Consider the following 72,089-nt stretch of genomic DNA (forward strand, 5'->3'; position numbering starts at 1 on the left):
TTGGGTTTAAATAAGTGCTCAGCTATCTCTCAGAGCTATCTCACATGAACGGGTGTGGTGAAACTGCCAATTTAACCCAATCTGGGACATCTTCAAATGAACGGCCCATCTCCATAAAACTACTTTATCTTATTAATTTAGATTTGTTTACAAGTTGATTATGTAAGGACTGTCGCCACACTTCTTTTGGCTTAACGAGATTGAGTCTGTGTTTGCTGGCAATCAAGACAAATCAAGTAAGACCTCCCAAAAGCAGAAAAGGCCTTTGCAGAAGTATGCACTGTTTTGGGAGTATGTCTTTCACAGGCTTGGCATCGGCCTCAGAGGGATTTGGTTTTGCACTAGATCACACTTTTAGGAAATAAGAAGAAATTGCATCATGTTCTGGGTGTTCTCCAAACTTTCATCATCCCATCATCATTTCCCATTTCGAGATTCTGCAAACCCCAATGGCCTGCAAGGCAAGCCACCTCCTTCCCAGATCAGCAACAACACTTGGGTTGAATGATAGAATCATAGCATCATTCGGTTTGGAAGGAACCCTTGAAGGTTGGACCCTTAAAGTCCAACTCCTCTGCTATGAACAGGGACACCTACAGCTAGATCAGGTTGCTTAGAGCCCTGTCCAGCCTGATCTTGGATGTCTCCAAGGATGGAGCATCCACCACCTCTCTGCGTACTGAACATAGAGAGTTGCCTTCTGAATCCACCACAGCCACTGGAAAAATGCCTCTGGCTTTCACAGGGCTAGGGTTTCATCCTAACAAGTTGAAAAGCTACAGGCCAAACACACCCACGAGATCCAAAACATACAACTCCAGCAATCTGTCTTGATTTTAATGTATTTGCGTATAATTTTCTTGATGAGAGTTTTCCCACTGAACTCCTGCTCTGACATGACAAGGAATGTTTAAGGCAGCAAAATGGAAAACGCAAAAGAGAGACAAAGATTAAACAAAGATTAGAAAAGGCAAACCTCTTTAGCTTTTTCTCCACTCTGCTTTCCCTCCTTCTGGCCCTACCATGGATGACTTTTGCCTTCAGAGTTACTCCATGGTAGCCCCAAAGGAAATGCTGGTGGTAAGATTGTGGTAACCTGGTCTTCACACTTGCGCTTGTTTGTTTATTTTGCAATGTAAATCAGGTCTGCACAGGTCTTGCATGCACATCTCCAGCTAAGGGCCCCAGAGTTACTTTCCTCTGAGAGAGGATGGACCTCCATATCTCCAGAAAGGGGGATCCCATTTGAGAGAGCTTCTTTCTGCCAGAGACTAGCAGAGCACAGAATGGTGTATTGTCTGTTGAGGACAGAATGCAGGAGGATAATTACAGTGCTGTCGTTTTTGACAGCAAACAGCAAGATGTCTCTGTAAGTATGGTTTTAGTTGTCAAGAAGATATTTCTGTGCCTCAGTCTTGTCTATATTTACCACTCTGAGAGAAGGAGAAGTGCTATTACCCACTTTTCATGCATGGTCTGACTGAGATGATAGAGCACGTGAAAAGTGAGAAACTGAGCCCTAGGTTAATATCATAAACAAGAGTCTAATCTCTTCCCTTCAGCACTGAACTAACTCATCCTTAATGGAAGAGGGAAAGAGACGTGTCCTTTCTCAAATGTGGCCACTCCCACTGATCCTATAGCAGTGACACATTTCTTTCCATTTCTACTATTTTTCTAAGGATATATTGAGTTTACTTCCAAGGAACAAGGATCCTGGATGTGTTAAGTCAGTTTGTGGCAGGCATTTGTGCTGCGGGTCCCGTGCATGGGATTCAGGTCCTCCACAAGGTGCACTGGCAAAGGCCCTCCCTGCAAAGCATCTCTTCTTGCAGCGATGACAAGCCCTGGCAGTGATTTTCAGATGTGGGCCAAGTCCAGTCTGAAAGAAACAACTTGAGGTAGAAAGAGATTTCAAGGAGCAGCTGCACACATCAGTACTGATTAATGCCTTTTTTTTTTCCAGATACACACCCCAGCCCGAGAGGAACTAGGAACAGACCACCAGCAATACAGACCATTCGTTATATCTTTTTTTTTTTTTTTTTCTTTTTTTCCAGTAGCTATTAATTTGGGATGAATTTCAACTAGTGGCCTCGACTGGAAAAGTACCAGATCCCATGCTGTGTATCTCGAGGGTACCCTGTCTCATTAATAAGCACCTTCATTCCAGAGTATTGTCTGTTTATTTTGGAAGGTTTTCCTCCCCTCCCTGAAAAAACAGAGATGAATTGGGATAAATACAGGCAGGAAATGGTTTCCCTAGCAACACTAAGAATACATAAGAACAACCTCATCATTCACTTTTCTTCCTTAGACACACTTTTAAAAGAAGTTTGATCTACCCTAAAAGACATCTCCTGTTCACAGTACAACACCCAAGTCAACAGAATTAATCAGCCCTGATTTCACTTTCAGTGAGAAGAGAACTAAGTCCCTTTAAAAAAAACAGGGACATAAGGTCTTAGATTCCAGGGAAAGAAAGCTGAGTCAAAAGAGGAGTTCATTCAGATTCAACCCTGCTCAAAAGAAAGCTGCTTTATGTAACATTCAGCTTTGCTGAAATGTAACTTACATTGACAAACTTCCAGCGTGCCCTGTTCAGAGAGCCATAGGTTTTGGTAAAGCTGGTTGAGCTTTCCATTGGCAAAATCTAATCTAGTTGTGTAACAATGCCAGAAAGGAAATCAGAAAACTTGTTTCTAAGAGTTTATTGGGAGAGACATCAAAGCATGGTGCTGCATAATTCCTACTCCTGTCACGTTGCACTAACACAACCCCCTCACTCCTGATCCACTTGCCGTTCCTGCCAGCTTCTGAATGCACTGTGAGGTGCATGAGATGCCTTTCAGCAGCTGAGAGGCCTTCACTTTTCAGCTGGAAGAGTGTGTCCAGCCTCAGAGGTGAGGGGAGACTTCACTGGGCTCATCCTCCTCATCCAATTTTTTCTACAGCCTGTAGGCAAGAGGGGTTGGCCCTGAGAGGATGCCAGTAGGTGAGCCCAATTTCAGGCTAACCCTGCCAGATTTCTACCTCCACAGTAGGTAATATGCACTCTTTTTCATCCTTTAAAAGGGATCAGATTGGTTAGCAATGGCTACAACATCTGAAAGAGCTGCTTCTTTTTCTCATGTCCCTTCTAGTATCACTGCTTCCAAGGTGCTATCTTCCTTCCTAAACAGCAATAAATTTGTCTCCAGTGACTGCTTGAAATCAAACCATAACCAAATCATTATCCAGAAACTGTGCTTCTATTGAACATTACTGATGTTGTGGAACAAAGGCACATTGCTGCTGACATCTCCAACAAGTACCAGAGAATGGCTAAGGGGCAGATAACAAAGAGGTCAGGTCAAAGGGAGATTGATTATTCAGCTGGGTGCAAACATGTGCTCCAGCATGTGTCTGATGAGCAGTGGTAGCTGTGCAATGGGAAGGCTCCAAGGCCTTCCTCTGGCCGGCTCATGGGAAAGAAGGTTGAGAAGTGGACTGCTCCCTACTTGCCACCACCTGAATCAAGACAGATATTTGACAGCAGATGAACAGAAAAAAAAAAGTGCATAGAAGCTGAAAGAAAGGAAATACAGACAAAAATAAGATTTCTTCTCTTACAGTGAGGGCAGTAATCCCTGGAACAATCAGCCAAGGCTGAGGTGGTTTCTCCTTCACAGGTAATTTAATGTTTTGTGGTGTTCTTCTTAAAGATGGAGCTTTTATCACTTTCAGGAGGCCCACTTAGCCTGAGACTGTGTATAAGATTAGAAAAGTCACAATGGTAAATTTCTGTCTTTACACTCTATCCTGTTCCACAGAAGGGGAGCAGAGCGGCTGGAGAATGCAGTCCAGTGTCACAGATAAGTAGTGTGCTTAGCCTCCAACAAAGCACGATGGGGAGAGAGGGGAATATATAGTGCTGTCACACCTTGGAAAAACTCTGATATCTGCAGGAGGGCACTGATACACATTTTTGTCCTTCAGGCCTGTTTGAAGTAAAGACTTCCAAGAAGAATGTCATGTTTTACTAGTCCCAAAAGTGTAACTCTGGTTTGTGTAGTCTCAACATCAGATTGACCCTGTGTTCAGTATTTATTGCTACTTTGCATCTGAGGGATGGGTTAGTGGTCTCTTCCAAGATGGATTTATGCTGTCTATCCCTGAGGTTGCTCTGTGTGGTCCAGTTGATGGTACATGGAGAGCATGGCATGGCAGCTGGTACTAGTGGAAACTGGAAGAGGATGGTGGTCACTGGGGAGACTATGGATTTGCCAAGAGCCCCAAAACCTGGGTCTGGTTCCCACTGATCCTCTGCCTTTCTGAACTAGCTCATAATAGGAAACAATGCTGAAGATAAAGACTGCCCTAGTAACTAACTTAGTCACTTCCTCATCTCTGGTTAAACTAAGAAATGATTTCTAAAGCTGATTTTCTGTTCCTCATTTACAGTACTGTTAACCTCAAACTTAAAAAAAATTCCAAATGCTGCAATGCCATAATGGCAAAATATGACTGTTGTATGAATGTTTTTATTCTGTAGGGAATATGCATGGTTTCTTTCAATATGAAAATTCACTATCATATCCAGAAATAGAGCTGCTTCTCTGTGGGATGGAATACTCCCAACCACAGCTCTTAGTTCAGAAGAGATCAGTCCTGGGAGGCCTGATGAGACAGGTATTAGAGACCAGATCAAATAACGGTGGTCTCTTTCTGACTTTAAGCTGCAAAAGGGGATTTCCAGATGATGCAGGCACTGGGTCTCCAGCATATTGGCCAAACTCCTAGGCCCTCCTTCTGAGAATAATGTTGGGAAGAAAGGAGAAGGATGCCCATATGGAAACTTCATGGGGCTTGTGCGCTGGAGAGAGCTCCTCAGCATGGCATGAGAACTGCGCAGCAGGCCAGGAGCAGGAGCAGCAAGAAGTGATGGGGCATGGCCCAAACTTGCATAATCCATAGTGACAACGCATGCAGGGCTCTTCTTTTGGGAATGAGACCCTTAAGGGCTTGGTTGTGCCCCAGCCTGCCCCAGGTTTGTGGAAGGGGCAGGACTGCAGAGAGGAGGTGGTGTAGATGCTTTCTTGAAGTAGGGTACAGCAAGGTTTGTCTGGCAGGTTGCTCTTCCCCTGCCCTGGATTAGCTCAGTGCAAAACCCTAGCTGACTTCAGCCCCTCTCTCTGTGCTTCTGTGCTTCCTTGCAATGTACAGCAATTAAGCACAAGCCCTAGACATCCCCTTGCTCATACAATGCTTTAATTATAAAGCAGTTTGCATCTGATTGGCAATTACTCTGCCTAGGAATGGGCCTCGCAACCGGGTAGGCCTTCGAGACCCGGCTGTCATTTTCATCTGCCTCAACATCTTCTCCATCTGGCTGTTGAAAATCAGGCCTCCCCTCCAAGCACTCTAAAATATTATGAAACGGATGGGATTGGACTTCACTGAGGCTTCGGCTTGTTTCTTTGTTTTCCCCTTTCCCCCCTAGTTGCTAATAGAAAACCTCTGATTCATTACTGTTACTTGCTTAATCTCATCATGCTGACAGCGCCGTGGCACTCCACTCCTTCTGACAGAAGAGCTGCAAGCAGAGATTTGACACAGCGGTGGCAAACAGACAGTCTGCCACTGACCTCTCCAAGGCAGTGGGACTGCCCTGGGAGAAGCACTTCTCACAAACTGTCCTGGCCCAAATGCTGAGGTCTATGTGCAGTCTGGAGATCTCTGCAGTGGGCAATAGGAGAACTGGGGAGCAGGCTGGATCTTCGTGATGTGAAAGACCAGGGATAGAGATAGAAATGCAGACTATACTTTTTCATCTGCATCCTGATACTGCTTTGCAAAGTTTCCATCCAGCTAGGATGCAGGAGCCTGGGCAATGTCTGTGGTCCTGCTACAGGCCTAGGGAAAGTCAAAGCACACTCCTGACATCAGTGACCCCCGGGCCTTCTCCCTCCCATCCTGTGATACCTGATGGCGCAAGCTAGTCCCAGCTTGAAAACAGCGTGGTGGATGGAACAACCATAGTGCAGGGTTGGCTTCTGACATGACCAAAGGCCTCATGTCATCAGTGTGAAGCCCATGCCAGCTTATCCTTCAGACCCCATCCCTGCCCCTTCCTGGGTCAGGAAGCATTTACAGGTTAAAGTAATTTCCTTTCCCAACTAGGAACTTCATGGGACTAGGTCTTAACAGTATGCACTATGTTTTCCCTTAGTACAGTCACACTGATTGTAAGCAGTTATTTTGTAGTAAATATTGGCAAAGAGCAAGTGTTTGGAGGCACCAAGACTAGGAACTGAACACGTTTTGGATAAACTCGCTTTCTATTGCAGCCTGTGTTTTCTGAGCTATTTAAATTCAGCCACTAGAGAGCAAGCTTCTTCTTTTTATCAAACAGCAGACTATATATTTATTTTAAAAAGAATCGTACAGTACTTCAGGCCAAAAAAACATAAAAATTGAAAACAGTTTTCAGTTTACAGAAGGGAAAAGAAGCTTGCTCTCTCCTTCTTCCTTCTCCCCTGCTTTTCTTCTCTCCCTCTCTCAGTTTCTCTCTCTTTCTCTTCATAAGCTGCATCTTAGGAAGGAAGAATAGACAAGTGTGTTTTGTTGAAGTGAAGGCCTTTTTTAATGACTGTCTAAGCTTTCTTCCTTCATGTCAATCATCAGAGGTAATTGTCCATCCCAACGTGTGGCATGCTGCGTGAGGAGCATCTCAAAAGGAGGCCTTGGGCTGGTAATAGGCACTACAGTACTGTGCATGCAATTGAGCAATGCTTAGAGATGAAGAAATCTGCAAATTTGCAGGATTATACCCATTAATACTAGAGTCTACCTCTGTCTGTAGTAGCACAGCAGCAGCTGGGCTACTTAGACCATGTGGCTTAAGTGCCCTTGAGATTCCAATACAAACAGGTTGGAGAAATCGCATCTTTCTAACAGCCTCCAGCCATGGGCTTTCTTTTTCCCCTTGGTCTTTCACTCTCAGAAGTGCCGTGACAGTTCCTGCGTGGCTGAGCTCTGGGCTCAGAGTCAGGTGAGAAGAGGAGGAGAGAAATCTTGCCTGTTCTTTCAGTGAGCAAATGTTGTATGCATAGGCAGGAATAATGGTGAAGATTCTCAAAGCAATAACAGAAGGGTGATGGTATTTTATTACCTTGCTTCTTTGCTTCAGGAGAAGAAACACACAAGATGCTTTTGGGCTGCAAGGGCAGTGTGGCCAGGCTGCGTGGTATTCTCTAATTGCTGCACTACAGTTATATATCCTCAGTGAGGTAATGGCTCATATTAAGGCTGCCTGCAAGCCTCCTTTAAACAAGTTCTAAAAGCAGTGAACTCTGTAGAGGTGCTGAGGTGCGCAAAGAAGCTTCCTAACATGACAGTGGTGGCAGAGACAGCTCAGAGCTGATGGGGGCAGTCTGGAACATCCATTTTTTACCAAGAGACCGGCCTGAGTAGCAGCAGCAGTAAGGAGCTGGTCTTCCCAGAAACCATGTCCAAATGATTCAGTGAACAAGTGAAGCAAATGGTTCAATCAAGATTTAGAAACAGCCATCAGTAATTCTTCCTGGGAAGATGATAAAGGATTTTGTGAAATATGTGGTGGTATCAGCATTGTGTACGCAGTGGGTTATCTCCCTGCCTTCCTCTGTGAACTGGGCATGGGGCAGCTCTAGATAACACATGCATTGCCCAATGTTCTATGGGGTGGCTCTTTACGATGAGTTGCAAGGCCTGTGGCCTGACATGGATCTTTACAAAAAGATACTCCAATGGGCTGTGGGTGGTATGAGCTTTGACAAGTCCTACTGTTTAATGTTCCATTGACAGTAAGAATTGCTGCATGGAGTGATGTGTCCCAGATTTAATCAGTTTTATCCATTGTACCAACCTGGGAACCAGTGCTTCAGAGTGAAATCACTTTATTATCTCTGTACTGCGTTAGGCACGATTATATGGCTAAGAAATGAATTAACTGTATCCTTGCAGCATGCTGCGACAAGTTCTCCAAACCAGATGTTTTGAGAGCAGAGAGGGACCTTAGGATTTTGGGCACAGTCAGAGCAGCTATGAATGCATGATTGGCAAATCTCACCAGGTCAGTATGTTGCAATGTAAACTTTTTTATTTTGCTATCAGGCCACTGATTTTGAGGCCACAGATAGCATAAGGAAATTCTATTCAAATGTAGGCAGCAAATAGTAAAATGATTTCTGTTCTGCTCTGGGAATATCAACGTGCTGGGGAGATGATGGGGGACCACCATTGCCATTTTTGATGCAATGTAGCTAAAGATGTGATGTCAAAGAGCCATGCCTCCAGGAGCTTGGATATGAATGACCTCACTCTAAAGTCACAGAGATACAAACTCTGAAAGGTGAGGATAAAAATACATGTATCAGACTTTGGTTTGTCCCACACCACTAGACACCCAAAACACTACAGAGGTTTGAGTACTGGTCAGAGCTACTTTGACAGCTCCTCTGACCCTTTTGCTCCTCAGAATAGAACTGATAACTGTGAAATGTGGCTTCAGGCAAACTCCCTTCACCAGAGAAGCTCCTAGCTGGTGCATAGATAAAAAAAAACAGCCATTGGACAAAACAAACAGCTCACAGGGCTCGTTGTCAGCAGCTGCAGAGCTCTCTTCACTATGTGCATGACAGCACAGTCTAGGGTCAGCATAAATTCAGCCCTAGGCACACTCAGACCTCTTATGCACTCATACCTGCCCATACAGCTTTTAGAAGTGTGCCAGTAGCAAAAACTGATCAGCAGCTGTCTCTCCTCTTTGACTGTAAGTGTTAGCCACAAGAAAGAGCAAAACTGGCACTTGGAGGTTTGTTTAGAAGAGTCTGGTGAATAGAGGCTGCTCAGTCTTCAGGCAATCATCACCTACGTTTTTTGAGCACATTTAAGAGTGCTTTGTGCTGCTTCTCTATAAGAACAAAGTTCTGTCTTAAAAAAAATATATATAATTAGAGTCTTGATGATTTTTGCATCTGAAAAACCTATCTTCTGCAAAAATTCATGCTTTGGAAATTAGAGTGAATGAAGCCTGAATAGGAAGGCTCTTGCACATTTTTCACAACCAACTTTTCTAAACCTCACCAGTCCCATAAACACTTCCCCCCCCCCCCCCCCGAAATGCCTTCTGTTTTGGAGTATCTGTTTTCTTTATTCTCTTTGGGACAGACTTCATCGCTATCTGTAGTTGCTGAGCTCCCTGTATTTTGATATCCAGCATCCCCATTTTTGTGCCTGTCACAAGTCCCAGTGTGCAGGAATGGGAAGGAGACACTTGGCTGGCACTGCAGGGGAAGAACCACACTGCTGAGCTGTGGCTGGGACTGCACTCTCCTGTGGACCCTATGGGTTGCTTCCTTACTTAAGCCTCAGAGCTAAAACACTTCTATGCATTTCTCTTGTCTTTTCAGGCTTGGGAATTCTCCCTGTGCTTCCAAACCCTTTGGAAATCATTCTGCCAAGCCTTGGGCTGTTCCTAGGGGCCAGGATTTCATTCTTGGCTTGCCTTCAGTCTAAACAACCCTTGTTACTTTCCTTGTTTTCCCCCAAGGAATGTATTAATTTTCTTAACATTTCTCTTTGCCTAAAATTAGACTGTCGCTTTCCTTATCTCTGACCAGCTCAGCGGTGCTATACTTTTCCATTTCTTGGTTTTTGGTGTTTTTTTTTTTCTTTTTTTTTTTCTCTCTGTGATTTATTTCTGGAAAATGTGGCTTGCAGTGGCTGTTGGCTAATGCTGGAAAAGAAGATAAGACAAAGTACAAACTGGACTCAGGCTTGCTTTCTTTTCAGGGATGGTCATTTATTTGTCCTTCAGCCAAACCTGTGAATCTCTTCCAAGACCTTACCTTCATTTCTTACCCCTGAATAAAAATCAGTATCTTTGATGTGGGGAAATGAAAACAATATGATGTTGTCTTCTGGGGTGATCACATCAGTCTGGGGTCTGCATCAAGTGCCCTACCGTGCGTGCTGCTAGCCTGAGGATGTTCAGTGTCCTTTCTGGCTTCAACGGGGTAAAGCTGGTTGCAACCGACCCCAAGCTCTGCCTAGCAATTCTTTTCTGCAGTTTTAGGCTTACGCTGGCAATTAATGCTGTTATTCTTCCAATCCATCAGCACGTTTGTCGTGCAGAGAACGTTGCTGACTTGGAGTGGTCCCAGACCTAGCCTTGGGGAGTGGAGGAGGGAGAAGGAAATGGAGTCAGAGCGGGAGAGAGGCCAGTCACCTCCAGCATTTATGAAACTTATGCTCTATTATATACTGCAATTATATTGTTTTCCAAATCCAATGGGAACTGTTGTTTTTCATGCAATAAATATCTTCCTGCAGTGCTGGCAGCTGTAACATGGCAGCTCTGACAACACGAAAGTGAAATTCATTCCAGTAACATGATTCTGATACTAGTGGCTTTGCATTAGCTTAGCTGAGAGAAAGAATCAAAAAAAGATAAGTAAATTGGATGTTTGAATTTCTTTCATTTTCCCTCATTTTCCTAGTGATAAAGCCCAAGACTTTGCGAGCAGTATGTTTGACAGCATCTTGCTAACAGAGCCTTGAATGATGCTGAAGGAATCACTCACAGAATCACAGAATTGTAGGGGTTGGAAGGGACCTCCAGAGATCATCGAGTCCAACCCCCCTGCCAAAGCAGGTTCCCTACAGCAGGTCACACAAGTAGGCGTCCAGGAGGGTCTTGAACATCTCCAGAGAAGGAGACTCCACCACCTCCCTGGGCAGCCTGTTCCAGTGACCAGCACTCATGACCAGCAGGTCCATTACCAGTGTTTTTAAAGATCCATACCAATTTTTTTATAGTTATTACACTATTTATATATTATAAATATTACAAGGCACGATGATGTAGGTAATCCTTCATTCTTTGAACATCGCTGATATTTTGTGATGCTGTGATTTTATCTTCCCATTTTCAGCATTTTATGGATCTGGGGTATATAGGATATTGTATTGATATTCCTGTAGCACAAATTCAAATGAACAACGAATACATAATATTGAAAACCAGCATGCATAGAATGATAGGATTAACCTGAGATCATAAAGCACCAAAATCTTTCTTCATTCTTATCAGAACAGCCCTAAAGTTGGATGCTTCTTGGAACAAGTGGGAACGAATATCCAGAGCATTTCATGGAGAGATACTGAACCTAAGCTACATGCAGTACTGCACTGTTATAATTAAACAAGTGTCATTTCATATGAAAAAGTTTATGAACTGATGCCACTGGTTACAAGCTAAGTTTTCACATCCATAGAGAGGTTTCTCCTTGCAAAATATCACTAGTTTAGTCCAGCCTCAGATCTTCAGGTGAATCAATAGAATCTGTGTACACAAACAAGCCCACTAACATATGTTAAACCAGATGATAAAAACACAATACAAATGCAACTGTCTCTTCAGCATTCCTAGCATGTAACATCCCTAACGTGTAGCTCTCCTTAGCAAAACCCTTACAACTATGCAGATGATGTGGATAGAGCTGTGATGAAAAGATGCACCTCCCTCCTCCTTCGTTAATGCTTACATCCACTGTTTAATTACATGGTTAATGTATCAGAAACCTTTGATTCTTCCGGGTTGACCCAGACTTGTCCTCACCTACCAGTAAAAGACAGTGGAAAACACTGCCTTTGAAGGGCAGGAGTAGCACTGGTGTGCTGTGGTGCACGATGTTGCAGAGCCACAGGACCTCACCAGCCCACGTTGTTCTGGTGGGCTACAAGATCTTCTCAAAGTTCTTGATCATTGTCACTGCAGATCTTAGACTGGGCTCTGACAACAAAGGCAAGCGTGAATCTAAGGGAATATAATTTCATATTTCCCAGTTGGAATGTACGTATTTTGCTCACCAAACTGTTGGGGTTTTTTTCGGCCTTGCACATCAACTGAGTGCTACTGTTACTTGAGTGTGAAATACATTTGTAGTTCACACACTCTATCTTAGTTGACAAGCTGTGTGTTGACACTGTTGATACAAAATTAAACCATCGGGTTTCGATCCTCTATGTCCTGCAATTCAGAAACCACAGTTGAGTTCAAGATGTACTCAGATGAGCATAAAGTTTGCAACAAAACTCTCCTTAATGCAAGAATCTTGCAAATCCATTTATAATTATTAGTTTGTTACCAGAAACATTAACACAGACATGATAAAAAGATTGATGTTCCTGCCAGTCCATGTGTATACCTTAATTGCATATCAAAGATACTCTGAGAATCTTTTCTTTCATGTAAATATACTCAATGGTTAGTAAATATTAATGCTGCTCTCTGGCTCCAGCTGTGAGAAGATTTTATTGTCGTGTTAGAGGTTTTGATTAGCTTCCAAAAGGTTTCACGATGTCTACTCTATTTATCTGAAACATACAGAACTGCTGCAGGCAAGAGCTGCTACAAAGAACACTTTCCCCCATTGTTTTTAATTTAGTCTGTGCAAGTATAATTATTTCTGCCTGTTTAATGCTCTAATGTCACCCTCTATGAAATTCCAAAGGCAGGAAAGAAGCTGCCTAGTATTTTTTAGCTCCAGTTTTCAGTAGACAGCACTGAAGAAATGTGTCACGTCTTCCTATTATTCTCCCTAATTGTCACAGCAATTTACCCATGAGCTGATGTGATAGCCGTAGAGGGAAATGGAGCAAAACCTTTTCCATAACTCTGTGCTCAAGGAAATCCTAGACACCAATGTGAGGGGGCAGCTCGGTGTCTGTCGGTCAGCGATGCGAGGCTCTCCCTGCTGAGATCAGCTGACGAGGTCAGTGGCCTGTCTTGACCTGCCATCATCCAGCTGAAGGAATGAAATCCTCCTCAGCTGTCCCTGACGTATCCCTTACATCAGGCAATACCTTTGCTGCAGTCACTCGAGCTGATGCGTGCTGAGCTGGTGTCTCCCCACGGGGCTGGTGTCCACGCACAAAGCTGGTGCCACTCCATGCAGGGACTCTGGTGCTGCTGTGCCCATGCCAATGTGGCTCTTGACAATTCCAGGCACATTCTGGGGCTCCTTTGGGTTTTTCTATCTTTTTTGTTTTGTTTTGTTTTGCTTTGTTTTGTTTTGTTTTCTTTGAGTGAGTGGATTATCCTGAATTCCAACATCAGAAAAACAGGAAAACTGGTGTTGCACCCGCCTTGGCTCTGGAGGGGCTTTTTTTGTGGGGAATGGGTAGCTGTTGTGTGATGTTCCATTCCTTTGCATAAGTTACCACGTTGCAGCCAAAATACCATGCTGGTGTGAGGTCCTCTGTGCTGCTTCACAATCCACCTCCAAAGAAAGGGTTTTGCAAGGAGCTGGGAAGCTTGGCATTCTTCTTTGTTGGTGCAGCATCTCAAACCAAAACAGTGCCTTCTCTGTTGGGGGCTCTTATCCAAGTCAGCCAAGGTGAATGCTTAACAGAATCACAGAATCACAGAATTGTAGAGGCTGGAAGGGACCTCTAGAGATCATCAAGTCCAACCCTCCTGCCAAAGCAGGCTCCCTAGACGAGGTTGCACAGGTAGGCATCCAAGCAGGTCTTGAATGTCACCAGAGAAGGAGACTCCACAACCACTCTGGGCAGCCTGTTCCAGTGCTCTGTCACACTTGCTGTGAAGAGACCTTAACCTCCAGCTTCTGCTAGGTTCTCCAGCTCACGTCTGTGAGAGCAGAAACTCAGCCCATTGTTTCTACAAACAGACTATTCGTTGGTAACACCTCCTGTATCACTGGTCTGGAGTCAGGCAATTGTCTGTAGCTGGATAGCCAGCCCTTGGTGCACTCCAGTGTCCTTTAATCTGTTGAATATTCACCCTAGGGGCTTTTTTGTCTTTACAGAAATCAGCAGTGTATTGGTGGGGCTGATCTCCGTTAGTAACACTGCTCTCACATGGAGGTCAGCAGCATCACTAACCTCCATGGCTGCTTTACATAAATCTTTAGCATAAAACCACAATAGCTTTGCACGCTGAAGGGCAAGCCTCGTTTGTGTTGTGCAGGCATTACCACATTTTCAGCTGATCTTTTAAGTGGTTTCTAATAAAATTATTAGGCGACTGGAAAATCTTCAGTAACATTTTTAAATTCAGTCCAGCTTCAGAATAATAAACTCAGCTTTTAACAACCCTTGTTTATAACAATTCCAACAGCACAAACTAATTTTCCCTTTGGTAATGAGGACCATTAGAATGACTGTTCACACAGAGCTGACGTGGATTCAACAGCCATGCTTTTTGCTATATTCAGAGCACGCAGTGTGTAACACGTACAAAAGTACAGCTTTCCCTCTTTTCCTTGCCTCTACTTCTCTCTTTAGAAATTGTTTAAAGGTTGCTAAATAGAAGGTTCAGAAGTAAAATACAGCAATGTTCTATGCAAATAGCAGGTTTCTTTGTTATTCCGATCTAGCAAATTGCAGAACCCTGCTATGATGGGTACTTACACAAAGTGAATGTTCATCTGGTTCCCACTGAGGTTTGTTATGGTGAGAACACGCTACTTCAGCTATCAGTACGGGAAAGGACACAATTGTTTTAGTATGTTGATGACCTTTATCCATCTGTGTGCTTGCCAGCTCTAGCTGGCAGAGCTGGAAGATACCTCCTGAAAGCCATGGTGAAACTCAGAGGGGAGCAAGCAGCTCCCACTAACCTTGTCCATCAAAACTGGCAGTGCCTCCCGCTTGCTGATGCCTCTCCCGAACTCCAGGCAGCTTTTTGCACTTGTACTTTGCTAAGTGTCCAGCAACTTGCAGGAAGAGCTTTGCATGCACATGTTTTGGTTTGAGCGGGATATCTCATCCCAGAGAAGGTAAGTTTGGTCCTATTGCCCTCTTGTGGCTGCCAAAAAGAGGCTACAGTAGAGTCCCACTGGCTGACATGAAGAAGTGGTACTTGCTCATTACTAATGTAAATTTCCTAAAGGTTAAAAACAGTGCTGGTCCCTGAGGTGCAGCTGTATAAGGTGAGCTGGAGCATCATTCAGGAGGTTGTGATGTTTTGGAAGGGGGCATAGAGGTGTTCTCACTGTGACAGGAGATCAGGCACAAGGACATCTTGGGCCAAGCCTTCCTCCCCTCCTCTTTCCTCACCCTCACAGTTGCCTTGTGTTTATTTTTCAGTTGCATGGGAGAAACCCCTTGCTGCAGTTTGGGAGCATGACCTGGTTCTACCACATTCAAAGGTGACCATTAAAAATGCACTACCAGCCCTAAAAGTGAACCTTATCATTGCTGTGCAGCCTGGACCCCATGCGCTGCCAATAGGGCACATAGGAGGTGCTTCTGTCTCCATGAGGTCATGCTACACTCGTGCTTGGGAAGGGTGCATTTGGTGCCTTTGGTGCTGTGTGGCTGGTGTTAAAAGCAGAAAACTCAAGCAAAACTGATTAAAGAATAGTTCTAAGAAGGGCAGGGGATCATTTTGAAGATTTCACAGGAAAGCAAGAATTAGAATCAAAATAAAGAAAACTGGGAGGGAAGATAACAACAAAAAGCAAACAAAGAAACAAACAAAAAAAAAACCTGCAACCCTCCCAAAAACAGAACAGCTTTCTGTCCATTCAAGCATGGACATCCTGGCTGAAGTGCAGCCAACCTGCTTCCATCAGACCTGCACATCTCCCAGGTGTGTCTGCTGGTGCTTACACCTATGCATAACATGAACACTTTATTCTAAAAGGAAAAGCAATAAAAATCAAGGCAGACTTGTATACAAGTTAAATCTTCTGTTAAGGAGCGGTAATGTTATTTGTTTTCAGTCAAATGAGGGCAATAAAAGCCAAGATGTGTAATGAAACCCCACCTGGCGTATATTGGCCTTGACACAGCCTTTTTATTCAACATAGCCTTCGCTTAATGGAAATCCCTGGCAAAGAGCCAGAGCCAGGGCTGTAACGTTTGTAAATAGCTGTTGCTTTCAGCCTGACTTTCCCCAGAGAAAACCGTGCAAGAATAAAAAAAGTGAAGAATCGGTAACAGTGTAATTGCGTCACATAACGGCCACCCCGAGGAAGCCATCTGAAGTTTTAATGCTCTAAAATGAATGCTGAATTCACTTGTTTTTGCTAACAAAGGTGGCTGTTGCGGTGGCTGCGCACACACCAGAGGGCTGCTGAAGGAGAATGGAACAAATGCCATTTGCAATTCAAGTGCCTTTAGACCCCAGATGCTGCTGCCTCACAGCCACTCTTCTGCAACCTTGATGAAGGATGGTAATTATCCCTCCAGTACTGGTGACCAGCACAGGCCCGGCCCTTATCTCTTGCTGATGCAGGCGACAGATCTCCTCAAGGCCACAGAGGCACAGGTTGGTGCCAAGCCATTGAAATGATCCTGAGTCAGGCTGGATTTGAAAAGGGGCCGTCTTGTACTCTTGGTCCTGCGTACTAGTATAAATATGTGCAGCTTTGGAAGGACAGAACTGGGCTTCAGAGCCCCCCCAGCTTGCTCAGGGCTTGCTCAACACTGGGCCCCCCTCTTGGCAGCTAGGAAAAGCTCAGAGCCACCTCAAGCTTCCTGATCCACTTCTTTTAACTTGGCACTCGACAATAAACAGCTGCAGGTGGCACACACTGTATATTAAGCTTCTGGAGAAATGAACTATTTTTCATCAACAGCCCAGCCATCCTCTTGCTGTGTTTCCAGCCACTGCTGTTGCTTTGGATCTCCAGACACTGACCTAGCCTCCGCTTGGCATCTCAATTTGTAACACCTTTGACACTAACATCCCATTCAGGAAGCCAAGTTATGTTATGAAGTTTAAGTTATGAATAAGTTATGTTCTCTGAATTACACCTTTTGGCCTTTATTCTGCTCATGAACATGGACCAGATTTTGAAGTTATCAGCTATTTCTTACAGAACACTACTCAATCAGATGTTCTTCTTGTCATCAAGCTATAAACATGGGGCCTACCTTGGGGTCTACCCATGTGTTGAGGGGTGATATGCTACTACCTGAGCTATGCCACCTGCTAAAGAAAGGCAGAGAGTAACAGCATCTCCTAGCTAACCTCAGGTGTAGTCTCCCCAGGGGGCAGCAGGCTGAGTGCAAAGTCATATTAGCCTTAGAGGAAAATCTCTCCAAGTGGGGATTTTGATGGAGAGAGAATTTCATCCAACTATTCTGCGATGTGGTGTGTGCCTGCCATGTTGCACCCAGCAGCAACTGCTTCACTGCTTTACTGCTCAAAGCTGGCAAGTAATTTTAGACATTCTGTAGGAGCTGCTTACCTACAGTATGCTTTATGCTCATCTGGCCTTGGCCATATCCACGTCTGGGGAATGGTGCAGAGTTAGGCTGCCCAGTGACCTTGCCAAGTGGGAGATGGCCCTTGGTGCAAAGACTGGCTGGGAGTCCACAGATGGTGATGAGGAACATGTTTGGAACTGTTAATGAAGGCCATCTCTCCCACGTGCAAATCCATGTTGTCACAGAATTGTACGCTGGACTTGAGGAACAGTCCCACCACCATCACTGAACATAACTCTAGGTAATGGCAAGCTGCAGCTGGCATGAATCTGCCCTTGTCATCCCTTGTGCTCTCTGGTTATCCCTAGCAGCCATAGAACTGGGAAAGGAGACAGCATTCCCTGTTGTGTGCTTACACCAAAATGCGATCCTACATTTTCAAACTGTGTGTATGAACAATAACCTCAAATTACTGTCTGATGTCCTGCTGTTGGACTAGGGTTGCTTCATGTGAAGAGTGTTTTATAAAAATAAACTGTACTTTACTGTGTCCATGGCTGCTTTCTTTAGCAAGGTCTTTGATATTTCAGTGCTGTTGCATCTCGAATGTAAGTGGTATTGCCAGAAGATTGCATGAAGCAGCAAAAACACAGATGAGGCAAGTTGCCATCTCCTGAAGAGTCCCTGGTCACAGGGCAAGCATTTTCCTTTCTTTCTAAACTTCAAATGCAGGCGGAAAAGGTTGAGTTTGCCTTTCTCTCAAATACGGACATTCTCTCCTTACCAAAGCAAGAATTATGAAGGTTTTAACATGAATTTAAGAAAAAGAAGGAACTCAATTGCTGAAGTTGAAAGTGACCAAAACTAGCAAGGCATTTCATTTTAGGGGAAAGTTCTGTAATACTGAACTTATGAAGGACAGAAACTGCTGTCTGTCAGACTGGCCCAGAGCATCAGGTGATGTGGAGGGAACAATCGGTGTTTTCTGCAGCAGTGGTTAGAGCCTGTCTGTATTTTAAGTAGCATCCTTTTGAATATGAGCTCCAGTGATAGACAGAGCATTTAATGAGGATTCATGGGCCACCATGGACCAAAAGATCACTGACAAAGAATCCAAAGATAGACCATAAATGTTTTATTATCTATGCTTTTAGGATAATGGCTATCTTTTTCATTTTTGTACATCCTTTAGTACAACAGGGCCTTGTTTCATTCTGTGTCAGTTTTTACTTGTTCATGACTGATGCTTTTTCAGTACAACCCTTAAATGACCCCTGCAAATGTAAATAGCTAATAAAAAAGTGATTTTCTTTATGGTATCCATTGGTGCATGGAGACTGTCAGAAGTGCCTAGAGTCCTCTTTTGGCTGAATTTGGCAGGAGTTGTCTTGCTGATTTCACTAGAGGCAAAGGGAGGCTCTTTGGTTAGCCCCAAGGTCCATCCTTTCCCCGTGGGACAGGAGTTGAGGGATCCCCATGTGATGGCCACGAGGACCTTTCCTTCTTGGCAGATTCCACCTTTCTCTGGCTCTGACACTGTCCCTGTATTCACACAGCAAGGCCAGAGGGCACTTGGCCCCTCTTGGGCTCTTGGCTCTTCTCCACCTTCCTGATGTGTTGGAAATGGAAAAGTCATCTCCCTCTCCTTTATCTCCAGCTGTGATTTTCTGGTTCTGTGGAATAGAGTCATGAAGTGGCCCCAGGCACGCACTTGTGTGAGTGTGCTGTCAAAGCTGGAGTTGGCCACTACAGTGATCATCTCCTGGTAGCCCAAGCTGTTATTAATTCATACCATGTAAGATACACACACATTTTGGGGCATATTTATAGCTCTGGGCCAGACAAGCTTTCTATGTTGCACATACGTTGTATGTACACGCTTCTCCCAGTCCTACCGTGGAGCTCCTAGAGGATGATTAACCTAAACTCATTTAGTTGGGTTACTTCAGAATATGAATGTAAGAATTAAGGTCAGAATATTAGTATTGTCAGATGTGTAGGTACTGCAATTCATGATGAACACACTGAAACATTGCCACTCCAGTGCCATAGCAGAGCCATTTCCCATTGCAAATATCACATTTTCTGGTGGCATTACTTACATGTGAAGACGGCAGCTCTCCTGCCTGGGTATGTGCCCTGTCCTTCTCTGCTCATGAAGGACATATTAGTTCTGGGAATCCTTGAGCTGTTTGCATTACTTTGCCCCAGTAAGCTTTAGAATCAAATAATAGCTCCTCATTTTTCTTTTCTTTTTTTTAATTGAAGAATGTTTTGTTTTATGTGGGCACGAATAATTCCTCTCAGAGTCTTATTAGTTTTTTCTATTTAATTTCACTGAGATGACTAATTCTTTTAAGAGCTGCATTCCCAGAGCAAAACAAAAAAACACCCTGTGTTACATCTCCCCCTACCCTAGCTTTAAGTAGTATAAACAAGGACAAAATGTATTTTACCCTCCGTAGCTGTAAGTTTTCTCTTCTGTCAGACTTTATGTTTGAAACAGATAAGGTTTTCTTTGCATTAGCAATTACCAAGCTATCTCTTTTTGGACTCATCTGAATTAACCGACATCCTAAACCAAGATCAGAGGCGTAGGTAGCAAGGCTGAATGCAAGTTCAGCAAAGTAGAAACTTTAGTTCAGGATCTCTGTATGAATTCAGACTCTCTTTTTTAAATTGAAAAGAAAAATTCCCCTGGGATCCAGAAGCCTTCAGGGAAAATATGTCTGAGTCATTTTTGTTTGTCTACAGGTTTTCTTTCCCACTGGCATTACTATAAGGCAAAACAGCCTAAGAAAAATGTTGTTTTATAAGGCTGTGTAAACTGTTCCACGGTTGTCTGCTTTGGTAGCGGGTTGTTTATTCATTATTTATGATGCATAGAACCGTCTACCCAAAGGATTTGTCTTTAGCCCATAAAACCTAACATTTACTTTCCTGTGGTATTGACCCAGTTTCCTACATCCATAGCATCATAGAATCCCAAGGTTAGAAAAGATCTCTAAGATCATCCAGTCCAACCATCCACCTATCACCAATATTTCCCACTAAACCATGTCCCTCAGTGCAACATCTAACCGTTTCTTGAACACCTCCAGGAACAGTGATTCCACCACCTCCCTGGGCAGCCCGTTCCAGTGCCTTCTCTCTTGGAGAAGAAGTATTTCCTGATGTTCAGCCTGATTCTCCCCTGGCACAACTTGAGGCCATTCCTTCTAGTCCTATTACTAGTTACATGGGAGAAGTGGCCAGCTCCCACCTCACTACCACCACTCTTCAGGCACTCTCTCTTCAGAGAGTGGTAAGGTCACCCCTGAGCCTTCTCCTCTCCAGACTGAACAATCCCAGTTTCTTCAGCTACTACCCATAACACTTGTGCTCCAGAGCCCTCACAGCTTCACTGCCCTTCTCTGGACGCACTCCAGGGCCTCGATGTCTGTCTTGCAGTGGGGGTCCCAATACTGAACACAGTACTCAAGGTGCGGCCTCACCAGTGCTGGGTACAGAGGGACGATCACTTCCCTGCTCCTGCTGGCTAAACTATTTCTAATGCAGGTCAGGATGCTGTTGGCCTTCTTGGCCACCTGGGCACACTGCTGCCTCGTGTTCAACCAAGCATTGACCAATACCCCCAGGTCCATTTCCTCTACACAGTCTTCCAGCTACTCTGCCCCAAGCCTGTAGCACTGCCTGGGTGCCTAGGCTCTAACTACAGTCATAACTGTTTTGAAGTACCCATCTGTCTACTCTTTGCAGGAGGATAGAGGCATCTAGACACCCAAATTTTGAACAGCCAGGCTTAAGGGAAATGAATCCTGCCCTCGTGATTAAACTACTTTAATGTGAATCACACTGGTGTTTTGAAATAAAACCATTGGATTTCTGGAAGTGTTTACGTACATGGAAGCAGCAGGATTAAGGAGTTTATGGGCCAGTGAAATAATTCGCATTACTTGCTTTGCTTTATCTCATTTTCTTCTGTGTTTTTCTTTTTTTTCTTTTTTTTTCTTTTTTTTTGCAAGTAAGTGACAGCCGTTTCCCAAGTGAGTTCACAGCAGCAGTGAGGAAGTATATTGGTGCTGCAACCACATTTATATTCACACAGTAACTTCAGAGCAAAGCTCCTGAGTAGGATGTGACTAAACCAAACAGACACTTCTCCCAGACTTATTTCTGCAGCAGCCCATATAGGGACTGAGTTTGGGTTCTCAAATATGAAACCAAATACCGCTGCTTTTCTGTCATGTTTGTCAGTAGTGTCCCAGCAGAATGGGAATAGATCTAGATTTACCTGTTCCATGCTGTTGGCTGAGTCGATGTGGTTTCCTCTTGTGTTTTTGTTTGCTTGTTTGCTTGTTCGTTTTATTCTTGCATAGCATTTATTGTCCATAATAGACCTTGAACTTGGTTTTCTTTGCGAATTGTAACAGTACTGGAGGCAAAGAGGTTCACTTGTAGGCTGTGGGATGGCCATGAGGGAACTGCCATGTCCTCTACAAGAAACCATCTGTTCTTCCTTCCCAGAAGTGTTTCTCATTTTCTCCTTTCCTTTTTTACCATGCCCTTCATTATGTTCTGGGAAACCTTCCTTTTCCTCCTGAGGAAGTGTTTCTCTGTGAAGGTCCCCCACATTCCTGAGATAGAGATAGAGACAGGCTGCTCTTTCTTCAGGCTGCTAGAGAAATCCACTCACTAAAAAGGACCACTACCTAAGCCAGAAGTCCTAGTCATCATATCAGCAGCAGTAAAAGCACCAGCTTTTCTTTAGTTTCCCCTTTCCTGAAGGGCTTAATGATGGGTGTGCCAACTTGAAGGAAGAATCAATGCATGCCACGTGGGATTTGGGCATGTGAGAGAACTCTACAGATCACCTAGAAGATGCAAACTACCAAGTGCTGGTGTATCTTGGAAAATACCAGTGAATCTGTGACTTCAGGATGTGTAAATAGGATGGGGAGAGGCACAGCAAAATGTTGTTTTTCATCCTGTAGGTTAATTGTTGCATAAGATTCCCTCTAGGTTGAACTTGCCCTGGAGGCATTTTTCTGAGATTTGCCCCTAAGAAATGGAACAAAAAGCTTTTCAAAAAGGCAAGCAACAGAACCAAGACATTTCTGAGTGCTGCACTTTGGCGGGAAAAGAGAAGGTCACATCCACACCAGCTACTGCTGTGGGATGGAGATGGTGCTGGAGTAGAGCAACTGAGGTGGCTGCAAGACTGAACACTAACACATTGAATCCACTAGCAGCAATCGAGGGCACTCCTGTTTCAATGCCTCCATGATGATAGGACAGTAGATTTAGAGTCTGCCTTCTGGATCTACACTGGCAGTACTTTTATTTGGGGTAAAATATTTAGTGTCTGATGGCCTGAGGTTCTTACATACCTTTCAGCTACAGATCTTGAGACCCCCAAAGTCCTAATGTTGTCTACAGCCATAATCAGAAACTCCTCACAACCTAACCAGAACACTTTACAGCTTCAGCATCTTTCTCAGGAAGATGCAGATGCTGGCTTTCCATTTTCATTTCCAACAGCTGTTTTTCAAGGATACTCATCCATTTTCAGCATACAGAGAGGATGCATTATCCTTCTATCTCAGTAAATTTGCTTTCAGGTTAAAGAACTGTAAAGTGTCAGGTGATTTTTGACCAAAAAAATGATGAACAAGAAGTCTAACACGATAGAGCACATATCAGCCTGCAACAGATATTCAGCATGGGCAAACCTTCGGTCAAAGACAGTACTTCTATCTAATCAAGCACTAGTGATAACAGAAGTTGAAATTTTCACATATGGAAATCTCCAAAAATATTAACTGGGGAGCCTGAGCAAATCCATAGGAAATTCTACAGATTTATGAATATTATTATCTGTGAACTTAAATTATACACTGACATTTAAAATGAACAGAAATGGCACTTTAATTGCACTGTAGCCACACTTTTATTGCATACATTTGAATACATTAGAAAGTAGTTAGAGCTGTACTGTTCTGTATATGGCCAGTTCGGGCAATTAGGCATTAAAAATGTGGAAACACAGGAGACCTCAGAGCTCCCCTCAGCTAAGGAAGAATGGCTCTTTAGATCTTAGTGTCATAGCACAGCGAAGAGAAATCCTCTCCTGGCTTTTTGAAATTCTCCAGAGTTCTCTGAGGGTCCGGAGTCCTAAAGTCTTCATGAATAAAACTGCTTGTGGGCTTTCAACAGATGAGCTCCTCTGCAGCATTCTCTCCAAAATAGACAGCGTTTCTGAGCAAAATCACACGCATTGGCGTAGGAAGAGCCTTATACCAGACTCTGAAGTATTCCAAGGCAGCCTTCTTTGGAGCTCATGAGCTGGGTGGCACTACTGATCTATTGAGGCTACTCCTGGGTCTGACATTGCCTTTCTGCTTGGCTATCATGGAAACCAGCACAAGTGAAAGTATTCTGCTGCTCTTGCATTTTTGTGGAGAGTGCTGCTACTGGGGTCTACTGCACCTCTTCCCTGCAATCTTCCCACCTGTCCTGGTGAAAAGTCATTAGCAAGGAATTGAGAAGAGTTCTGCTTTTACAAATCTGCAGAAGACTTGTTTGGTTAGTGGCTTTTTTTTTGTTTGTTTTGACCGCTCCAGCAGTAGAACGAATAAAGCCAATGTTAAACCTTCAGCAATATCATTGCTGAAGGTATCAGAACAATTCTGTTCTCCATTTTTCTCTAAGCAAGACACGGAGTGATCTCTGTACAGCTGTGCAATACTAATGACTGCAGAGCAGTTCTCATCCACAGTTCTGCAGCTGGGCAGTCCCTAATGAGTGGTATTTGTGATACATGTGTAGGTTGGTCTACAGAAGAAAGCCTCTTGATCCAAAACTTTCAGAAATGGAGACCAGTGGTTTGGACATTTCATAGAATCACAGAATCCTTAGAGTTGGAAGGGATCTCTAAAGGTCACCTAGTCCAACTCTCCTGCAATGAAAAGGGATGTGCACAGCTATATCAGGTTGCCCAGGACCTGATCCAGCCTCACTCTGAAAGTCTTCATGGATGGGGCATCCACCACGTCTCTGGGCAACCACTGCCTCACTACCCTCACTGTACAAGACTTTTTCCTTGTGCTGAACCTGAATCTACCCTCTTAAAGCTTGAAATCCTTTCCGCTTGTCCTGTCACAACATGCCCTGCTAAAAAGTCTGTCCCCTTCTTTCTATTAGCTCTTCTTCAGATACTGATAGGCTCCTGTCAGGTCTCACCAGAACCTTCTCTTCTCCAGACTGAACAGCCCCAGCTCACAACCTGTCTTTGTAGGAGAGGTGTTCCATCCCTTGGATCACTGATCATTTGAAGTGGATTGTTGAACACTTCTCTGGGGATAACAGCTATTTGTTCATTGTCCCTCACACATATCTGTTGCCTTGAATACACAAATCTGAGTTCAGCCCTAACAACTGCACAAGAATCTCCTCTTTGTTCGCTGAGAAAGCAATCACATTGACACTGCAGATCCTGTGCACTGATAGCATTAGATATCACATGACATCTTTCAGATAGGAAACTATGTGAGACATGCATTTGCTGGACTTTCAAAAGATGAGTTTCCAGTGTAAGTTTAACTTGGGAAATTTGTATGTAGGAGAGATGCTGACTCTCTACAAGGTCCCTTCCTGAGAGGATTTTTCTGTTCCATGATTCACCGCTTGTTTAGGCAAAGGTTGTCAAGCCCGGCTGCTCTATTGCTTCGAGATCCCTTCTCAGTGAGTTAATCAGTTTCTGTCACAATTTCCAAAAGACAGTTCCTCATCCCACAGGTGTGACCCGCATTCTTTGTTTCTAAAGATGTTTGTGATTTGCATTTTAGCAATTAAAATTCATGCTTCTCAGAATTCAATTTACAAAGTCATCCAGATTCTTTTGTATAGTTGCCTTGTTATTATTTAGTATGGTACTATTTGTACCACCTGTAAACATCAGCAATCATGACTTCAAATTTTCTTCCAGATTAAAATGTTAGATGTTTAAAGAGATGCTATGATGGTGTCATAGCTTTATTCTGTGTTTACTTGATAACTGGAGTGATGGACTAGAATATGTATGCTTGATAAATTTGTATGTGATATGAACCTGGGAGGAACTGCTAACATGTTGATAGGACTGGAAATTCAAAACAGCCCTCCCAAATGGGAGGCATGATCTGTAAATAAAGAGGGTGGTTTCAAAAAAGAAAAGTGTAAGTTAGAATACTTCAGTAGGGATAAACATCTGCAGAAATATCTAATGGTGATTGCTCAATTTTCAGCAAATTCACAGTAAAGATTCTGTTTTCAATAGGTTACAGGTTCAATAAGAGCCAATGTTACCTATACGAAGAAGTAAATATTACAGAGGGGAATACAGACAGCTATTTAGCTTGCAGCTTAAAAGAAAAGTTCCTGTTGCTCTGGTCAGTGCTGGCCTGGCTTCTGCTGCAGCTCTACATTCAGTTTCAGATGCTGCACTTAAAAAAAAATGTGAATCAGCTGGAGGGAGTGAAGAGGAGAACAACGTTCACAAGTCTCGCAAGCTTGGGCTCCATAAAAATATGAGACTAACTAGGTCAGGAGAGTCTAAAGAATGAAGGGCTAATAACAGTCTTCAAGTATTAAAAAGGTTTCACTAAGGAGAAAAAGAATAACCTCTTATCCTGTCCTTAGGACACAAAGTATAGAGCTTAAATTGTAGCTACTGGAGGTTTTCAGAATCGAGACATATTTGTTGGGGTTGATAAAAGTGTCGTCGATCCCTCCTTTGGATGAGGGTGATTTGGATGACCTCTCAGGTTCCTTATGGTCCTCTTTTTCTATGGCACAACCATTGATGTATAGTCCTGTTGTTGATTTATTTGCTGTATTTACTGCTTATACTGAGTTTTAGGATCACAGGCAAGCTTTGCTAAATGCCTTTAAAAACTGACATCAGATTCTGGTGGAAAGATAAATGGAGTGAGAGACTATTTATTCCTTGAAGAAAAATTGTCTGACTAAAGGATTAAAAAAAAAAAAAAAAAAAAAAAAAATCAGGAAAACAAAAGAGAGGGGAGAAAAACAAACATTTAGAGACAGAGAAGCTGATCAATTGCTGGAAACAAAGACAATGCCAGATACAGTTGTGCTGATCAACAAGAGATGAAACGTGGGAACGTTTATTCCAGCAAGGCTATCTGAACAGGGACTGCTAAATCTGAATAATAATAAGAAGAAGTTGGAGGAGCAATAAACAAAATGCTGAGACACAGACCTGACAAAGCAAAAATGGAGAATATGACAAAAAACAAACCCACAGCCACATTAGTTGATGAGCTATCATGCTACAAGTGTCACTGCCAGAAAGATCAATCTGGACTTTGCAGCTGGTAGCACTGGGAACCGGCTAGGTCCAATTAGGAGGATACAGGAACTGCAGAGTTCTGCTAGACACAGAGAGGTGTACAGGGGAATGGGAAGCAGGAGGAACAAAGGGGAAACAGGTCAAAAAGGGTATAAAAGGAAGTGGGTAAAGGAATGTAAAGCAGGTCTGGTTAGTAAGCTTGTCTGGCTTAGCCCTGTGCCTGAACACTGAAGCCTTATTCTTTCTCATGAAATCATTTCTTATCTCTCTCTTCTTGCATATTTGCTCTCTCTCTCTCGTGTCCCCAGGTTCCAGGTTGGGCAGGCACGGTCCTGGGCTGGGGTGGATAGAAGAAGACATCTTTTCTCTTCACCTCACTCCTTCACATGGTGTTGTATGCTTGCAATGCTAAACACCTTCTGTAAAAGCAACACCTCTATATCAGGGCAAACTCCCTTGATTTCATGGGACAGAGGCTAAGTTCACTTCTGTTTGGCACCTGTGCATCTGCTTCCTTTTCATGACAGTAGTCATCACACCTGATTTGTTCCAATTACCTTATTCTGGGGCTTATGAAATCCTTAGTTCAAATTTCTATATTTGGAGGGAGTAGGAGACAGGGAGATGAGAAAGGTGGGATACCCCAGCTGGACAAAGCACCCATGCAGGCTCTGACCTGAGATGGCTTCTTGGCTCTGACTCAGGAGGCACAAAACTGTGCTGGTCTGGCTCTGTGCACAAGGTGCTGTTGCCCACCAAAGATGACCTGGTAACTACTCCCATAGCACAGCTTGCCCAACAGAATCTGACCACGTACCAGCTTTGCTTGAACAGACGTTGCTGGTCCTGAGGTGCATCAACCCTGTGTGATAAGAGCATTTTGGGGCCCCTGGATCAGTTTTACTCATTCACTCCCCTGTGGTGCTTGCCAGCTCACCAGGAGTGAGTTGTTTCAGGTGTGCCTGTTAAATTGGCAGTGACTGACATTTATTGCTGGCACTTGGGGATTTCCTGTCATTTGAGAGCTACTGGGACCTGTCTGAAGATCATGTTTTTCATGCACACCTTCCCTTCCAACCCTCCTTTCAGCTGGTATTGTCTAATATGATCAAAGCATTTACCCCTCACATACTCGCTCTTCACTTTGTCGCTTGTGGGGTCTGATGAATTGCCCTCCTTATTATTCTGTGCCTGCAGGTCACCCAGCCACAACGCAGTGCCAGCACAATGGTGACAACTAAATTATAACAATTTCTCAGCTTCCTTTGCAGCACAGATACAATATTTATGGCACTATTAATGCACAGCGCTGTCAGGATTTTTAAAAGGAGAGTAACTCACCTGTCCCTGTCACACAAGCATGTCCTCTGTGTTTCAGAAGTGTCAGGAGAGTCCTTATCAATTTTTCTCTCTTAATACTCTTCTGCCATGAAGCCCGAGCCAAAAACGGCAGACTTGAATATAGGAAAACTTGATGGATCTTTCTGTGAAGACAGTCAGGATAAAACTTTCAGCTGTGCTTCTTAAGAAAGTAAATTAGCCTAGGGTCACAGAGGTGCATAAATGTTTTTTCCCGTTTATCTCCTGATTATAAGCAGAATTTAAGCTCCTAAATGTCTTCCTGGATTTGTCCCATAGCATTACAGGACACCTGGTATTTGACAAAACCAGTGCCAAACTCACTCTGCTGAATCAAAGGGACCAAATGATATTGTGAGACTTATGCTGTGCTGGATGTCAGCTATCTCCCCAGGGCCAGTCGTGTAGTTGGCATCAGCACTGCAATTGTGTGCTTTGGTTACATTAGCAGAAATATGTCAGATTGTCCTTGACCATGAATGATCTGGAGCGTATTTATGCTGCCAAGGGATGGAAAAACACAGACATTGGCATGGATGAGTATGGCACCTCAACCTTCAGTTCCAACCACTTTTGCAGTATGACTGACCTTGCAAACACACAAAAAAATGCATTTATAACCATGTATGCAAGCTGATTGTACGGCCAGTGAAGATAAGACAGCAAAAATACTTTCTTTCACTACTGTTGCTTGAACTGCCTCAGAGAGCAGAACAAATTCTAATAGAGAATACATTCCATTTGGGACACAATAAATGCACCAGAGCCAGGCCCTTTAGAGGCCCTCTGTAGTTGGATGAGATCTGGCTGATATAACTGATGAAATTTCCACTCACCCTAATGCAAAATCTAAAACAGGCCACAGAATTTAGAGCTCGGAAAAGCTTGCTCTGCAGCAATTAGGAGCAAACCAGACTCACATGGGAGTATACATATTTCTGCTGTTGAAGTTAGGTGAGAAGCACCTTTGGGTTTCCTTGTCTCTGGACTCACCTAGCAAATAATGTTGGTGATTCAACTGGTCATTTCATGAACTTATCTTTTCCTGCATGATGGTTCCACAACAGAGGTGGTATATGGACATAAAAGCACTCCAGTCAGACCAAATCCTTGCACTGGCAATGGAGCTATTCTTCCAGGTTAGTTCTTGCAGATTGCTTGACTGCCACCCACCTGATTTTGAACAAAGGCACTGAGTTAGCTTGAAGATGATGAGAAACCATAGATGTGAACCATTCTGCAGCAATATGGTGGGGACTCACACTCTAGTTAGCTGTGTTGATAAGGGCAGCAAAGGCTTTTTCTCTCACAATGATAAATTTGGGGGAAAAAAAAAGTTTGATCATTTCCCACCATCACTGTTCTTCCAGCAGAAGTTTTGTTGACCAGTGACGTGCCTGTGGAACTGTAATTCATTTTGGTACTTCTGGATTGGTCCTCCTTGGCCTTCTTTTGCAGTTGCAGTTGCATTTAAGACAACAGGAAAGAACCGGGAGAAAGCTGCAGAGGAAGGGAAGTGGACGTAGAACTGGCCTTCTCCTTATTTGTTGCAAGAACTTGTTCTCATTTTTCTGCTTGAAAAGCTGGTTATTACATTTCTCTCACTTCTTTGGTCTGGCCTGGACAACAACCAACCTCTGTCATAGTCTCTAAAACAAATCTGGTCTCTGAGAGATGTGCAAGTCATGAAGGACATTTCAGGGCATAGCCTTTCGCTTCCCCTAAGCCCAACTCTTAAAATGACAAATCTGCATTTAGGGAAAGAATATTTACTGAGGATTTCTGTACAGATGGTGATAAGTATGAGTTAGCATTTGTAAGCTTATAAGCACATATGGTTTTGTACATATCAATTAAGGCAGTTGGCTAATCACTCTAATATCTTTACTGATTCATCTGTATGCCTTCAAACAGGCATTTAGGCTCAGCCTGCTGGTTATTGTATGTATGGACTGGATTGTGCAGTTCTCCTTGTCACCATTTGTAGTCAACCAAGTTCCCTTGGCACCAAAGGGATTAAAAGGGTACATTTCAGAGCTGTGTGGGCAAATTGTTTGGCCTGTGCTTTATGTATAAGGCATGCACATAAAATATTTGTGTGTGTGTGGATTCTTTTTAAAGAATCCACTTGTCATGCCATGGGCCAAGTGACGACAGCATGATGTCTGTGCACATGAGAAATACATGCAGACTCATGCATCTACTCATCCAACTGTTTTTGAGCTTGCCATGCGCAGACATGCACCCTGATCCTACCAGCCTCATCTCACAGCCTTGACCAAGCTCACAGTCATAATTCCAGCTCCAGTAGCCCTCACAAATCTAATCTCATCCCAACATGTCCCATGTCCATGCACGTATAATATATCCACCAAACAGGAGCCTAAATACCCACCACTGCCCCCATGGCTCTTGGCTTACCTCTAAGCAAACTGCTTCTGCTTGCTGAGTTGTGGTCTCAGCACAGCCTATACCTTGCTACCCTGACCATTCACAGCTTTGTGTGTGCACTCTTTCTCAGGCTATTTCCCCACCTGTTGCTGCCTGGATTAAGTTTCTCTTGTGTCCAGGCAGCATCTCTGAGATCTGCACCCCAAGAACTGGCAAGTAAGATATGATTTAGTCACCCTGCTGATGATGAATTTTAGCTGTTCGTTCATTCTCATCAAGGACAATTGCTTTTCAGTGCTCCCATATTTTCTTTGAATATGAATACATTCACCAGCAGCCCTGGAATGGATGGACACTTCACTCCTTTTGCTGCTGAGGAAGCTCAATTCAGAAGTGGGACCAAATTTTTCACGTGTCAGGCAGATCACCACAACCAGCAGTTGTGTGCTTAAACCAATTGACTGTCAACAGCAGTTATCAACCATTTGCTTTAGGTAAACACCAGCTCCTTGAAAGTATCTAGGTAACTGCCAAGGCATCCAAGTCTCATTGGTCTCTGGAGATGCTAAGGATCCAAAAAATCATATGAGTTGTAGCTGCTGGGAGGCTTTAAGTACCAAATTGCTTTGCAGATGCCACAATGAAGTGACAGAGATCCTCCTTGGCATAAGAAAATGAGACCAGGGAGCAGCCTGACCTGCAAGACCACCCATTAACCAGAGGTCTGTTCCAGCTGTCCTGAGCCTGCAGAGCTCTCAGGGCTTGCTTCCATGCCAAAATTCCTTCATCTGAGATGGAAAAGGATCAATCCTGTAGCAGATCTTAAAATGGAGCCACAGGGAGGATTTTTGCTCGAGTCTTACCTTCAGGCTGTGGACTTTTCACACTGCACACTCTTCGTTCTTTCTCCTTTTTTTCTTTTTTTCTTTTTCTTTGCTTTTCAAGACTTCTCTTCCACTTCATTTCCAAGTGAATGGTGCCACTCCAGAGCCAGGAAGTATTTTGGAGAACATTTAATCTTTTTTGTGTCTTTATCTCTGTCTTCAAATTGCTCTTAAATCTCAAGTGTACTTATTGTCCTTTAAAAAAAAATGTTTTTCTTCCAAAATTAGTTTTGATATGGAAAAGCTTTCTCTATCTAGCAAAAAAAAAATACGTTTTTAGAAGAAAGAAAACTAGAAAATAACATACGATTCATGATTGTTTTTCTCCCTGAACTGTGGTCCAAAAAAAAACTTTAACATTGGCTCTTCGCAGGAGTTTATAGGCTTTTGCCAAGCACAGTGTTAAAGCTGCTACCAAGACGTATACCAAGATGGTATTTTTAGCACCTTACCTAGAATCAGGCCATGTGATTTTCACATCAATCCCTAAGGACTGCATAATGGAAACAGCATTGTATCTGTAGCACATATATATGTGAAATGGATAGGCCTATAAATGCCTGGCATGGAGCTCTGCTATGGAAGTGCAATAGATGAACTTCCACCTCTCCTCATCTCCACCATTCCCCAGTAAACCTTGCAATTAGCTGGGCCCTTGCTGGCCTGGAGAGCAATGAGCCCTGCTAATGCCACACACTGGCAGTTCCTGCCAACATTAATTGAAACTGGAGGCACAAAGTGCTTTTGTGGCTGAATCCAGTGAAAATCTCTGCCAGATATCCATTTGCACATTCATAATCAGAGATCTGCCCTGTGTGCAAATTAGACCTAGCGAAATGCATGTTCTCCTATGACATTTTTCAAAATAAGTGAAAGGGAGGTGGGCAAAACTGTTCAGCAGGAAATGCCTGTGTTTTTGACAAAATCTTGGAGTACTCCAGATCTGAGGCATTACTTAGGTTAGATTAGACACACCTCTACAATGTGACTGTGTCTGCTAAGATGGATCACCCATGGGGGCATCATCAAGCCTGTGACATCTCATGAAAATGAGATGCTCTAGCCAGAGGCTTTACTGAAGTGTGGGAGTGTTAGGAAACCAGGCCTCGTACAACACTGTAGCACTACTGCGGAATCTAAATGCTTTAGTTGTACCTGTTTGTGAATTTTTGCAACGCTAAGTTAAGAGCTCTGTGGAAATCAGAGACTATTGAAACGTTTTATAGAAATTTAACTCAACTGTTTTGTCATTTTTTCATCAGAAAATTGGTTGTATTTCAGCCCAGAGCAAATCATGCAATCTTGGCTAAATGAGTGAGGGAATGCGTTCACCAGTTGCTCACACTTCCCTGGTCCCTCATTCTGCTGTGTGCTGTTGGAGGACAGAGTTCCTTGCATGATGTCTTTGCATTCCCATTACTTACTTCGTGATACAGGGCTGAAAGTCAGCTGTGCTTGTTCAATCTACTTTTTCCAGGTATTCTGAGTCTCTTATTCTTTGCTAGAACATTTTGAATGATACATTTAAAAATCACACCCTTGTCAACTCTCCAATGGCATCAGCTCCTAGTTTCCTCTTATCAAAGTGTAACTTCTGAAACACTGAGCACTTCATCTGAAATAAATGCCTAAGTCTCGTCTCCTCTCCTAGCATGCAGAGATGAGCAGCTCTTACAGAGTTTCTGTTCTCATCTGTTTCAGTAGGAAATAATTGGAAGTGCTTATCTTAAGGAAGAGCTGAATTAGTAGATGAGTGATGTCAGGTGAGATAAATCAGACCAACTGATCTGACTTTTTAGCCTGTTTTATTTTCCTTAAGGAGCCTTGTGGCTTCCGGGCCTGTGGGGGTACAGTCCTTTTCTGGTGGAAAGGATCCAATAAGCATAAAACCATTATTAAGCAGTATTAACTTAGATTTCCTCACCCCCCCTTTTAAGAGTTGTTTCTAGTTCAGTGGGTGCTGGTGCGTTATCAGTGGTTTTGCCATTACTGGACTCTGAGAGATGCAATCTTGAAATGGAGCATTTTCTTGAGAGAGTGATTTGTTTAGAACACACAGAAAAATCTTCTGCTTGCTTGAAACTGGGCCTCAGCCATGCTCTACTTTGAGAAAAATCAGTTTAATTTAGGAGAGAAATCCTGCAGTCAAGAAATAGAGAACAAGAGATTGTATGATATCTATAGCAGTTTCATTTTTAAAGGTAAGTCTCCATGCATCTCATACTGATATAAAATGCTTATTGGTGTGCTGGAGGATTCTGCTCAGCCTCTAGGATTCAGATGTGTTTCAAAAATATTTTGCCTTTATTGTCTCCCACTTGTCCTACACTTATCCCAGGGGATGGAGAAGCTAAGCAGTGGCTGAAGGCTGAGGAAGATGTATCCACCTGTTTCCCCCTGCCAAGGACCCTGGGACTGCAGCCCATCACCTTTCCAGGGTTCTCCCTGCAGTCTGCACTGGGTAGTAGCCTCAGCCTGCCTCCCATGATTCCTCCCCTTTGCCTCCTACTGTCTTCTTGATTCTTCTACACTGTTCCCTGTGCACAGGACTAAGTGCACGTGGGATCCTACTGCCTCCATGCTATTCAAACCTTGTTCAACTACAGTTGAAGTCATCGTTGTTACCTTTCGTTAAGGCACTTTTAAATGGAGACACAGGCCATGCTTAATTCCTCCAGGATGCTAGGCATTGCCATGCTCATGTGCCTGATGGCCTCCACGATGACCTAATTTTGTTATTAACAGAGGTCACAAAAGGTATTCCCAGACACAAAAAGACCCATCTATACCTGCTCAGAAGCCAGACTATGTGTTGCATGCACTATTGGTGCATGCTGGGGTGGGATCCCAGCCATGTGTCTGCTCTACACCTCTTCCCCTGCACCAGTAGGAAGGGTTGCTGGCATCCCATCACCACGGGGACCAGACTAGTTAGTGAGGAAATGTGGCAACCAACATGTTGTCTCTCTGTCATTGATTGCCCAGCTGGGATTGCTCATGGACAGCAACTCTGTCTTTCTAAAGTCCAGGCTTGCCTCAAAACAGACATGAATTTTCATGAAAAGCCTCACAGAGATATACAGCATAATGACCCGATTTCATGGCTAATGTATATTTCATGTTAGAGTTGTTGCACCTTGAGTTTCCGCGCAAAACCCCTGAGCTTTGTTCTCATGGTTACTGAAACGTCCTTTGAATCCCTCAGTAAAGCATATGAGAGTGGTGCCCACTACAAACATACACAGACTTTAGGAGACCAGGCCACCATCATCTTCTGTTTTCACTGGCTTCCTCATTCTCCTCAGGAAAACAATTTCTTCAGAGCTGAAGTCTCACTCAGAGGATCTCTTGCAAAGAATGAATTCAATAAAAATTCACTGCAGACATTTCTGACTTTGAGACATACAAAACAAAACAAAGCTTGGCAGGTTTGGATTTCTTGTGGGATGCATTAATAAACTCTTTTGTCTTGGAAAATGAGCTCTTCTGAAGAAATGGATAGTTGATATATATCTTCCTTTTATTAAAGAAAGAACTATAGAAATTAATGAGAATACAGAGATAAACGGATTACATTTTAATTATTTTTTCTTTTCCTTTAGAAAATAGTCAGTGTTCTGGAAAACAAAAGCAGTGTTTGTGGATTGTGCTGGATTTCAGTCTTGGAAAGTATACTTGCTGATGACTCTGACCTGTCAGAAACCATATTGCTCATGTAAATTATTTTGTCTCAAAATCAGATTTTTCTATCATAAACCTAATGACTTTTGACTGATCAAAGTTACATATTTTAAATCCTTATCAGGAGAAAGGTCAGTCACACAATGATGTGATTTTACTTGCAGAGATTCCACTTAGTATAATGCCTGATGATAGAAATTCAGTTTAACCTTTTGAATGACTTCAGGAGCCTTAAGAAATGTCACGGTGCCGTTTCCTTTAGGAGTTGTCATCTTCAGACTCTTTCACAGCCCATCTCAGCTGCCTCATCTCTCTGTAACAGTTGCTCATAAGAGAAATGCCTTCATACTTTGTGGGCATTAAAAATAAGACGGCTAAGAAGGTCATGCTTCAGTTTATTTTCATGTTCTGTCCAACTATGCTTATTACTCACTTAGCTTATTCATTTCCATGTCTGCCCTGCTGAGTACGATGACCACGTGTATTTGACACAGAGAGAATGCTTAACTCCAAGGAGAACAGAGGTATAAATAAAAGAAATTGGCTTTCAAGAACGCCTTGCACTTCTTCTCTTGATAACTGCACTCATTGCCTATGGGTCTTGCTGCTTACCATTTTAATAGGTCTATGTTCATATTTTGTTCACCATAGCAGGTTTAAAACAAGTGCCAATACAGCAAATGTTGCCTGAGGTGGAGTAACTCCCCCTCCAGGTTTTGTTAGAAATGGATGTTGTAGCTAGTAATCAAAAAGACCTGCTTTTTCCTGTTTCCTAAGAGGTTTCTTCACAGGTAGAAGCTGCAGCATTGTTTGCTGAAAGCCTCCACCTTTCTGTGAAAATACTTTGCTTATTGATAGCATCAACAATGCCTTTAATAGCTAACTAGAATTGCTGCAAGGTCCAAAGTCTCTTGACAAAATGCAGAGATTTGTGCTAGCCAATCATCCAATCCTTTAGTAATGGAGCACTAGGGTACTAGACAGCCTCAGTATCCATAAGCAATGAAAACTGCATTCTCTTTGCCTCTGAAGCATCTCCCTTTGGCTTCAATGCTGTGAAAGCCACTCAAGTGAGGTCTGTCATCTCCCTTCATATCTGTGTTGCTATCACAGTGATTTTTAGCCCATGGTCATGTAGTACTGGGGGAAAGTGGATGACTTCAGAGGTATATAGAAAAGAGCCAAAAGAACTACCATCAGCAGTTGACTTACGTCAACTTTGGGGAGTAAACACCAGTGACTCCTGCCTACAATGCCCACAGCAATCCCATGTTGCAGCAGTGGTCATACATTCCTTGGGGAGCACAGGCAGGAGGAGCGCTGCCTGGGGATAGGAAGGCACCCTTGCAGCAGGAATACTGTCTAAAACTTTTGTAGCTGTTTCCTTCAAATACACTAAGCATGGAATTGCTCCTGCAGCTGGGAGAAAATGTTAACGCTGAAAGTATTGCTGTCATCTCTGCTGAATTTGGCCCAGAGACTTCCAAGAAAATTTTGTCTGCCTGCTCCAAGCTACATTTAGCAGAAGCCAGTCATTTGTGACTGTAGCTTATAAATACACTCCACTACTGGCATACACAATGGGAAATATAATGCATCTTATCTGAGGGCCAAGTGTTTGTTATTTATTGCAGTCATTATTCATTTCCACTGTAGCTCCTAATGGGGCTTTAACACTTGCTGGTCCTCTAGCTGAAGGTCCCAGAACTCCTTGGCATACCTGTCAACTCTTTGATCTAGCACATGGTTCCTTGCCAGCATGCACAAAAATGGGTCATCTCAAAAGGGAATTCATGCTTATTGTTATATTTCACAGTTCATTATAATGTTGTAGTTTGTTCTTATTTTTTGTTGTTTTCTTCATTGATTTTCTTGCAGCCAGATGAGGATCATTAGCTTCTGAAATGAAAAATTTTAATTAAGTTGATCTACACTGTGCTTCTAACTCTTTGGATAACATTGCCAAATTAGGAAGGCACAATCACTTCTGTGTTTGTATTTAATAAATATTTCAGCACTGCTTGATAAGGCTGACACTACTACATTAAGGACACTGGAGCTATGTCCCACTGACTCACCACTCTGTCTCTTCCCTTTAGGAGACGGTGTGTGAGACTGAATCATACAACCCTAGCTGAGTGTACATAGACTTGAATAGGAGGACTGTTGGGACAATGGCATGTCCCCTGTTAATCTGATGGAGAGAAAATCTGAGTGATAATTAATCATCTTCATTCACTGCCTCCAAAACCAGACAGTTTCATATTGACCATGAAAGGAGAATTAGTTCCTCTTCCCCTCTCAGAAAGTTCAAAAGGTAAAGGAAATGCCTTTTTGGTATGAGCGTAATGGGAAACTGCTCAAAATAGAGATGTGTATTTTCCAGTGGTTGGGCTGATGTTAGCAGCTTCTGTCTCTAAGCTGTTGTGTTACTCTGATCTGTTAGCACCTTTACTTCATTTTGTAGTGTAATAGAGGGCTAGATGGTTACAATGATAGGATCCAGGCCTTCACTTCCAACTTTAATGGACATTAAAAGCTTATTAGATTTAGAGACTGCAACCAACTCGGACTGGATTGTAGCCAAAACATAAACTGGACCAGATAGAAAGGCATGTGAGTCTGAAAGCAGTAATGAAAGGCCAAAGCATTTTCAGTCTGAAGAGTACAATGACTGCCATCTCTTACCTGACTACTGCATTCAGGTCAGAAAAGATGAGAAAGCGCTGAGGCACTGGCACAGGCTGCCCAGAGAAGCTGTGGATGCCCTCCATGCTCCCTGGAGGTGTTCAAAGCCAGGTTAGCTGGGACCCTGGACAGACTGATTTAGTGGATGACAACCCTGCCCATGGCTGGGATTTGGAACTGGTTGGTCTTTGAAGTCCCTTTCAACACAAGCCATTCTATGATTCAACTTTTGTATGCCACTTGGATCCTTCTTCAGGTACACCCCTGAAACATCCATGAATGCAGAAAAAAGCCAAGAATAAATTTTGGTGGAGAACATTGATGAGCCCAGAAAATAGGAGATTGATGTAGCTGCCGTATGCACAGTGGGAAACCTCCTGGTGCAATTCTTCTAGGGAAGGTAAAAGGAGCATCTACCCTTGTGAGCAGTGACCTCCTGGCACTGAGCTGAGCACCTGTCCTACCACCAACTCTCACTGCTTCATACTTGTGAGAAGAGCTCAGTGGTAAACACAGTGAATTTTATCCAATCTGTCAATTCTAGAGTTTCCTGAGTGCTGTCTTTGGGCCATAAATAGACTGTGGAGGCACATGCTGCATCTTTCCTAGAGACTTTCTGTCTTTATGCCATGCTGTCCTCATGGAAATCAATGAACTGCATATAACTATTTTCAGAGGATTTAAGCCACACAATACAGAAAGTGCCTTAATCGACTATCAATTGTGATCAAATCCAGACTTTCATAACCATAAACAACCACATCCCTTAATATGCCAAGCTCCACCTTGAAATCAGACAGGTTTCTTTGCCATCTGTTTTAAAATCCAAAACCAGTTTAAATAGAAGAGAAAGTCTCTAGTTAGTCTACAGTGCCATTAGAAGGATCATTTTGAACATTCACTTAATTATCTCTCTGATTCTACCCACAGACTGGGCTTTAAGGTATCTTGTCATTGACATTTCCTCTCAAAGTTTATTTGTGGTACAATAATGAAGGCAAAGTTTCTTATCTGCACTTGCACTGGTGGAGACCCAATTAAACACTTGAAAGTCAGACTCACAGGTGCTAATCCACAAGCTGCTGTGTACCAGAGATGGAAGCTTGTTTACCCACTCTCTGTAATGCCTCTTCCCCTGACATTCACTTAGTGTCTCCATCACTCTGACTTTAATTTTTTTTCTCTTCAGTAAATCATTTATGTGGTCTGGTGTTATCAAAGAAAAGTCTTCATTGTCAGTACATTGTCAGAAGAAATTCCTTTGAAGAAAAAAAGTCTTACTTAGGCAAAACTTTTAAATGAAAGCAAAAATACCTTGAGTCACTCCAGCTCTTCAGGTTTATAAAAAAGAAACACCTTTTATGTAGTCTTGTTTGTCTTTCTGCCTCTACAGGGCTACCTATTTATTTTCTCCAGGGTCAGTACGGTATTTTTTTATAATGACATTTCCAATGAGTTCCTCTGGATGGGAAATTATTCCATAGATTGTGGTGGTCTGCTCTTTCTCTACACAGAGCAGTTGACAGTTATGATACCTCCTTCCTAGGTAATATCTATTGCATACTTCATCCCTCTTCAGTCTTTGTCATTTAGCAACTGCCTATATAACATCACTAACCTTCCCAAAGGAGTCAGGACGTGCCTCACATATTCTGGTGTAACCACACCTGAGCCTGGAAGCAACAAATTTGGCCTGGTTTTGATGGATTTTGCACTGGTATCATAGGTTTTCTTTGAACATTCTGACTACTTATCAACATATTTTTCAGATAGGGAATGATCTTAGCTGAAGAATGACTGCATTAAGAGCATCATTCTGCTAGTGCAATTATACATGGTAATTTTCTGTGCGAGGAGGTATGAGAGTGAATGAGCCCATTACTGTGAAAGAGAAAAAATACCCTGGCTTCCAATGTAACATCCCAGGCATTAATCTTTATTTGTCTCTCAACCTCTCTGTAGGTTAACATCCCCTGAGCATTCCTACTGCTTGGTCTCTTCATATTGCTGCTGCTTCACAAACTGCTCCTTCTGATAGGGCACTTTTATTATGCATAGCAGAACCTCCCTGCATAATTGCATTCTGTCTGTGCCTCTGCTCTTCTTGATTAGTGAGGAACATGGACTGGAAAGGACCGTGTAGGTCACCGAATGCAATCCTTCGCAGTTCCAGGCAATTGCGCCCTAGAATTAGAGTACCAAAGGGGCCCAGAACAGGAGCTTGCGATTTCCCATGCTTGTCTCCCAAACCCCCTCCAGCTCCTGGGAAAAGGAATTTTTAACCTCAAATCCGCAAGACCGTCAGTATAGCTATAAAAAAGGCAGTGTCAGACACTATGGCACAAATAGTGTGGAACAGCTGATCCCAGAACAGTCACCTTCAGGGTGAAGGGAAAAAACACAGTTGTTGTTGCTGTCCAAACAGCAACATATGTATTAATCCTTTACAAAACACTCAACATCAATAGTAGGTCATTGGAGGTCCTCTGGGACATAGGGACTGTTGGTATCAACATACTGCAGACTCACTGCAGCTCACAGATTGTTTGTCTGGTACCTGTGCTGTGGCCTTGCCACTGACTTCAGTGAGTAAGGAAATCTAGCCCTAGGAAAATAAATGGTAATGCTATAATTGCTCATGGTGTAGATAAACACAGTGATGTTAAAAAAAGTCTTTTGACTAGCTGTGGTATGAAAGGCGTATTTATTACAAAATTCCAAATGCCTTTCAGAACTTGGTGAGCCTTCCCAGCGCAGATGGCCTCAGGATGCAGACACAAAGCTAACATAGGTAAAACTAGATCTTGTCCTTGGATTGAGAGCTTCCCTAAATTTTCAGATTGGCTTGTAAGAATATAAAATCTGAAGTGCAGTCACTGCTCTGGATGGACCTGGGCTGATTAATTACAAAGCCCCACTTTTCTGCATGCTGCCAGTAGAGGTAAAGTTGGGAAGAGCATTTCTTTGCTGACAACTCTTAGCTTTCAGCCTCTATCTGCCCAAAATGATAGAGGCTTTGGTGACTCTGTAAGCCACTTCCTGTTGGGCCCTTGCTTTGATGATGTTTCCCATGCTTAATGTGTATTCCTGTCCTATTTGGGGCTGTTGGGACAGGGTTTGCTTAGAGATAACGAGCAGAGTGGTAAGGCGCTCATGTAAAGTACCTGGGGTCCTGCTGCAAGCCATCCCCTTCAGCTGCTCAGCTTTCTGCAGCCTCCTCCATCTGCTTTCCCCACCTTGGTGCAGAACAGGCCCTCAGGCTTGCCCTCTCCAGCACAAACATTATTCCCAGGCATTTGTGTTCCTGTTCCTGCTGTGCCAGGTATTTTGAGATCTCACCTTTACCAGCAGAGCAGAGTTTTACCTAACCCCTGGCAAAGCCATCTATTTGCTTTGCAGTTTGTTTTCACTGCCCTCCTTGAAAACAAATGTATGCCTTAACTGTGAGTACGTGATTAAACCCCAAGCGAGGCACAGGCACAAGTACTTCAGAGCGCTTACAGTGAGTTGTTCTCTTCTGTGGTGTCTTCAGTAAACACAGCACAGTGTCTTCCAGCAATTTGATGCTTTGCTCTGCAGCATCATCCATCGCCAGTGAAAGCAATCTTTCAGGAAAACCTCTTTGTTAGAGCCTTGCTAACTCCCCGACAGCACTGAGCGACTTGTGTCACAGCCTTCTCCTGCATGCCCCAAACCTGACCTGAGCACAGCAGAGTGGTGTCTGGGGAAATGAAGAAAAAATGAGTAACACTAAATAATCACTCCCTCTATTTTCCCTTCCCATTCTCCTGCAAAGTGCTCTGACCCTCAAAGGAGGGTCATCTGACTGCATTGCGTTTCTTATCTCTGCAATTGCTGCTCCATCCTGCTACAAACCCAGGCTCCAAGAGAGGTGAAAGGAATAGTTTGTACATTGAACATTAGTAATCTGGGAGAAGAGGAAACAAAAGTTTGGGAAACAAAGACAACTATTTCTGAGCATCTGGTCACCTCAGGAAAGGCATATCTTCCAAATTAGGAACCATATCCTGAGTTATTTGGGGCTGGTAATGATGCTTTGTTGTATGCCCAATCCACAGAGATTAATACAAACGTGGATCAGAAACAGTGTATTTATTTACCAGCATTTTTAATGATAATGTTCATAACCTTGTTGGTTTCAAAGTGTTATTTCATTGGATTGATTGCATTGTTCTAAGTCGATAATATTCTAAGATTTAACAACTGTGCCATGTCTTCACATTTTTATATCCAGAATGAATTTTTTGCATGCAAATAAAATACTAGTGCTTTGGATTCCAGAAACCTCTGAGGCAAACATTTTATTACATGATGAAATTAATTTTTATTGTCCTTCTGTTCTGTGAGGCAGAAACACAAAGCAATACGAGAAAAAAGAAAATCAACCAAAGTGGCCTGTTCAGCAGCTTTGCAGCCAGAATTTTCCTGTAAATCTCAGAGGCGATATGCTCTTCAGATCGATGAGCAAAACTGAGGGGGTAATGGCACGTTGTATGAACTGAGTCTACTAAAGACCTCTCTGCGGTACAGGAGCGTTAACTGCTTTGGGGCCATGTAGACCATCCTGCTGACTTGCTCAGAATTGTGATGGAGTTTCTGCCTCATAGACTAGCAGGATGCACACATATCGGTGTCAGCTTTTGCATAGTCAGAGTGCAAACAGAGCAGATACTGCATCCCTTTTTGGCCACTGGACTGGGAACCCTGCTGCAACTTCTGTTGTAGCCTTGTGTCCTGTCAGCTCCACTGGACTGGGAACCCTGCTGCAACTTCTGTTGTAGCCTTGTGTCCTGTCAGCTGTGGTGTGAAGACAGAATTATTGGCTTTAAAAGAAGATCATCATAGAATCATAGAATGGTTTGGGTTGGAAGGGATCTTTAAGATCATCTAGTTCCAAACCCCCTGCTTTAGGCAGGGACATCTCCCTCTAGACCAGGTTGCTCAAAGCCCCATCCAGCCTGGCCTTGAATGCTTCCAGGGAAGAGGCATTCATAGGCTCTCTGGGCAACCTGTTTCAATGCCTCGCCACCCTAACATTAAAGAATTTCTTCCTAACATCTAGTCTAAATCTACCCTCTTCCAGTTTAAAACCATTTCCCCTTCTCTTGTCACTACATGTCCCTAGAAAAAGCTCCTCCCCAGCTTTCCTGCAGGCCCCCTTCAGGTACTGAAAGGCCACTCTAAGATCCTTCTGGAGCCTTGTCTTCTCTAGACTGAAGAGTCCCAGCTCTTTCAGCCTGTCCTCACAGGGGAGGTACTCCAGCCCTCTGATTACCTTTGTGATTCTCTTCTGGACCCATTACAACAGCTCAGTGCTCTTCTTGTTTTGGGGGCCCCAAAACTGGATGCAGTACTTCAGGTCTCACAAGTGCAGAGTAGAGGGGCAGAATCACTTCCCTCAACCTTCTGGTCACGCTTCTTTTGATGCAACCCAGGATATAGTTGGCCTTCCGGGCTGCAATGTGCAAAAGCACATTACTGGCTCATATTGAGTCTTTCATTAACTAACACTCCCAAATCTTTCTCCTTAGGGCTGCTTTCAAACTGACTGAACTGTAGTTCCCTGGATCTTCTTTTCTTCTCTTCTTGAAAATGGGAGTTATGTTTTCCCTTTTCCAGTCAGTGAGAACTTCACTCAACTTCCATGACCTTCCAACTATGCTGGTTAGCATAGTTTGGCAGCTTCATCCTCTGGTTCCCTCGGAACACATCAATGGATCTCATTGAGTCCTATGGACTTGTGTACCTTCAGATTCTTTAGATGGTCTCAAACCATCAAACCTGACCTTCACTTACAGCACGCAGATCTCCCTTCTTCCAATTTTACCTTTGCTTTCTGCAGCTTCGGCGGTGTGGTGGCTAGAGCTAGAGGATGGGTGTTTGGACATCCCAGTGGATACTCCTGGAGAGGTGACTTCCTGCAGCTGCAGCAGATGTGGGGCTGAGAGCTGCTGGGATGCAAGAAGATGCTGCCAGGTAAACTGGCTTTTTGTGTAGCTGTTGCCCCTATTTATGCAGCTGTTTGCCCAGAGAGGCAAGGTAGCGTCAGGTTGTGGCTGGGTAGGTGAAAGTGTTTTTGTACCTGAACATACGAGAGTGTATTAGTGCCTGAACAATTAGATGACTCTGGCTACAAATGGGAGCTCTGTGCGTCCTGTGCTGTGAACACGACGGTCTGTGTGTGCTCACGCATGTCCTGTCAGCATTTGTTTAATGCTTCGGTTGTGTTGGCTTCTCCCCTTCCCGTTTGTGTTTTAATGCGCAGGCACTCGCTGAAGTGCATCCACTTAGCGAGCATCTGGCCTTGCTGGGCTGTGCACCCAATGCATTTTAACCACATCTGACTTCTCAGTCAGCACTGAGGAAATTAACAACATCCCACATCCCCTCCAACAGAAGGTCCTCCTTCCCTTGCTGATAGCATTCTGCACATCCCACCTGGGCTGGGGGTGCCAGCACTTGCAGAGGGTGCACAGAGTTTTATAAAGCTTGCTGGACTCTCTACTGGCCTCTGGATGCCACCAGCTTGTAGGGTCAACTGGAGAAAAATGGGAAGCTTGTCTCTTTTCTGCAATGGACTCAGTACTTCTTGATTCAGAGCAACTTCACAGGCTCACCCAAAATTAAGGATTTGGTGAGGCTTTTAATTAAGAGGAGATCTAATTGCCATGGTTATACATTACCAGGAAAGTCACAGGGCTGAGGCAATTTGCCTTGTTGGGTTAGTATTTGGACGACTTATATGAAGAGAGGTGATAATAATGAACAAACACAAGATCCAGGGAAAGTCCATCAGGGAACCTTAATTAGGCCATTGTTTGCTCAGTGTGACATGCTGTGTGCCACAACCTGATCTTCAGCTCTTTCTTCATGAGTTCCAATGGATAAAATAACTCAGACTTTCGCCACCTTAAGCTGAACCTATGAGTCAGAGATGCCCTGACCCTTGCACATTGAGGTAGGTCAGCAACACTGGAGAAAACTCATCCATAGTGCTGTCAACAGCAACTCCCTACTACACCAGGATGGTTCATCAGCCCCATTTCCAGATCTGTTTTTTTTTCTATTTTTCCCCCAAGTTGATGGCTTCCTCACAAAGAGCTCTGAAGAAGGATTTAGAGATTCTCAGCCCAGCATTGTCACCCAGCTGGGATGAGGACAAACTATGGATGCTCACTGAGCGATGGTCACACACAGACCTTGAGCTGCAGCTTCACAGAGTGTGGTCCAGCTTCAAACTCTGTTTCCAGTCTGTACTCATGCATGCAGCCTGGAAACTGTTCACAAGTCTTTGTGCGGATAAAATCCCTTCATATGAATATGCAAGAAAGCAATCACCATGGGATGCTGCTGGCCAAATTCATTAAAATCTGTGAATGACTATGTAAGGAATATCCTGGCAGAGCAACTCCAGCACTCAAACATGTTAATCCTTCCAGCACAGCCATTAGACAGGAAGGAAGTGATGGTGATTTGTTTTATTGTTGTTTAACAGTTAGATGAACTTTGGCAATACAGCATAGACTTAAAGCCCCATCACAAACATTTTGAAGGACTGGGCTGAAGGGCTTCGGCTATAGGACCTCAGCTGGGAGTATGGCCTTGCTGCCCCCCGGGGCAGAGAGGACATCTCACTTTTCCCTGTTGCAGGTGATGCTCTCTTTTGTTCTCCTTTATGTTGCTTGAGAGGACTCTGATAAGCAGTCTCCTCACCCAGGGGGCCTCTGTCCTGTGGCTGCAATTAGCTGAGAAGATTCTATGCAAAAAAAAAAAAAAAAAAAAAAAGGCTTTATCTGTTATATAGACTCTATTTGAAGTACCATTTATAGGTAGGGTGAAGGAATGGGGCCTTCATTCTCCCAAAAATCCTGGTCAATCATGGGCTAAGTGATGCAGGAGCTTTTACAGACATGGTGCAGGAGAATCGTTGGAGGATTTTTGAGCAGACTGGCTGAGCTCTAAGCAAATGGCAGGCTCTGGGAGAAGGATTTAGATTCCCTTTTCCAGTGCCATTATTTGTTCTACGGATGCCTCCAGGAAGTGAGAACTATTTGAGTGAAAAAAGTTCTAGTTCACCAATATGAAGTCCTTTTCAGCATCAGTAAGGGAAATGAGGAGGATATTTTGGGTCATGTGCAAGATGAAGGAGGCTAATGAGGAGCTGTAACAGGAAAGTATACATACACGAATAACTGAGAAGAGCAAACAGATCTCCAGGTACCAGAGGCTTGTGTAATGAGAATTTCATCCTTACCATATTCATAAGTGGGTCATGGAAAGTTGCTGATGGGGTCAGATTTCAGATTGGCATAACTCAATATAATTGATTCTAATGGATTTCTTAGGTCATAAAAGGTGATTTTCTTTAGGCTTTCATCCTGTGCTCCCTGGTAATATTTCTAAAACTGTAGATAAGTTAAAAAAATGCACATGTTAAGTCCTAATACTGAGGACTTTAATGAGGCTTCTCTCTATCGTTTTTGCAAGATGATGACAAGTAAACATTCCAATTTTCTCTACTTTTTCCCTAATATACACAAGTAGGGGTATACAGAATTACAGCTAGAGAAGAGTATGGAAAGGCTTAGAGTTTCCAGAAAATGCCTTCATTCCATATGTACATCTAAAGAAGACTTAATGTCCAAGAAGGATCTCTACTAACTTCTCAGGCTAGCCCTACCGCATGCTTTCTCTACACATCTGTGCAAAGAGCCTTTCTTAGCTGGCAAGTGAGAAGAGCATGGACTCTGACTGGGTGCTGTGTGTTGGCACTGGGTCAGCTGCCCTGTCTTGGGCTTCTTCAGGGACGGTGCAAGGACAGGATAAATGGCTGCAGCCATGTCTGCATCAGCATCCTTCTCTTAGACCATCCAGGTGAGTGCGCGCTCCATGAGTGGGAAATGCTCAAGGAATAATCTTCCCTCTTCAGCCGAAGCTGTGTCATGGTGGCAGGAAGGAATGGAGACAGGCTATACGTGCTCTGTGGGCTCAAGCCCTACAGCCAGAAGAACGCAGGGCTTGTTTAAGCCTGCAGGCCATAGAGTATGACCTTATGACCTGAGATTTTTTACTGGCTTCCCTCCACACACAGAAATTCCAGCTGTTAATCCTCTGGTGTTTTGTTTCAGGCTGTTGCCATACTTTGGACAGGGATCTGCTAAGATTTGGGATTACTTGCACGCATTCCCTATCCTAAAACTACTCATCGATGGTTAGCACTCTTTGTGGTACCTCACAATATTTTCCCTATTATATAGACTACTTCATTTGTTTGTCTGTACAGCTGCTATTGTTTTGATGTTATCTTGGCTTGGTGTCATTTTTCTGCATACGCTCAAGGGCAGTTCTCTACCTGGTGAGATCCAAAAGTAATTTTTGTTTTTTACCAAAACTAACAGTACAAACCAGATCATTAAAAAGAACCAATCAAATATAATGCAAACTTGTCTCATATTTATGCACAGTTGCAAATTGAAGGTCATTGATTTTGTGAGTCACCAAGCAGAAGAAAGTGTCCAAGTGCATTTGGAAAGGAGTCGCAGTCATGACTGGCAAGGGAACAGCATCCTACAAGCACTGAGCGTTACCTCAACATGACCGGATTCTTAGGCTTAATCAATGTCATGCAGCAGTCCTCTCAAAGTATCAAGGGATTAGTTTAAAAGTAGCAAGATCTTTTCCAGGGAGGTTATGACATTTATTACATGTTATCTCTCTGCCCCTGAAGCTGATCCACAGGTATTGGAATAGAGAAGTAAAGCTAGGAATAGTATTTGGGTCACAGACTGCACAGAAATACAGCTCTGCTTACAGCTGCCTTGGAACCAGCAGTCCTCTCCTGGTTCTGTCCTGTGGTGCTCAACACTCCCCCTGGAAGTAGCAGTGCTACCCATCTCCCCAGTCTACTCAAAAATGAAATATCCCTTGCTGCCTTGCAACCCATTTCATTCTCCTAAGTAGCCTTGCAGTAGTTCCCATATGCTTTCAGCCTGTCTCAAATGGTTTTTTCCATGTCCTGCCACAGAAAGAATATCCCAGTATGGCCCAACCGCTGACCAAGCAGGGACACTTACAGCAGGGTGCGCAGGGCCACCTCCAGGTGGCTTCCAAAGATCTCCAAGGAGAAGACTCCACTGCCACTGGGCAGCCTGTGCCAGTATTCACTTATCCACACAGCACAGAAGTTCTTCAGGGTGTTCAGAGGAAACTTTCATGTGAATCTTTCTTCCCTGGACTTGCACAAACTCCTGAAAATGAAAGTATATATCTGGATATAGACATTGTTTCTTCCTGCATTCTTTGCATAGGCTTCTAATTGATGTTTGCTACATTTTCTTCTAGAAAAAAAAATGTTAAGTATTCCAAAATCTTGATTTAAAAATAAATAAATCAATAAAAATGCATGAAAGATGCTATATTGTTTGGAAATATCCTGAGATGCTTGTGCAGTACGTAAAATCCCTACCCCAATTTTACTCTACCCATAATCAGGGGCTGATGGAAAATGTGTTGACTTCCAAGTAAGAATCTAATTTGAGGCCCGTGCTGTGGGAGAAGCAGAGGGTAAGCTGGTTACTCAGGGGTGAAGGAAGGGCTGCCCTCACTGTGATGATCTTAGGCTTTCTTACTGCAACATGAGGAGAGCTGACTGTGCTAGAGAAGAGGAGTTATGGCTGCAAGGAGGCCTGAGGCTTGAATCCCACAGCAGGAGGGACTCCAGCAGATGGTGCATCAGGGACATGGGTGTCCCAAGCCACCAACTGATGCTTCCAATGATGCTGTCATATTGGGATGCAGCAGTCTTAGAAGGAGAGAGATCAATAAACCAGGAACAGCACTGTGGTGTGCTCCCAGAGCAATCTTGGGTTATTGGATGAAAGCAACTACCCCCATGGCAAAGTTACAGGCTCCTCTGTCCAGTCACAGCTCAGAAGATGATAGGCTTATGAAGTGCTTTCCTTGCAGACCTGCTGAGGATTTGGAGAAATTAACTGTAATATGTTGATGAGAAGATTTATGAGAGAATCAAGGAGATATGAAAATGGAAGAATCAATGATATGAAAGCACAACACAAGATAGTGAAGCATTTTATTTCCATTGCATTCATTATTATCACTTGGTTGTCAGGAAATAATCTGAGCAGTAAGGCTGCATAGCAGAGGTACGGAAAATAGATGTGATCATTTTCCACAGACACAGAGAGTAACACTCTAGATATTTTATAACTTGCTCATGTTTTATGTCATTTCTTCAGACATCTGTGCATTAGAGTGACTGAGAACTGCAAATGATGTATCGTTAAGATATCCCACTATAATTAAGCTGAAATAATGCTGGATTATTCTAGCATAATTATAGGGGCTATTTTAACTATTAGCTCATTAAAAAGCTATGATGCAAATCTTGTTCTAAAAGAGAAGAAAAGACAAGAGTATATGAACAAAATGTCAGTGGTTCTCTGCTAAGACCAGATGGAGAGGTATAACTATACTCAATTCATCAGTCTATATATTTAATTAGAGCCAAGGCTGCATGGAGCCTGCAATGACCTTTTATTATCTTTAGCTTTTGCAGATTGACGTGGCAATGCAGAAATACTTGGGAAAGGAATGTGATACCTTCATAAAAGAGCAAACCGTAGGTGAAATTAGTTGGGGTTTGCCATGAAGCCTTGCCATGAGCTCCTCTGGAGCTGGGAGACATCATTTAAAGTGCTTTGCACTTCAGTTGGAGCCCATAGGATTACAGAAGTCAGCACTTCAAGACTGAAAATCCATGAATGAGTGTTTTGGATCTGTGATGAGACCATGGATGTGCAAAGATGTTCACAGCCTGTACAGTCTCAGCTGGAATTTGGTTACTCATCCATGTCTGATCTGCTTGGGATCACCACTGATAAAATGCTATGGAGCCAGGCTCCCTCCAGCAGTGCCCAGTGCTAGGACCAGAGGTGGTGGGCACAAAATGGAGCACAGGAGATTCCCTCTGAATACCCTGAAGCACTGCTGTGCTGTGCAGATGGCTGAGCACTGGCACAGGCTGTCCAGAGGTTATGGAGTCTCCTCCTTGGAGATCTTCAGAAGCCATCTGATTGCCCTGCTCTGAGTGTCCCTTTTTGGGCAGGAGTTGGGCCAGGTGGACCCAGAGGGCCCCGTCAGCCCGAGCCATTCTAGGATTCTGTGAATTCAGTCATCACTGCTGCCTCAGTCAGGGTGATTATGAAAACAGTTCACTTTGCAAATATGGCCAGTTGTTCTGCTCTGCCTAAAGGGGCATCTGATCTCTGGCATCTGACAGCAAGCAGCAGGGCAAAATAGGTGAGCAGAGGCTAAATAAGAAAAATGACTTCTTGTCCTCAAGCATTATGGCAACAAATGGTGAAGAACACACCCTTGGGAAAAGGAGAAATGAATGAGATGAATGTCTAATGTCTAATAAGTACATGACAAATCAAAGAGCATTCTCTTAGAGGATAGTGCTAGCAGCATTTGGTGAAGGCAAGAAGCAGGGAGTCAGGGGAATTTATTGCTGTGCAGGACTGCATGTTATGTAAATCTTGTTGGAGAGTTCTCCGTGACTGCTGTTGCCTTTTGAAAGGAGAAGTAATTAGTGTAAGACTTTGTTTTATTGGAAAATCACAAAGAGGTAAAATCAACAGAAAGGCAGGAATGGCAGATCAGGCAGGCCTGAAACTCTGCCAGATCCCTTTGAGGTCTGGTGCTCAGATCCAAGGACTTCACTCATTTCCAAGTGAGTGAAGGAAGGTGCTGATGGGGAAGGTGGGGAGGTGGGCTGGGAGAGGAGCTGGAGCTGTATGTCAGTATTTCTTCCCCTTCTGCTCTCCCCACAGCTCAGCCCAAGAGCAGTGACACTGGGGACAGTGAGGATGGGGGACCACAGCACTGAGTATTACCTGAAGGACTCAGGGCCAGAGGTGTATCCCAGCATTTGGCTCAAGGAGTTTTCTTTGTTTATTGTCATTTGATTAAAGAGCAGGAATCGGACCACACGCCCCAGAAAGCCAGCAGAAAGCGTTAGTGTGCACACTGAATATGCAAGAGACTGGAAATGGTGCACAAAGCGAGGTTGGTTTGAAAGCAAACCATTGCATCCCCAAAGAGGAGAAGGTAGTGAAGGAGCAATGCGGGCGGGGGTGAGGACTGCATAGAGCTCCGGAGGACGGCTGTGAGCCCTTCAGTGGGGAGGTGCTCCGTGCACGGGTTGGGGCACCTCAGGACGGCTGGTGGCAGCGGCACCCCGCGCCTCGGGAGCCACTGGGTGGCGTGGCGACACTTCGGTAGGCGCCGAGCCGGCTGGTGGAAAAACACAGGCAGAAATGGATGGAGATAATTTACGGGGCCTCTCTTCCGAGCGGAGAGAAAGCAGGTGAAACCAGATTAGGGAAGTGGTTATATGCCATGCCTCCTTTAACAAATAAAAGTCTGAATGATCAAGTATCCAGGAGTAAAGTTCAGAGGCTGTAAAAACAATCCGCTAATGACAAATCATGGCACGGCCTCGCCTCCGCTGGGCAGGGTGCAGAGAGGGGATGGCCACAAGTCCCCTGGTCTAACAGCTGCCTCACATCCCTCCTGGTGAGTCCTCAACCATTGGAAGTCCCTCTGGTCCGTGCCCCATTCCGCTGGATAGCAGTCATGCTGTGGGCACAGTAATTTGGGCTGGGGGTTGTCTGGGACTGAGAGTCCCACAGACATAGATCTGTCCGGTTTCCAAAGCTGTCCATTGGTACATGGACAGCATCACCTGTCCCACGGGATGGACACAGCTGGCTCACCCACAGCTAGCCCACACCACAGAAAGCCAGGAGGGAAATGTCAGCACAAGATAGGAGCCAGAAAGGTTTTATCTTGGCACCCTCTGGACGTGTCACATTTTCCTCTCTGTTCTGGCTTGTCCCTGCCTGATGTATAACCCCTGTTGTGTTTCACAGCCTGATTGCTTAATGTGATTAGGAAAATATTTGTAATGTCTTCATCCCCATAGTGCTCACTGCCTGCAGCTCTCCCTGAAGGATAGCCAGCTCACAAAGCGCCCTGCAGCTGGGCCTGCCCACCCTGCAGCAGGAGCCACTCAGATAAATTTCTCATCCCCTGGCAGGGCAAAGCCCTGGAGCAGTAGAGATGAGGAGAGACTGCCCTGATGTGACCAGTGCCCTGATAAATATTCTCATCTCTTTTTATCAACTGTCAGTACAAATGAACAGGCAGCTTGCTTTGAGGATGTTTCTTTTGTATGACAAGGGGGCTGGGACACAAAAGAATAGTGCTAGCATAAATTATACTGTTTCCAGCTAATTCAGATAAACATTTATTCCAAACGCAGCATTATTGCTACAAATGCCCTTTAGCATTTCTGAGAGCTCCCATGATTGTTACAAGCCACCAACATACCTTCATGGTGTGCAGGCATCAGGAGAACCTCACAAGTAGCAAGAGGCGGGAAGTGGAGCCAGCAGCTGGGCTGGGGCCATTTGCTCATGTGTCAACCACCTTCCATCTTCTACCTTCATTCTGTTGCATGATGTGTAATCACTGGGTAGCTCTGCTCTCAGTCACCAGCCATTCACTGCTCACTGCTGGCCACCAAGTCTCTGTCCCATCCATGCAGCCAGTGCAAGGGTAAGGAGAGGAGTCAAGAGAGCAGGGGAAGATGCGAATGGGCAGGTGGAGAAGGATGATGATCACCTGGAAGCACACCCACTCTTCTCAAGAAGCTCCTTCTGAACACCAGGAAGCACCGCTGTACTGTGCAGAAGCCGTCTGGACATGGCCCTGGGCACCCTGCTGTGCTTGGTCAGAGGTGGGTCCAGATTGACCCAGAGGCTGCTTGTCCTCACAGGGAGCGGAGGGGCAGCGCTGAGCTCTGCTCTCTGTAACAGCAACAGGGCCCGAGGATATGGCATGGAGCTGTGTCAGAGGAGGGGCAGCTGGGGGTTAGGGACAGGGTCTGCACCACAGGGTGGTCAGGCCCTGGAACAGGCTGCCCAGGGCATTGGGCATGGCTGCAAACTGCTGGAGTTCAAAGAGCATTTGGACAATGCTCTCAGACACAGAGTTTGAATTTTGAGTGGTACTCTGTGGAGCCAGGGGTTGGACTCGGTGATCTTCATGGTTCCCTTCTGCCCTGCAGCAAAACCATGGAAGTAATGGCAAAAGTTTTCTGCCTGGCCTTGGAGCGGTCCTTCCTGCCTCGGGTGTGCCTTCTGTCAAAGGGTGATTATTGCTTCCGGGAGCTGAAATCCTCAGTGCTTGTGAGTGGTTTGAGCCCCATGAGAGGATGGGGCTTTGCCATTAAGGGGTTTTGGTGGAAGCTGACACTGCAGTCACTTTTCACAGTGAAGTGCTGAAAAGCGCTGCACAACCAGCTGGTCTCTGCCCTTCTGGAGCAGTGGCCTAATGTGCCTGCAGTGATAGAAGCGCAACACTCCAGCCACAACAGGGAAGTCCCACACCCCTGGGAAGGAGGTCATGAGGGCATCTGCACTGCAGCACTCTTCCCTTGGAGGCACAAAGGTCTTCCCCATCCTGCTAGTGGGAAACCAATGCAGGGAACAAATCAGTTCTCACCCACTGCAGAGGAAGCCCGTGGTAGAATAGAGATTGGGGCAGCCCTGCCATCCCAGTGTCTCCTTATTGCTGAGCATGTAGCTGAGCAACCCTCCAGCATGCTGCTGAGGTGACAGAGCTGCATGCCCTGCAGGCAGCAGGGAAGGAGATCATTACTTCTGGCTTTTCTTCTTGTTTCCTTCCAGGGTAATAGATTCCTTCCCTCACCAATTTCTTTTTTTTTTTGCCTGAGATCGGGTAGTCCAGGACATTCTGTCCTGAAAGACAAAAAGAAAAAACGAGCAGAAATAATACTATAAGTCAGAGAATATTACACTTAATGAGGAGGACTGCTTGCTTTGCCTCCCCCCGCACTGACCAAGAAAGTGCTGATAAAGCCGGGTAGATATGCAACTGGATGCTGGTGCCTGAATGCATTAGTCAATTTTAATCTTTTTATTTTGCAATAATTACAGCATCAACTGTGCCCTTTCTGTCTGAGAGAAAGTTTATGATGCTTGGAAGTACCTGTGTGAGAAAAATGGCTTTTATTGATGTATTTCCACAGGATGCTTTCACAGAGCGTTGCTCATGGCCCTAGAGCACCAGGAAGCGATGTCCCTGCTCACTGTCATCCCCAGGTCTGTGCAAGGCCACAGACGTCCCTCTCAGGCTGCAGGAAAACCAGGCTGTGATGTTCTATGATGCACAACCAGCACTTCACAGGTCCAGGTCAGCTCCATTCCTCTCGTACCCACTTTACTGGACACAGATGTGGCCCGTGGTTGGCCTTCCCTCTTCTCCTTTTGGATTACAAGTGGTTTTAATGGCATTTATACCTGCAGGTATAAATAAAGATTTTGCCTAGGAATAAATGCACTTTTGTTTATTCAGGAGAAAAGCAGAATCCTGAACCTGAAGAGAATCACCAGATTCACAGTACTGTGCTCGCCGGCAGGTGAGCCCACCGATGATATGTTCATTTAATTGCAGCATTTCTCAATTTCATACCAATAAAAGGCTGCTCATGTGTAAACTTCCTAAACAAAGGAGGCTGCCAATGGGCCTGACAACGTTTCCTTGGTAACATTTCTTAGCTTTTACCCCAGTGATTGATATCCAAGGATAGCCATTTGCTTTCTTCAGCAGAACAGGAGAATAGGGCTCAGTGATTCCCTTCCTGGCTCCTGGAAGCCAAGAAGAGAAGCAGTCCATTATAGTTGCTGTGGTTTTACTTATTATTTATGTGGAGAAAAAAAAAAAAAAGTGATGGAAAAGAAAGAAGCACTGGAGAAGAAAAAGCAAACAACAATCCAAGAAAAACAGGAGACCAATTGCACTTGGCACCTGGTCCAAAAAAACCTTCAGCTGATCGAAATACTCTTTCACTTTGAAGGGCTTCAGCTCAGATTGCTGAGGTGTGCGCAGGGCTGGCTGCAGCCTGACCACATTTCTCTGCCATGTCCTTTTTTTTGCTGGATTAAAACCCTTTTGTGGAGGTGCTGTTTCTCTGCTTGCTTTGGCATGTGCCCTCAGTGCCACCTACTTTGGAAAACAAAATCAGCCAAGGGCTGGCTGTGCTCTGGAGTACCAGCAAGAACTCCAAAATTAACACAACCGAGGAAAATGGTGCCTGCGAGTCCAACCAGAGTTCATCCAGAAGCAGCTGTGGCTGTATGAAAGGGGCACCTTCCACAGGTGGAAATATTTATGACACGTTTGAATGAGTCCAACACCAGGGATCTGCCAAAGGAACCAGATTCCTTTGGCCCCATTTGTTTCCTGGTGGCTGTGCCCCACAGGCAGTCCTATTTGAGGGAAGATATCATATTGGCTCCATGCTGATTGTCATGTCCTCCCTGAGCTTCTCGTCCTTGGAAAAGGTTTTTCTCCCTGTCTTGCCCATTTTCAGAGTTTGAGGTGAAAGCAATTGAAATTCTGCTCCTCAAATATAGGGGCTGCAAGTATCAGTAGGGCAGCGGAAATGTGGGAGGAAATGCAGTGTGATTGCTCCTGCACCTCAGAAATCATTGCAGCCAAGCAAGAAAGGGACAAACTCATTAAAGAACACATCTGTTTTTCAGATGGTTGGACACCTGAGAGCTTCATCCTTTCTTTCTCTCCCTTTTCCTGCAATTTATTATTCATATTAAGTTCTTTACTATGAGAGTGGTGAGGTGCTGGAATAGGATGCCCAGAGAGGTTGTGGACATCCCTGAAGGTGTTCAAGGCCAAATCAGAGGGGCCCTAGGCAGCATGGTCTAGTATTAAATGGGGAGGTTGGCAGCCCTGCCTGCAGAGGGATGGTTGGAGCTTCATGATCCTTGAGGTTCCTTCCAACCAGGGCCATTCTATTATTCTGTGATACTATGATCCCAGTTTTTGCTTCTCCCAAGCCTCTCCAATCAAAGGTTCCTTTTTCATCCTAACTCCATCACAGTCCTTTCCCATCTTCTCCTCACCTGTGCTGCAGGATCCCTCTCCTCTGCAGCCCCTAAGTAAGTGCCACCAATGACCCCAGAACAAAAGCCAAGGTGGCTGTGGTAGGTGATGACTGTAACCCCAGCCTGGACGTGGGTTCTCGTGGAAGAAGTGACCCTGGTGGCTGAGGTGGCTAAGGACAAGCAGTGAGATCACAGCACATCACATTCCTGTCGGGAGAGGGGTGAAATCGATGAACACACAACAAATCAGTGCTGTTGGGTTGAGTTCTTTTTTCTTTCCCTTTAGAAAGGCAATCTTTTCCATTAGGATGCTGGCTGCTGCTCCATTTATAGTTCATCGTTAACCATCAGTGCTAGGTGATACCCAAGGCCTAAGGAAAAGCAAAATTAAGCAAACATGGACTGTAATTGATCCAGTAAGTCATATAATCATAAGATACAAGTGGGAGATTTTATTTTTGTAAGCTGAGTACCATATTTTTCGAAGCCTCAGATACAGTCACACACTACAGAAGCATTATATTGCTTGTAAAATTATCCAGTCCTTTTTATAAGCCAGCACCAGTACAGCCTGTCCCAAATAACTCTTTTTAAGATGCACTCCATGGTTGTACTGTGCATGTAATTATTCCTTTTAGTTTTTCCCTGAGATTTGTTTCACCCAGTGCCTCCCTCTTTCCAGACTGCCTGTACCTGTGGGCATAAATAAAGTGTGTCAGTCCTCTGAGGCCACCTCCACCTCCCATCCACTGCACCCCTGTTGCTGTCTCTGTGTCTTACATAAAACATTATGGTGGAAGGGTTTGGGAGGAGAAAGGAGAGGGGAGGAAAGAGAAGAAGAGTTACCAGGAGTTTCTCCAGCCAAGCAGTTCTAAGAAAAGCCCCCTTTTTTCCCCTCCTGACCCCAAATACCTGCTTTGGCAGGGAGGTTAGACTCAATGATCTCTAGAGGTCCCTTCCAACCCCTGCAATTCTGTAACTCTATGAAATACAACCACTGGAACAAGAAAGCCACAGCATTCTTCTCTGCCTGCCAGTCATCCCTTCCAACATGGAGTAAAAGATACACAGCCAAATGCAAAGACATCAATTGTTGCAGCTACATCACTTGTCACAGCCATTATCTCTCCACTTAGAGCACCAAACTGAAACTTTTCCCACATGCCACAGAAACAGGTTGGGTTACTGAAAGCTTCAGACTGCAGATCCCAGCAAATATCACTGTATTGGTATGTCCACGCTTCATGGCTTTACCTCTGCCCAAGAGGATAAGGAGTATCTAACAAAAATCAGCTTCTGGAAGCAGGTAGCAGCTTGGAAGATATTCAGGATCACTGGTGCTGCCTGGTTTCATCTGAACCCTGCTAGAGTGCATGTGGTTGATGAGGTACTGTGGTGTGAAGGTGTGTGCATCCACTCTCCAGAGAAGGAAACTCAGTCTTCCGTGATCTAGACCTAAATGTTGCACAGCAGAGAAAGACCTGGAGGAAGGGTGATGTCCCAGAAAGGGGACTCCTTGTTGTGTTTGGATTACAGTCTGAGGCTTTGCTGATCTGGAAGACAGGACTTTCCAGCTGAAGGAAGTCAGCCTGACTGTTTAGGACACATGCTCCTATCCCTGCCTGAGCTGGTGAAACAAGCACACCGTTTGTCACACCCTTTTTTGCAGCACTGGTTTTCTCCAAACAATGGAAATCAGAAGCTGCTAAGGTGCTGATATGGTAAGGGGAGCAGAGGAGTGGCAAGGTCGGAAGTACCCTTGTTGCTGCCTTCCTGGCTGTAGGCATACTTTCTGTGCTACTCTAACAGCCAAGGCAAGACTCAAATGCCCTAAAAAGCTGTGTTAGCTGTGTCAAAGCCTTGCCCTTTCTACCTGGATGCATATGGCACGTAACTAGGGAAACTGAGCATGATGCAGATGCCTTGGTGAGAAATGTCTCTGCTGAGAGATGGTTCAGACACAGGACATCTATTCTGCAAGAAATCCTGACATTTCCAGAAGTTTGGTCTGGCAGAAAAAAAATGAGTAATTACCCTTCCCCCCTCCAAAAAAGGAAAATCTGCAGGGAGGCAGAGAAAGGGAGAAAGAACGTCTGGGAGAAATAAAACCATTCCTATTCTTTATTTCCCCTGGTGCAGAACAGAGGAACAGCTGCCTCTGCCTCCTGAGGATGCCCCAGCCAGGAGCTGAGCAGCCCACAGTCCCAGTGAGCTCCTGTGGCTTTGGGCTCCATGGTAGATCCAAGCTGCAGCTGAGGCCAGGGATGTTGTCCTCATCCCAGCATCACTGCAGTGCACAGCCTGTGTTGATTTTATTGCTCTCTCAGATTTTGAACCAAGGTTGGTTTTGATGGAAAATTTGTCACTTGCCTTTCTTAATGTATTTGCATGGCATGCTGTCATACCCAGGTCTGCTCCTTTGGAGAAACAGTATTATTCATCTGAAGGGAGGGAAAAAATGTCAATGCAAATCATCACACGTTGGGGTAGAAACACTTGAGCCTCACTCCTCAACCATGATGACAGCACTGTTGGAAACTGAAAAAGATTGTGCCGGAATAGTGGAAGAAACAACCTGTTAAGATGACTGGCTCACTGCTCAGACCGAAATGGCAACATTTGAACACAAAATACGCTCAAAGATAATTAAGCTGGGGAACTGAAATGATACGTGAAACCAATTCTCATTAATATCAGACTAAAACGCATAGCCTTGTACAAGGAAGAGAAATCTCCATGCTCCCAGTAACGGAGATCAGTGCCTTAATGATCATTACATGACTAAAACTATACACTAATACCACAGCGGGTCACTGGGGTCAGAGCAAATGCTTCTTTCTTTGTATTACACGCTTTTATGTCTTCATTTACTCCACCAATTCTCTCATTATTTCCTCCTCATCTGCTATTCACAAGTGTAATTTCTGTGGCCAGTGCTCCCTCCTCTCACCAAGAGGCAATCAATGCCCAACATCTGCCTCTTGTAAGGATTCGTGTGCAGTGAGATGTGTCCAGCAAGCTGCTCCAGGCCTTGTTCACTGGCCCAGTGAGAGGACAGGGATGTGACGTTCAGAGCCGAGGCTTCCACCTGTGTTAATAAGCCACTGATGAGGAAAATGACAGCACAAATTAACTGAGCCTGCTTGTGAAAAAGGGCACTCATGGATGGGCGGGATGGAGCTGTGGGCTTGGCTGGGGCACAAGGCTGAAAACAGGCTCAGCCTCCCCCAGTGCTCTTCTAATGTTTGCATTACAGTAAATGGACGTTTCTTGGCGTTTACCCTAATCATACAATCATGGAATCATTAACATTGGAAAAGACTTCTAAGGTCACCTTGTCCAACCCCAACCCACCAGCACCATGCCCACTAACCATGCCCCTCCATGCTACATCTCCATGGTTCTTGAACACCTCCAGGGACAGTGACTCCACCAACTTCCTGGGCAGCCTGTTCCAATGAAGCAAAGCCAAACCTTTCCCTCTTTTTCCTCCAGAATAAAATCAAAATCTGATTATCAGGTATTAGCCCTTCCAGCCCTGACACATGAGCAGCAAACCCTGCCCGTCCCCTCAGTGCATGCACAGATTGGAGCAGAACAGCTGCTTTCACAGCACTTGGATGGGCAATAGCCAGGGGATAAGAGCTTACTCCTTTCTCACTATGCTGAATAGTTTGGGTTTGTCGTGTAGCAGTGTTTCCATACAAAACATTGACCTCCCATCAATTTTAAACATACTGTTGTCTGGGTTAGGAGAGGAAACAACTGTGTTTTTCCTTCTTTTTGTTCAGTTTATTTTTGTTCTCTTCCTTTTACTTCCTGATTCAATACTGCCTGCCTTCCCCAGTTCTTTACTAGCTGGCATTTCCTACTCCTGGGCTGTCTGCAAAGGAAAGCTATCTAACTCTGAAATTTAATAAAAGCCTCTTAAGTGATTTGGGAGTGCGTAGGAGAGAGAGATCTTTAAAAGCAAACATTACTGCTGGGGTGTACATGTAGCTTAATAGGATTTTCTTTGTGAATCTGAGCTCTTAATAAGACAATTCGAGATTAAGAAAGAATGGAAAGATTTTATTTATTTAGGTTTCCATCTAAACATGCTTTTGTTCCTTTCAGGGAAAAGAGTGTCAAAAGACAGCCTGCATCCTAATAATGCTAAGTTGGGATTGTACTTTTTTCATCAGTTCACTGTAAAACATGATTTTCCCATTCTCTCTGCTGTTTTGTCTGTAATTTTGTTTTTTCCTTTACCCAGTCTCTCCTCCAAATCTCTTTCATCCCTCTCCAGTTTCTTTTTTTTAATCCTCTAAGACCAGGCTGCTTCTTTCTGGATGGTTGAGAGGAGTGTGAAAATGACTCGCACCAGACTTACTCACTGCTTCCTCTGTGTTTGCCCTGTATCACTGGGACAGACCAAAGCTCTGCAGATGAAAAGATGCCCACAAGCTACTCTGAGTGAGTTCCTATTCAGGATCTTACCGTGCAGTGTATGTTTTTCCTGAAACAGGATGCACCAACCCAGCAGCCCCTGTAAAAGATAAGCAATTTAATTATAGCCAAGAGATAAAAGCAGAAATGGCTCTCAGACAAAAACTCTGGCGATTGTATCTGAAGTCATGTGAAAGGACACCCACTGAGGAAAAAGGAACTCAGCACTGATAGCATAAGAAACTACTGCATGAAATATCTTTTCCTAGGGTTTTTTCCAAAATAAAATACCTGGGAGCTCGTATCAAAGGGGCTCTCAGCTCTGTGTGGCACGTGTTTCTTCCCCTTCTTAGGCTATCTCCACGGCATCCAGGCCTGATCATGTTCTGATGTAGTGCAAATGAAGTGTAAGAGAATAGAGAAAATGCCATATTTTGAAATACAATTACTGCAGCATGTCAAAAATAGAGTGAATTGCAAGGAACATCAGAAGGATCTTTAGAGAGCAAGATAACTGGGCAATATTATGGCAAATGAAACAGAGTGTGAAAACTCCAGGAGGCAATGGAGAATAGAAGAAATAATTGACTGCAGTCACTCTGAGGAAGGAGGATAGAGTACCATCAAGGGACACAAAATAGAGGCTGCTTGTCATTGGTGGTCCAAAAAGAAGCTGGGGAGAAGCTAAACCATGGATAGATATTGCCATGGAGAGAAACATGGTGAGACGGAATGGTCTGCCCAGAGAAGCCATGATGACTCCATCCTTGAAGATTTTTAGGACCTGGTTGGATGGAGCCTAATCTGCTGGGTAGCAGCCCTGCCCATGGCAGGGGGTTGGAGCTCAATGGTCTTTGAGGTCTCTTCCCAACCTGAGCTGTCCTATGATTCCATATGGAATCACAACACCCGGGAAAGGACTGAGGCCTACGGGAGCTGTTGTGCTGACAGGCACCATGCATCACCCTGGACACGTGGTGATGCTGCGGGAGGAAAGGGGAAGACAAAGTCACTTCTGAGCAAATCTGCCACTGTGCAGCTTTTCTGACCACAATTTGTCCATCTGCCTTCCTCTTGAGGAGCAGAGAGCTCACTTCCCTGCCTGCCTCCTCCTTCGGTGCTATGGCATCCCTAATGCAATTAACTCACCGGCCTCCATTTTTCACATTTTGGATGCTAGTAAAGTCAAGTTGCCTTGACTTCAGTAAAACCGTTTGAAGCAGTGAGAATGACCAAAATGAAAAAGTTCACCAGCAATTTGCAGCAGTTGTTCACATTTCAACTCAGGACTGAGCAGGTTTTTGATCCAAAAAGATACAGACACTCTATATACAGGACTGTTGCATTCTCCTAACGCAATGAATGATTCATTCCAGTCGTGACTGAAAAACTTTGGGCTTGCCTGCAATTGGAAATTTACCAAAAGACTTATTCTGGAATAACTCTTGGGGTAGCAGCTCTTCTTCTGAGATGAAATTGCCCACACAGTATTTGGTAAGAGGGGTTATTCTGGAAAGGCTGCTCTGGAGAATTTGCAAGTTTAGACTTCCTAACAGCAGAAGCTGCCTTGCTGTGGGGTCTGCAATGAGGAAAGGTATCTGAAAGGCATTTGTTTTGGTGCCTGAGCATAATAGTAGAACAGATCTGCAGTTGCATTTTGGAGAGATCCATAAAAATAAATGGGTGGAAACAACGTGGAGAATTATTAGCACCAAGATCCTCAGCCAAGCCAGTGCCCTCATGGCACAATGGAACTTATTTTATCACCTAATTTACAACTTAAGTTTTCCATCGGGGACGGTCTGGGACATAAGGATACGTTGCTATAGCTCAGACATATTTCATTCTGGTTTCATAATAGATCTGCTAGTAGAGAGGACTGAAATATTAGGGACTGATTTTGGCTCTTGCTACTTTTCAGCACTGTCATTTCACCAAGTGCCCCCAAACTGACACAGCGCAGCACCAGAATACACCTCTATTTTTCCCCCCTCAGCACTTGCTGGTAGACCAAGTGTTCAGCCTAGCAGGGCCTGCCCATCACTCACTGTGACACCGGATTCCTTCAGGTGAGGTGAAGACCACAGGCATGAAGCGCTGCTCTGGAAAACCTTTCCCAACATTTGTGGGTACTCCCTGTCATGCTGAGAGCCCAGTGGGGCCCTACAAGGCTCACAGTGTTGCATACGCCAACATATGAGACATAAAGTGGAGTGGGAAGCAATTTTGGCAAAGGATGTTCAAATTCTTTGGGTCAGAAATATGTGTGTGCACAGAGGACATTTTGGCTTTTCTAATGCCTGAAGATCTGCTGCTGGACGTTGCTGTTGAGAGGGCTCTTGCCCCTGGGGAAGACAAGCCATAAGAACAGCAAATGCAGTGAGTCTCAGCATTCAGCACTCCTGATATTTCTAATTTTAAAAACAACAGCAACCAACAAGACAAGACAAAGCTTTTATGTCCTCAGGGAACACAAAGAAAACACCAGCAGGCACAGTTCCTCCTTTTTTCCAGCCCTGTGCAGCTACCTTTAGAAGCCAGCTGTTAGCAATGCCATGGCCAGATCCAGCCTCCAGCTGGAGGTGCCTCCAGCACCATCCCCTTCCACTGGGTGGGAGCACTGGAGCAGGCTCCAGCTGGGGGAGGAATCAGAAAGAAATAAACCACTTTACTATCTGGGTGATAGTCTTTATTGTTGGGCTCTTAAAATATCCCTGTGGCCTAACATATGCCATGAAGACAGTTTAAGCTCTTAATGGATAAACAAACATAAGCAGCAATGCACAGGCAAGCTTTAAGACCATTCACAAACAGTTCATTTGCAGGCATTGTAAACTGGCAGGAGCACATTAAAATCTATGCATATTGCTGGAGAAAGTATAACAGGGAAGGGAGCCTAGAACATCTCACATGTTTCTGCACCAAGACAAATGTATTCTGGGCAAAGATTACCCATATAATGACTAAAAATTACATTCAAGCTTGGGAGAGCTTGTTTTCAATCTCCTGAGTGACAAGGGGACAGGAAATCTCCCTGATCAGAATAAAGGCTGCAACAAAGGATTTGAACCCTGAAGGAGCAGCAAAAGCCTCCAAGCATGACTGAGCCATGTGTCCCACCTCACAAAGAGCGATGCGAGGTGGGAGACTTCCATGGGCTCTTCCTGGGGGGATGCTGTGCCAGGCAGACTGGAGCCCGACCTTAACCTCTTCACCACTGCAAGTTTCTCCTGGACTTGCGGGGATTTATTAGAGCAGCCCAAGAAGGAGCAGCTCAGTGATAAGAGATTGTGGTATTCGAATCTGGATGCTGCAGGTAAGCTCTGTACTGCAACCCAAATGCTCTGATGAAACTAAAACCCCACACTGCCCAAACTATTCCTGCAGTGCAGTATCCCCACGCACGGTACACAGCACAATATTTCATTTTCATCACAGTATCCCTCAATGCCAACCAGCCCTTTCTGTAAACTGGCACCACTTCATTGCTCCTGTGAGGGCTGCAGGCATGACTGCAGCATTTCAATGCAGAGCTTTGCCCGCTTGCCAATGGAGAACCAAGCACAGTTCTGGTGTATCTGTGGAGCACAGTGCTAATTTTAATGAAACACTGTGGTTAGGTTTAGTCTCAGGATGCTTTTAGCAGCAAAACTGCAGAGAGCACTTTTACTCCTGCTCCATCGCTGGGTCTCCAGAGTCAATACTTGCACATCATAAGGAGTGCATACTGTCTTCAGTAGATGAAGGCTAGGGAGGTCTTATTTTCTGGATACATTTCAGCAGATTCAGTTTATCTGTAAGCCAAATACGAGCATGGCAAGAGAAAAGGATGAGATGCATGTTACCAGCAGTTTGTAAAAATGGAGATGTACGTTTTTATGCATGTGCTCATTCCAGAAGCCTGAATTGTTGGACTAGCGTTTTTCTGAACACCACTATTCTCTGTGTACCCTCTTTCAGAGTATTACATTCCCTGGAAAACTGGTGCTGGCTCATGAATAGGCAATGGCTTGTTTCCTTCTTCCAGCCTGGAGGAGGGAAAAGAGGAAGATGCCACAAGAATGCCTTTTCACTTTGGGAAAATAGTAGCTTGCAAATGCAAATGCTGCTTTTTTTGTTTGTTTGTTTGTTTTTATTCCTTATGAGACTCTACAGAGGGAAGGCTTTAAAAACAGCATAACACAGACTTGCCTGCAGAGGTTGGAAGTGAGGCAAGCACACACTGATGTGGAGGGCTGTGAGCAGCAGAGATTAACTAGACCTCAGGAGAAGACCATTAGAGCTGGAGGACATTCCTGGTGCTGTGCTGAGAGAGACCAACCCACGAATGGGCTGAAATCAGAAGAATGAGATGGAAAATTACCCAGTGGTGAAGATGGTTGGAAGGGTTGTCCATCCCCAAGCAGGGATCAGGGGGGTGACAGAGGAGTGTGATAGGACCCTGGGGTCCCAGTGCTGTGCTTGCATCAGAGCTGGGGAACAAGGCAAGCTGTCTGTTTCTGCCTCTCTGCAAAGCATCTCACTCTGATAGTTATTATTCCTCTCCGATAATTGCTTATCGTGGTGTTTCTGTGCAGCCAGCTAGCCACTGCAGGAGTTGGTATACCTGGAAGTTTGACTCAAACTTGCTTTGATGTTCCAATAACAAGATATTAAAGCTGTAATGCTTGTTATGTTAACAGGCTGTGATGTTTGTTTTAGCTTAAGGCTTACATCTTCTCCAGTTCAGCATGAGGATCCCTGTTCTTTATGAAAACATTTAAAACAGCAGTGTTCTCTTACTGCTCTGTTCATATATTTTTCTTTCAATCCTTTACTAAAGGTACTATTAAAAATAGGAAGTTGCATAAAAGATCCCGTATCTCTGCCATAAGTGTGCCAAATAGGACTGCCAACTCAAGAAACTTTTAACATACATTTACTGACCCTCTGACCTTCTTGAAATAGATGTACGCTTTATATCAGAAATTAATAGAATTTCCATATTATCACCATTATCTGTAAACATAAAGGGCATGAAGTCTTCTTTTAAGAGTGAGAAATAGACCAAATTGCATGAGATGGTGGCAGGTGTTATTTTTCTCCAAGAAATTCATTTAAATGAACTGCACAAAAACCTGTAGAAAGAATAGGGGAACTGAGCATGTGCTCCTAGAAAAATCAGTTTGTGGCAGTTGTGTTCTGGAAGCATGGTCTATTAAGAAGTAATTGAAAACTCTAGTTTCTGTAGTAAAAAGGTAATTTTAAAACACGTTTGATTTGCTAGTGATGTACCCAACAGACTGAAACAACAGTTAAAAGTAGCTATTTTCCCAACCTGCAGAAAGTCCTGCCCAGAACTGAGAGGCCATATGGTGTCCGATGACTTTCAAGAACTTGTAAGTCCATCCTTAATATTGCAGGAGAAAAATAAGACTGCCCCAAGCACTCAGCCATACCTTTATCAGCAGATTGAAATCTGCATTTCCATAGCAGAATTTCTTTCCCTCTAAGCAACTCATCTATCTTTTGATGCCATCCGCACAGATACATCCTATCCTGACTTTGTGAAGGTGTCACCTCCACTGAGGTGAATATTCATCATGCTACCATTGCCCTGTCCCATCTGATCTCACTGCAGTGATTGTTTTTCATGCCTAAGATGGGTTGCTGCATGAAACCTGGGACGGTGGCAGCTTTTGATTGTTTGTACAGTTGGCTCCACCTTGTCCCATCCCATGGCTGCCAAGGATATCAAATGCAACTACACCTCCAAGACACAGTAGAATGATTAGATATAAAGAAAGGAAAGAAAGAGCTTGTGTGAAGGTTAAAAAATAGAGAAGAAAGGGTAACAAGTCCAAGCAATCCAGATTGGTTGATTTTGTTGTTCGTTTGTTTTCTACCATTGCTCCTGCAATTTAACATGATGTTCAAACTCACAGGGAGGAAGGCAGCGGGAGGGTCATGTGGTTGAGATGAAGGAGCAGCTATCTCTGTTCCCAAGAGACCTGGCAACCATCTCCGTAGAGCCAGAGGGGAAGTCCCACCATGCTGCACCCTGGGAGCGGACTGCTTCCCATCCAAGCCTTGACTCTCATTTTTTTTGCTGCATCTCCATTTATTCATTTTAAAATTCTCATAATCCCCCTACACAGAAGTAGAGTACACTCCAGGGACATCCTCTCTTTCATTGCTAAAACAGACTGATGAGAAATTCACCCTTTCTCTCCTAAGATCACTTCCCCATCCTCTTATCATTACCGGCAGATCCAGCCCATAAGCTCAGCTGTGTCAGTTCAGCAGCTTCTTCTTAACACAAGCGCTTGCCAGAGAAATAGAAACTGCAGATTTCCTGGAGCTTATTATGGGAGAGATTTCTCTGGTGACCCACTGGGGTCCTTCTGAGGGGTCTCAGCACGGAAAGCAGGATTTAACCCACAGCTAGCTGCCTATGGGCAGAAAGCAGCAGCAAAAAAATCAGTCCCAGGGGAGCAGAGTGTATCAAAGCCTCCCAAGCCTCAGCATTTCCAAAAGACAACAAAGCAGACCTAAATAACCTATTATTTGGAATGAAAAGCATATGCAATGGGAGAGACCCTCAGTGCCAACTTAACAGAGCTTTGTTGACTGCAATGAAACTTATCAGACATAGCTCTTAAAATCTTTTTTTTTTGAGGGTATATTCACTGTTTATAAAGGAAGGCTTACTTTAGCACTGTAAATCACTCCATAAAAGCCTGCAGGCAGAATTTATTTTTTCCATAAGATAGGCTATGGTGGTGGTTCTGTGGCCTATTAGGACAAGGCCAGCCATAGTCACATGTATTTGACAGGGCTGAGATGATCCCAGTTGGAGGCTGTTAGAAGGTGCATGTGGGTTGCAGGCCTCATGTTGGTGCAGCCTGGTGCAGGCTCAGGAAAGCCTCCTTCCATTGCCCATTGCCCACGTCTGTTGGTGGTGCACTGGCCCCACTGGGAGCTACCTGCCACTCTCCTGAGGCTCCACGCTCAAGCTGCAAGTGGTGGAGCAATGCTGAAGGCTTTCACAAGGAAGAAATTGCTAATTCTTCTGCAGTTGTACCTGACACTGCTGCAGGGCCAGTGCACATTTTCCTAACTTCGATGGAGTTAGAACACAACTGAAGAAATTCATAGAAGAAAAATACCTTATGAAGGGCAATTAAATACAAATCTAGGGAGTCCCTGGGCACCAAACCGCAGGAGGCTGCTGGAGTGACCTGAAGGGTGAGAGCCACATCTGCCTTCTCCAGTCACTGCTCCCTGGGCAGAGACCAGAAAGTGTCAGCCTTTGCACTCATAGAGGTGTCTCCAGCTCACCTCCTTTCCCAGCACCAGGACTTATCTGCATAATCTTCCAGTAAATCTGAGAAAGAAGACATATGGAAGGCAGATGGCTGTGCCCTGGCAGTGATCTTCTCTGAAGCTTCTTCCCAACTTTTTTTGTTATGGCACTTGGACACGGTGGAGAAAATGGTGCTCCTGGCACCATAGGAGTGGGTTGTTACCAACACTGTCTCTACATGGGAGGGGAGGAGAAAGTTCTACCTCCAGATGGAAGAGCATGGGAGAAGCGATCTGAAGGGACCAGCGTGCTGCCTCCATGGTCGCTACCAATGGACTAGGAGTAGATTCCCTATTCCCACCTCTGAGATTTGTAAAATCAGCAGCAGCTCAATATGGGGGTGAAGCAGCCAAAAACCTGCCAATCAAACACCCCGTAAGTGCAGCTCCCACTGTTCTTGTCTCATCTGCTCGGCATTAGGTGAAAAGGACTGACTACAAGGAGCATCACTTAGGTCCCATTAAGGGCACAGCTGTCAGGGAATGTCTTGTCAACCCTGATAGTCTGAAAGTGCAGTGGATCAACTCAGGACGTTTCAGCCCTTCAGAGCATGTAAGGCACTGTCTGGCTCGGGCTGTCACATAGCAGCAGCAGCATACAAAGTGGCAAGAGGTTAGGGGTGCAGTTTCTGTTTGTTTTAAAAAGTGCTTTAATGTAACAGCTCTGTCCAGAATATGAGGTAACACAAAATAGTGAGTTGTCATTTATTTTTCCATTTCGAACACTGAACACTAAAACAGCTTAGGACTTTAGCAGAGGTTTAAAAAGCATTTACATATATATACGTGAACATAAAAATACCTGTTTAGCATCCTGTCTCATATTCAGAGGAGATAACCTTAACCTCGACTTCCCCCCCAGTAGCACCTCCTTCCCTAATGGCACATTCTCTTTGTGCACGTTTTTAAACTAAAGTGCTCACCAGCAGCCAGAGCCCAGCAAAAGCAGCCCTTCAGCAGTGAAGCATTTCAATCAAAGCAGAAGGCAATAAACAGACTCAAGGATTTGGATAGAGTGGAAGAAACATAAAGGAAAAAAAAATCCCTTAGTATACTCGAAAATAGGTTTACTGCTTTCTTCTCCTTGAAACTGGGTTATCACATTTCAGAAATAATGATTTCAGTTACATTTCTCAGAGTATTTTTCAGTCTTCTGGCTAGGAAATAGGCTGGGGCTTCAAGGTGAAGATCTGGAGGCAATGTATATTGCATACTACAGTAAAGCCAAGTTAATTTGACTGGTTCCTGAAGTTCAGGTATGGAGAAGAGAAAGCATTATTCTCAACTAAAACTGGATGCCCAGTACCCAATTTTCAAAAGCTTCTCAGTCTCTTGAAAGCTGAGATTGAGAGACCTCCTTCAGCAAAGCATGGCTTTAAAACCGTGAGCGGCCCCACAGGTGTCCTCTGCGACTTCTGAGGTTTGCTGGATTAACGCTTTCGTGTCCTTACTGTGATGCAGATGCCAATATCACTGCATGCTCCCTCCTTCTTTGAGTAGACAGATGGGGAATCAGTATCCATCCAGACCTGCTAGGGAGGAAGTACAAAGGCAGCAGTGTTACACAAACTCATTTGACTTTTTTGACCATGGGTTGTTTTGCATTATTGCACGTGAACACAGAAGCCTTTTCTGCCCCTGCTCAGAAATCTGGGATTGGGCTGCCCCAGGCTGGGCACCTGACCTACCACATTCCCTGCAAGTTTCTCCTGCAGCCATGGGCTCTTTCTCAGTTTCCTTTTCCCACTTGTCACGGAGTTGACTAGGTCAATCTATGTCCGTGACAGGGGCGACAGGCCTCTGCCCTCCCCCCCCACCCCAGTCCCACAGAAAATGGGAAGGAAGGAAGGGAGGAAAAGAGCAGCGGCAACAATCTATGGAGGAAAACTTATTTTACTATAATATTGGAATACAAGATAACACAATATATATACAATTTAATTGAAATTGAGATTAATAAATCAGACAAGATGAGAGAGAGAGAGAGAGAGAGTTCCCGGGACCGATTCAAACCTGAAAAGCTTGGAACGGCTAGGAAAGCACCCTCCAGCACCCACTGCCAGGCAGCAAGAGAGCGCCCCCCCACCCGGAAGGGCCAGATCCCGTGACTGCTGTAATGTACAGGGATAGGTAGCTGGGATTGGGGCAGTGACACTTTAATGCCCCGTACACTACATGATGTTTTGATGTGGAATACTGAAATCCAAAAACAAAAAAAAAACCAAAAGCATAGAACCATGACACCACTGTTCCCAGCATTTCATTTTAGCACTAGCATCAAACTGCATTCTTCTTATTCCATGAAAACGATGGCTGGTTTGAATAAAATCTGGTATTTGTGCTTCTGGAGAAGCGTTCTGCAAATATTTAATTTTATTTTTTCCCGATTTGCAACCTAACAAATTCTGCATTGAGTTTAGGGCTTCAAATAAAAGTCTGACAGTGCTCAGTGTGGTCCCCAGTCAAGTGCAATTTCTGCTTCAGGCTGAAAAGTGAAAATTCAGCATAGTCTCCATTTGAACCTATAAATCACCACTGGCTTAGAGAGGAGGTTTATGGACCATTCAATCCATGTGGTTCTTGAGACAGATAAATGTCCAATTTTACAGCATTCCCAAGCAAGACGAGATTCATCTGTTATGCTTATGAATCTCTTGCAGAAAGCAGTAACACAAAGTCCTGAACTGGAGAAAGCTGTTGTTGAAAGAATGGCCTCATGCCAGTTTGCACCATCTGAGACTGGCTCTGTCCAGTATATATAACAGCAATTATAGTGCAGGGTGCGCTGTACATCTGACAAACTGAGCTGCAGCATAATCAATAAACTTAATTACCTATCACAGCCTGCCCACGTAGTACACAATTTTAATTCAATTATAACTTCCAAAAATTGATACATAGCCGAGCAGATATATTTATCACTGAGGTCTAAATCAGCTGTGTGTGTCAAGGCTGACACTTAAAAATGAAGATGTTTATAGTTTCTGGAGCTCAAAGAAACCCACATAAAAAGCACATTCTTTTCTTCTCAGAATAACTAAAATTGATTTGTCACTGATGGAGAAGTCACTACCCAGAAAATGAGCCCGGAACCACAGTAAGTAGCACACTGCCTGCCCAGAGCCCTGGAAGCACACAAATCTACTCAGGCACATGGCAGTAGGGAATGGCAGAGCCGTCTCTGCTGGAGCAGCCACCAGGTCAGCCTGCCTCTGCTGCCCAGCCTCTGGGATGCAGCAGGTCAGGGAGATGGCTCCTAGCTCAGCAGGGCCTACCTAGTACAACATTACAAAATACAGCCTTCATCACAGCTGTCCCAAACACAGAAACTTCCCATATGTCCTCACCTGTCAATTTCTGTTTCATCTATAGGTATCTCTTTCATCCTCGCTTCTGCCCCTGCAGGTAAGCAAGTTCCAACAACTGCCTCACTTTTCGAAGTTCACATCACTCTTCCTGTGAGGTGTGATTTCAGCTGTCCCTTCTCTTTGATTTCCCTTTCTCTCACTGACATCAAGAACAGCTTTTCCCATCTCCTGCATGACTTGGATGTGGGTGGGGGGGGGTTAGGTGCTCTTGCTCTAAATATGTCTTTCTATGACAAATACACAGGGATGTTACACCCCGAGGAATACGAAATGACTAGCTGGCAATGAGCATAAAGCTAATAGCAGAAAAATTAATCAGGAACAACAGCCAGGGGACTCACCACAGACCTTAAAACCAATGGGCCATCCTGGTCACTGAGGCAAGTCCTTTGCTATTGTAAGCACCATGTCCCATAATCATATTCACAAATGTATTCATGGCCTGTTCATATCCTTTTGTTCTTGTGCAAGCGCTGTCCGTCAGCATAACAGCTGTTTTCCTTCCCTGGTGCCTACCCCCAATATGTCTATAGGCAGCAATCAGACCCTTTGTTTTGCTAGCTTTAACAAGGCGAGCTCCTCCTCCTCCTTCTTCTGCATGAGGCTGCCCATTCCCTCTAGCATGTCCCTGGGCCTGTTCCAGCTGATTATACTTTTTGTGACATGGGATACCAGGTTGGCACAGAGAGCAGAGGTCTTACTGGCACCTTCCACATCAGCACGGCTCTTCCCCTTTCTGTTGAGTGAAATACCTGAACTCTGAATTGTTTAGACAATTTTTTTGCAACTGGGTGATTACCATTACTGTTAAGTCAGGTTCAGCCCATGCCATGCTTCCGGACACTTTTCATCCCAAACCCTGCACAGGTCCTTCTAGATACCCTCTGTCTGAGCAAGTCCCACAGGAATGGGCCTGTGCCCAAATTAAAAATGTCACCTTTCTTCCTTCCTCAACCTTAAACAATGTTTATTTTAAAATCCATGTGGTCTCCCCGGTCTGGAAATGAACTTCAGTTGCTGGTCCCAATTGTGTTCATCTAGTGCCTGTGACTGCAACAGTGGATCTCTGGGAGTCTGCAGCTATCCTGGAAGGAACTGTGGTTACTCACAGCAGTGGCCACCTCTCCAACCTGCTCTTCTTCATTCCTGCCATCATACAACAAAGCCGCTCTTTGGTCACGTCATATTCCCATTAGCTTGCTGAGGCCCCTGCAGCCCTGATCCTCTAGCTCTGCCTGAGAAGTGACAGTTCTACACTGGACAGGAATATCTCATTTTGTCCTGCTCTCAAGCCAGCTCTGATTGTGTTGAACAGGAACTGGAGATTCCCAGCAGCCATGTTAGCTGGAGGCCT

The sequence above is a fragment of the Centrocercus urophasianus genome, unplaced genomic scaffold, assembly GCF_019232065.1.
Source record: "Centrocercus urophasianus isolate 14NV4802_14NV808 unplaced genomic scaffold, USGS_Curo_1.0 seq_10, whole genome shotgun sequence".
Lineage (NCBI taxonomy): Eukaryota > Metazoa > Chordata > Aves > Galliformes > Phasianidae > Centrocercus > Centrocercus urophasianus.